The 72,089-nt window shown below is 51.2% G+C and overlaps 1 long non-coding RNA gene across 1 annotated transcript; it reads right to left on the reverse strand.

Annotated features, from left to right (window-relative positions):
- Nucleotides 1-2,036: 2,036 nt before the first annotated feature.
- LOC135042929 (uncharacterized) lies at nt 2,037-41,322 on the reverse strand. Its single transcript, XR_010235983.1, has 3 exons — nt 41,205-41,322; nt 2,903-3,094; nt 2,037-2,118 (listed from the first exon to the last, which is right to left on the reverse strand). It is a non-coding gene; the product is annotated as an uncharacterized LOC135042929 (long non-coding RNA).
- Between the last annotated feature and the right edge of the window lie 30,767 nt (nt 41,323-72,089).

Genomic DNA, 72,089 nt, shown 5'->3' on the forward strand with positions numbered 1-72,089 from the left:
TAGCCCAGGAGCTATATGTGATGCATTTCTTTAGCCATATAAGGTTTAAACAGTGTTTTATTGCGTCTCAGGGCGCTCCCCCCCAGCGCCCTGCACCCTCAGTGACCGGAGTGTGAAGTGTGCTGAGAGCAATGGCGCACAGCTGCGGTGCTGTGCGCTACCTTATTTGAAGACAGGAACGTCTTCTGCCGCCGATTTCTCCGGACCTCTTCGCTCTTCTGGCTCTGTAAGGGGGCCGGCGGCGCGGCTCCGGGACCCATCCAGGCTGAACCTGTGATCGTCCCTCTGGAGCTAATGTCCAGTAGCCAAGAAGCCCAATCCACTCTGCACGCAGGTGAGTTCGCTTCTTCTCCCCTTAGTCCCACGATGCAGTGAGCCTGTTGCCAGCAGTACTCACTGAAAATAAAAAAACCTATTTAAACTTTTACTCTAAGCAGCTCAGGAGAGCCACCTAGCATGCACCCTTCTCGTTCGGGCACAAAAATCTAACTGAGGCTTGGAGGAGGGTCATAGGGGGAGGAGCCAGTGCACACCAGCTAGTCATAAAGCTTTTACTTTTGTGCCCAGTCTCCTGCGGAGCCGCTATTCCCCATGGTCCTTACGGAGTCCCAGCATCCACTAGGATGTCAGAGAAACCACTGGTAGTTTTTTCTCCCCAAACATTATACCCTTTTTTGTGGTACCTGGGGTAACATCAGCAATGTGCAAGACATTTTTCATTGCCGCAATCATATAACGGGTGGCTCTATTGGAATGTACAGTAGTCTCCTCGTCGTCGACACTGGAGTCGGTATCCGTGTCTGCATCTGTGTCTGCCATCTGATGTAGCGGGCATTTTAGAGCCCCTGATGGCTTTTGAGACGCCTGGGCAGGCACGAGCTGAGAAGCCGGCTGTCCCACATCTGTTATGTCGTCAAACCTTTTATGTAAAGAGTCGACACTATCACGTAATTCCTTCCACATTACCATCCATTCAGGTGTCGGCCCCGCAGGGGGTGACATCACATTTATCGGCACCTGCTCCGCCTCCACATAAGCCTCCTCATCAAACATGTCGACACAGCCGTACCGACACACTGCACACACACAGGGAATGCTCTGACTGAGGACAGGACCCCACAAAAGCCCTTTGGGGAGACAGAGAGAGAGTATGCCAGCACACACCAAAAGCGCTATATAACACAGGGATTAACACTATAACTGAGTGATTTTTCCCAATAGCTGCTTATATATATATATATATAAGCTGTGAGGGAAAATGGCGCCAGTGTGCTGAGGGAGATAGCCCCGCCCCTTTTTTGGCGGACTTCTCCCGCTTTTTTATATGTATATCTGGCAGGGGTATTTTAGACATATATAGTCTCTATGACTATATTATGTGCTATTTGCCAGCAAGGCACTCTATATTGCTGCCCAGGGCGCCCCCCCCCCCCCCCCCCAGTGCCCTGCACCCATCAGTGACCGGAGTGTGAGGTGTGCATGGGGAGCAATGGTGCACAGCTGCAGTGCTGTGCGCTACCTTGATGAAGACCGAAGTCTTCTGCCGCCGATTTCCAGGAACGTCTTTTTGCTTCTGGCTCTGTAAGGGGGACGGCGGCGCGGCTCCGGAACCGGACGACCGAGGCTGGGCCTGTGTTCGATCCCTCTGGAGCTAATGGTGTCCAGTAGCCTAGAAGCCCAAGCTAGCTGCAAGCAGGTAGGTTCGCTTCTCTCCCCTTAGTCCCTCGTAGCAGTGTGTCTGTTGCCAGCAGATCTCACTGAAAATAAAAAAAACCTAAAATATACTTTCTTTTCTAGGAGCTCAGGAGAGCCCCTAGTGTGCATCCAGCTCAGCCGGGCACAAAATTCTAACTAAGGTCTGGAGGAGGGTCATAGAGGGAGGAGCCAGTGCACACCAGGTAGCCGCTATTCCCCATGGTCCTTACGGAGTCCCAGCATCCACTTAGGACGTTAGAGAAATGTGATTATCAGAGGATGTGTGTATATAGGGGCCCCCATACCTGCTCTCCCCTGTACAATACATGACAGTCTCCTCTTACCCAGTGATGTGAGGGGTCGGTGATTCTCCATCATCACGTCCTTGTACAGACCCCTGTGTTCCTCTATATACTCCCCTTCCTGCATGGAGACATAAACAGTGACTTCCTGACACCTTATAGGAACCGGACACACACAGTGATACATTCATCACCCAGACACATCCCCTGGTGTTACTGTACAATGTCCCATTTCCAGCAGCCACCTCTCCAGTCATCACCCAGACACGTCCCCTGGTGTTACTGTATAATGTTCCATTCCCAGCAGTCACCTCTCCAGTCATCACCCAGAAACGTCCCCTGGTGTTACTGTATAATGTCCCATTCCCAGCAGTCACCTCTCCAGTCATCACCCAGAAACGTCCCCTGGTGTTACTGTATAATGCCCCATTCCCGGCAGTCACAACTCCAGTCATCACCCAGACACATCCCCTGGTGTTACTGTATAATGCCCCATTCCCGGCAGTCACAACTCCAGTCATCACCCAGACACATCCCCTGGTGTTACTGTATAATGTCCCATTCCCAGCAGTCACCTCTCCAGTCATCACCCAGACACATCCCCCGGTGTTACTGTATAATGCCCCATTCCCAGCAGTCACCTTTCCAGTCATCACCCGGACACGTCCCCTCGTGTTACTATATAATGTTACATTCCCAGCAGTCACTTCCACAGTTATCACCCAGACACATCCCCTGGTGTTACTGTATAATGCACCATTCCCAGCAGTCACCTCTCCAGTCATCACCCAGACACGTCCCCTGGTGTTACTGTATAATGTTCCATTCCCAGCAGTCACCTCTCCAGTCATCACCCAGAAACGTCCCCTGGTGTTACTGTATAATGTCCCATTCCCAGCAGTCACCTCTCCAGTCAGCAGCTGAATGATCTTGTTGGTGAGTTCCAGGATCTTCTGGTCACTGTGCCTCTCATGTATCAGTGAGTGAGGTGGAGGCACCGTGATGGGGCTCTTAGTTCTGCTCAGTCCACGTATCACACGGCTATGGCTGCTGGGTGTCTCACACTCACCAGATGTCTTCTTTACTACTGTGCAACCCTGCAAAATGGGGGAGACATCAATATCACTGTAAATACTGACAGATCCCCTCACCTCCCCAGTCATGTTCCTGTATTATTACTATAGATATAAGTGACGTCACTGTGACACTCCCAGATCCCCTCACCTCCCCAGTCATGTCCCTGTATTATTACTCTAGATATAAGTGATGTCACTGTGACGCTCCCAGATCCCCTCAACTCCCCAGTCATGTCCCTGTATTATTACTGTACATAGGGCTAACAGACCAGGGTGACATAGAGCAGAAGACTGAGTGCGGATAAGAGGGTTAGGAGGACAATTGGCTGGGGTTTGTGAAGAAGTGGGCCTTGAGAGCCCATTTGAAGTTTTGTAGAGAGGTGGAGAGTGAGATGGGGAGAGCACGTGCAAAAATAGGTAGGACTGGGAGGAGGTAATCAGTTGACAGGATAAGGCCCCCAATTCTGAGACACACCTAGCAGAAGCCAGGGCCAGTAAAATCACCGTCTTCCACGTGAGGTACTTGTCTTCTACCATCACCAGAGGTTCAAACCAGGAGGACTGTAGAAAACGTAACATAACATCTAGATCCCAAGGTGCCATAGGGGGCACAAAGGGAGGTTGTATATGAAGCACCCCTTGCAAGAAGGTCTGAATTTCTGGCAAGAGAGCCAACTTCTTCTTGAAGAAGATGGAAAGAACTGAAATCTGGACCTTAATGGATCCCAGACATAAGCCCTTATCCACTCCAACCTGCAGGAAACACAGGAACCTTCCTAAGTGGAATTCCGAAGAGGGATATGTGCGTTCTTCGCACCAAGAGACATATCTCTGCAAGATATGATGATAGTGTTTTGACATCACAGGTTTACTGGCTTGTACCATAGTGGCAATTACATTTTTGGAAAGCCCTTTGTGAGCTAGGATGTTCCGCTCAACTTCCATGCCATCAAACTAAGCTGCCGTAAGTCCGGGTAGACGAACGGTCCTTGTTGAAGGAGATCCCTTCTTAGTGGTAGAGGCCAAAGGTCCTGTACAGACATGTCCAGAAGAGCCGTGTTCCATGCTCTTCAGGGCCAATCCAGGGCAATCAAGATTGCTTCCACTCTTTGATGTCTGATCCGCTTGAGGAAACAGGTAGACCAGCTGGTAAGGCCAAAGCGAAGTCAGCGCATACACTGCATTCGCCTGAGGGTCCATGGTCCGTGAGCAATAGCAGCAAAGCTTCTTGTTGAGATGAGAGGCCATCAAGTCGATCTGTGGGCAACCCCACCTGTGGATGTTCAGTTGGAACACCTGAAGGTGTAGTCCCCACTCCCTCAGGTGGAGGTCGTGGCGGCTTAGGAGGTCCGCCTCCCAGTTCTCCACTCCCGGAATGAAGATTGCGGACAGCGCTCTTGCATGTTTTTCTGCACAGAGGAGTATTCTTGACACTTCTTGCATGCAGGCCCTGCTTTTTGTCCCTCCTTGTCGATTGATGTACGCCACTGCCAAAGCGTTGTCCGGCTGCACCTGGATTGCCTGTTGCCTTAGTAGAGGAGACGCCTGAAGCAGAGACGTTCTAGATAACCCGAAGTTCCAGAATGTTGATTGGAAGCAGGGTCTCCTGGGCAGAACACCTGCCCTGGAACTGTGCCCCTTGGGTGACAGCTCCCCATCCTCATAGACTTGCATCTGTTGTGAGGAGGATCCAGTCCTGAATCCCAAAGTTCCAGCCTTCCAAGAGGTTGGAAGACTGTGTCCACCACAGGAGTGAAATCCTGGCCTGGGGTAACAGCCGAATCATCCGGTGCACCTGAAGATGGGAACCGGACCATTTATTCAGGATGTCCAATTGGAAGGGTCTTGCATGGAACCTTCCGTGCTGTATCGCCTCGTAGGAGGCCACCATCTTTCCCAACAATTTTATGCAAAGATCAACGGACACTCGAGCAGGTCTGAAGACCATGCATACCATTTCTTGGAGTGCTCTCGCCTTGTCAACTGGGAGGAATACTTTCTATGCTACAGTATCCAGTAGCATGCCCAGAAACAGGAGCCGCGGAGACGGTTCCAGGTGGGACTTCTGTAGATTAAGGATCCACCCGTGGTGAGACAGGCATTGGATAGTGCGATCTATGTGGAGTAATAGAAGCTCCCTTGATCTTGCTTTTATCAGGAGATCATCCAGGTATGGGATCACATTGACCCCCTGGACCCTGAGCTGAAACATCATTTCCACCATCACCTTCGTGAACACCCTTGGAGCTGTAGACAGGCCGAAGGGTAATGCCTGAAATTGGTAATGATCGTTCAGCAGGGCAAACCTCAGAAAGGCCTGATGAGATGGCCAAATTGGGACATGTAGATAAGCATCCTTGATATCCAGGGATACTAGGAACTCCTGTGGTTCCAGGCCTGCGATCACTGCCCTCAGAGATTCAGTCTTGAATCTGAAAACCTTCAGGTAAGGATTCAAGGACTTCAGATTCAGAATGGATCTCACAGACCCATCTGTTTTCGGTACTACAGACTGTAGTAACCCTGTACTTGTTGCAACAGTGGTACTGGGACAATGACCTGGGACTGTACCAACTTCTCTATGGCCAGTAGTAGAGTACCACGCATACTTTCCAAAACTGGTAAGCCTGATTTGAAAAATCGTTGGGGAGGAGAACCGTCGAACTCCAGCTTGTAGCCCTGAGAGATAAGGTCCCTTACCCAAGCATCTTGGCAAGAACCGTCCCAGATGTGGCTGAAGTGACGTAACCGAGCTCCCACCACGAGATCCCCCCGGGGTGGGTGTGCACCGTCATGCTGAAGTGTTTGCGGGAGCAGAACTGGTTTTCTGGTTCTGAGACCCAGCAACTGCTGGTTTTATAGGTATTGCCCTGGAGCCTCTCGCTGCATTGGAGGCTCCTCTGGTTCAGGATTGAAATCTGGAGGACCGAAAGGAGTGAGTAGATGGTCCCGTTTAGGAACGTCTAGCAGGAGGGGCAACCGAAGGGAGAAATGTGGATTTTCCGGCCGTAGCCTTCGAAATCCAGGTGTCCAGGTCACCTCCAAAGAGCCATTCACCTGTGAAGGAAAGAGATTCCACATTACGGTTTGAGTCAGCATCAGCGATCCACTAACGTAACCATATGGCTCTGCGCGCAGACACAGCCATAGCCGTGGTTCTAGCACTAACAGTGCCAATCTCTTTTAAGGAGTCACAGAGGACTCTTGCCGTCTCCTGAATGAGAGTCAGTAAGGCAACAGTGTTGACTAAGGTCATATTACCCGAGAGACCTTCCTTTATTTGACTAGCCCAGGAATGGATTGCATGTGTCATCCTGCAACCTGCAATGACCGGCCTTTGTGCTACGCCTGCAGCAACGTAAATAGGATTTTAATACCTACCGGTAAATCCTTTTCTCTTAGTCCATAGAGAATGCTGGGGATGCTTCAAGAACCATGGGGTATAGACGGGATCCGCAGGAGACATGGACACACTATAAGACTTTGAATGGGTGTGAACTACCTTCTCCCTCTATACCCCTCCTCCAGACTCCAGTTACAGGAACAGTGCCCAGGGAGACGGACATTTCGAGGAAAAGGATTTATTTAACATTTTAAACTAAGGTGAGATACATACCAGCTCACACCACCAACACGCCGTACAACATGGCATTCAACAACAACGCATGCAACGGCATGATCAACAACAGTGACAGACTGACTGCACTCAGCACAACATGTGCGTAACTACAACCAATAACTGCAGATACCCTCTGCACTGGGACGGGTGCCCAGCATCCTCTACGGACTAAGAGAAAAGGATTTACCGGTAGGTATTAAAATCCTATTTTCGCATACGTCCTAGAGGATGCTGGGGATGCTTCAAGAACCATGGGGTTTATACCAAAGCTCTAGAACGGGCGGGAGACTGCGGATGACTCTGCAGCACAGATTGACCAAACAAGAGGTCCTCCCCAGCCAGGGTATCAAACTTGTAGAACTTCGCAAAGGTGTTTGATCCTGACCAAGTAGCAGCTCAGCTGTAATGCCGAGACCCCTCTGGCAGCCGCCCAGGATGAGCCCACCTTCCTGGTAGAATGGGCCTTCACCGACTTCGGTAACGGCAATCCTGCCGTAGAATGAGACTGCTGAATCATATTACAGATCCAATGTGCAATAGTCTGCTTGGAAACAGGAGCCCCAATCTTGTTGGGAGCATACAGGACAAACAGAGCCTCTGTTTTCCTAACTTAAGCCGTTCTGGTGACATAGATTTGCAAAGCTCTGACCAAGGCATCAGTAGCCACTGGAACCACAACAGACTGGTTCACGTGAAACGAAGAAACCACCTTTGGCAAAAATTGCTGACGAGTTCTCAACTCCGCCCTATCAGCATGGAAGATTAAATAGGGACTTTTGTGCGACAAAGCAGCCAATTCAGATACCCGCCTTGCAGATGCCAAGGCCAACAGCATGGCTACTTTCCAAGTAAGGAATTTTAACTCAACCTTACGCAAAGGTTCAAACCAATGAGATTGCAGGAATTGCAACACCATGTTAAGATCCCATGGTGCCACTGGGGGCACAAAGGGAGGTTGTATGTGCAGTACGCCTTTCACAAAGGTCTGAATTTCTGGAAGGGAGGCCAACTCCTTCTGAAAGAAAATAGATAAGGCCAAAATTTGTACTTTAATGGAGCCTAGCTTTATGCCCTCATCCACACCTGCTTGCAAAAACTGGAGCAACCGCCCCAGCTGAAATTCCTCCGTAGGAGCCTTCTTGGATTCACACCAAGACACATATTTTCTTCAAATACGCTGGTAATGCCGTTACTTCTTTTCTAGCCTGAAGAAGTGTGGGAATGACTTCACTGGGAATACACTTTCAGGCTAGGATTTGGCGTTCAACCACCACGCCGTCAAACGCAGCTGTGGTAAGTCTTGATACACGCACGTCTCCTGTTGCAACAGGTCCTCACGAACAGGAAGAGGCCAGGGATCTTCTATGTGCAACTCCTGAAGCTCTGGATACCAGGCCCTTCTTGGCCAAACCGGAACAATGAGTATCGCCTGAACCCTTGTTCTTATAATCTTTATCACCTTTGGAATGAGAGGAAGTGGAGGGAACACATATACTGACGGAAACACCCACTGTGTCACTAGGGCGTCCACCGCTATAGCTTGAGGGTCCCTTGACCTGGAACAATATCTCTGAAGTTTCTTGTTGAGGCGTGACGCCATCATGTCTACTTGAGGAACTCCCCAATGACTTGTCACTTCTGCAAAGACCTTTCGATGAAGACCCCACTCTCCTGGCTGGAGATCGTGTCTGCTGAGGAAGTCTGCTTCCCAGTTGTGCACACCCAGAATGAAGACTGCTGACAGAGCGCTGGCATGTCTTTCCGCCCAGCGAAGAATCTTCGTGGCCTCGGCCATCGCTGCTCCTTGTACCGCCTTGGCAGTTTATGTACGCTACTGCTGTCATGTTGTCTGACTGAATCAAGACAGGCAGACCCCCGAAGGAGATGTTCTGCTTGCAGTATGCCGTTGTAAATGGCTCTTAATTCCAGAATGTTTATGTGTAGACAAAACTTCTTGGCTCGACCACTTTCCCTGAAAGTTTCTTCCCTGTGTGACTGCTCCCCAGCCTCGGAGGCTTGCATCTGTGGTCACTAGGATCCAATCCTGAATCCTGAACCTGCGCCCCTCCAGGAGGTGAGAACTGTGCAGCCACCACAGAAGGGAGATTCTGGTCCTGGGAGATAGAATTATCTTCATATGCATGTCCAGGTGAGACCCGGACCATTGGTCCAACAGGGTTCAGTATGGTATGCCGGCAACCAGCATACCGGCGCCGGGAGCCCGACTGCTGGCTTACCGACAGTGTGGCGAGCGCAAATGAGCGCCACGCTTTTTTATTCTCCGTCCAGGGGGGTCGTGGACCCCACGAGGGAGAATAAGTGTCGGTATACAGGCTGTCGGGATTCCGGCGTCGGTATACTGTGCGCCGGGATCCCGTCAGTCGGCATACTGAAGACCACCCGGTCAAACAGGTTCCACTGAAACACCCTTGCATGGAACCTGCCATATATGGAATGGCCTCGTAGGCCGCCACCATCTTCCCCAGCAACCGAGTGCATTGAAGAACTGACACTTTTGTTAGTTTCAGAAATTGTTTTACCATGTTCTGTAATTCAAGAGCTTTTTACATTGGAAGAAAAACTCTCTGCAATTCTGTGTCCAGAATCATACCCAGAAACGAAAGCAGTGTCGTTGGATCCAACTGTTATTTTGGCAAATTTAGGAGCCACCCGTGTTGTTGCAGAATCGTCAGTGAAAGAGCCACATTCTTCAACAATTGCTCCTTGGACCTCGCCTTTATGAGGAGATCGTCCAAGTACAGGATAATTGTGATTCCCTGCTTGCGCAGGAGAACCATCATTTCCGCCATTACTTTGGTGAAAATCCTTGGAGCCGTGGACAGACCAAACGGCAACGTCAGAAATTGGTAATGACAATCCTGTACTGCAAACCTCAGATAAGCCTGATGCGGAGAATATGTGGGAATGTGTAAGTAGGCATCCTTTAAGTCGACCGATACCATAAAATCCCCCTCTTCCAGTGTGGAGACCACTGCACGTAGAGATTCCATCTTGAATTTGAATTTCTTTAGAAAGAAATTGAGGGATTTTAGGTTCAGAATCGGTCTGACTGAACCATCCGGCTTCGGGACCACGAACAGGCTCGAATAAAAACCTTCCCCCCGCTGTGACGGGGGCACCGTGACAATCAGTTGACTGTGACACTTTAGTATTGCAGCGCTTACTATTTCCCTTTCTAGAAGAGATGCTGGCAAGGCCGACTTGAAAAATGGGTGAGGGGGCACGTCTTGAAACTCCAATTTGTACCCTTGGGTTACTATTTTGACTATACAAGGGTCCAGGGCCGAGTGCACCCAGACCTGACTGAAAAGTTTGAGACGTGCCCCCACCAGTGCGGACTCCCTCAGAGGAGCCCCAGCGTCATGCAGTGGATTTGGCAGAAGCCGGGGAGGACTTCTGCTCTTGGGAACTTGCCACAGCTTGTGACCTTTTTCCCCTTCTCTCGTAGCAAGGAAAGAAGATCCTTGTCCTTTTTTGTATTTATTGGGCCGAAAGGACTGCATTTGATAGTGGGGGGTTCACTACGATATGCCGGCGGTCGGGCTCCCGGCGACCAGCATACCGGCGCCGGGAGCATGACCGCCGGCTTACCGACAGTGTGGCGAGCGCAAATGAGCCCCTTGCGGGCTCCCTGCTCTCGCCATGCTACGGGCACGGTGGTGCGCTACGCGCGCCACGCTATTTTATTCTACCTCCAGGGGGTCGTGGACCCCCAAGAGGGAGAATAAGTGTCAGTATGCCGGCTGTCGGGCTAACGGCGCCGGTATGCTGGTCGCCGGGAGCCCGACCGCCGGCATACTGAAGACCACTCGATAGTGGGGCGTTTTCTTTTGCTGTGCAGGAACATAAGGCAGGAACGATGACTTACCCGCGGTAGCCGTAGATACCAGGTCAGTGAGGCCGTCGCCAAACAAGACCCTACCGTTAAATGGTAGAGACTCTATCGCCTTCTTAGAGTCAGCATCAGCATTCTATAGATGAATCCACAACGCTCTCCTGGCTGAGACTGCCATGGCATTGGCCCTTGATCCCAAAAGGCCAATATCCCTCACAGCTTCCTTTAAATACGCTGCAGCATCCCTGATGTGACCCAAAGTCAAAAGCACGCTATCCCTGTCTAGGGAATCTACCTCAGATGACAAGTTATCTGCCCACCTTTCAATAGCGCTACTCACCCATGCCACAGCAACGGCAGGCCTGAGCAGTGACCCTGTAGTGACATAAATGGATTTCAGGGTATTTTCCTGCTTACGATCCGCAGGATCCTTTAGGGCTGCCATGTCAGGGGACGGAAGCGCCACCTTTTTGGATACACGTGATAAAGCTTTGTCTACCGTGGGCATTGACTCCCACCTTTCCCTGTCCCCAGAGGGGAACGGATATGTCACTGGAATTCTTTTGGGAACCTGAATCTTTTTGTCAGGATTTTCCCAAGCCTTTTCAAAAAGTGCGTTCAGTTCATGAGAGGGAGGAAACGTTACCTCAGGCTTCTTTCCTTTAAACATACAGACCCTAGTATCAGGAACAGCAGGGTCCTCAGTGATATGTAACACGTCTTTTATCACCACGATCATGTACTGAATACTTTTAGCCAGCTTTGGATGTAATCTGGCATCACTATAGTCGACACTGGAATCAGAGTCTGTGTCGGTATCTGTCTCTGCTATCTGGGTAACTGCACGTTTCTGTGACCCCGTAGGGGTCTGGGCCTGTGACAAAGCATCTTCCATGGATTTCCTCCATGTCTGCTTCTTAGACTCAGATTTATCAAATCTCTTAGTCAACTTAGTCACGTTTGCGTTTAAAACACTCTCCATATATTCATCCAATCATCCGTCGGCGGTACAGACACGGTCACTCTCACAGTATTTTCTGTCCCCACTCCAGCCTCCTCCTGGGAAAAGCATTCAGCCTCAGACATGTCGACACACACGTACCGACACCCACAACTACACTGGGGCTAGACCCACAATAAAGCCTGTAAGAGAGACACAGAGAGCGTTCTGCCAGCTCACACCCAGCGCCTATCCCGGTACTGAGGCCAGTGAAATGACTGCCCAGACCTGTTAGCGCTTTATATATATACAAATCAGCACCAACTTATTTGTGCCCCCCCCCAACCCCCCCATTTTGCACCCTGTTACTTGTACAGCAGTGTGGAGGACAGGGCCAGCGTCTCTGCAGCTTCTGAGGAGAGAAAATGGCGCTGGTCAGAGCTGTGTGGGCTAAGCCCCGCCCACTACATGGCACGCTTCAGTCCCGCTTAAAATTAAGAATTTACTCACCGGTAATTCTATTTCTCGTAGTCCGTAGTGGATGATGGGGACTCCGTAAGGACCATGGGGAATAGACGGCTCCGCAGGAGACTGGGCACATCTAAAGAAAGATTTAGGACTACCTGGTGTGCTCTGGCTCCTCCCCCTATGACCCTCCTCCAAGCCTCAGTTAGGAACTGTGCCTGGAAGAGCTGACACAATAAGGAAGGATTTTGAATCCCGGGTAAGATTCATACCAGCCACACCAATCACACCATATAACTCGTGATAGGAACCCCGGTTAACAGTATGATAACAACGGAGCCTCTGAACAGATGGCTCGCAATAACAAATTTGTGTAACAATAACTATTTACAAGTATTGTAGACAATCCGCACTTGGGATGGGCGCCCAGCATCCACTACGGACTACGAGAAATAGAATTACCGGTGAGTAAATTCTTATTTTCTCTGACGTCCTAGTGGATGCTGGGGACTCCGTAAGGACCATGGGGATTATACCAAAGCTCCCAAACGGGCGGGAGAGTGCGGATGACTCTGCAGCACCGAATGAGAGAACTCCAGGTCCTCCTCAGCCAGGGTATCAAATTTATAAAATTTTGCAAACGTGTTTGCCCCTGACCAAGTAGCAGCTTGGCAAAGTTGTAAAGCCGAGACCCCTCGGGCAGCCGCCCAAGATGAGCCCACCTTCCTTGTGGAATGGGCTTTTACAGATTTAGGCTGCGGTAGTCCCACCGCAGAATGCGCCAGCTGAATAGTGCTACAAATCCAGCGCGCAATAGTTTGCTTAGAAGCAGGTGCACCCAGTTTGTTGGGTGCATATAGAATAAACAGCGAGTCAGTTTTCCTGACTCCAGCCGTCCTGGAAACATTAATTTTCAGGGCCCTGACTACGTCCAGAAACTTGGAATCCTCCAAGTCCCTAGTAGCCGCAGGCACCACAATAGGTTGGTTCAAGTGAAAAGCTGATACCACCTTCGGGAGAAACTGAGGACGAGTCCTCAACTCTGCCCTATCCATATGAAAAATCAGATAAGGGCTTTTACAGGACAAAGCCGCCAATTCTGACACCCGCCTGGCCGAAGCCAGAGCCAATAACATAACCACTTTCCACGTGAGATATTTCAATTCCACAGTCTTAAGTGGCTCAAATCAATGTGATTTCAGGAACTCCAAAACCACATTGAGATCCCAAGGTGCCACTGGGGGCACAAAAGAAGGCTGGATATGCAGAACTGCTTTGACAAATGTCTGAACTTCAGGCAGTGAAGCCAGTTCTTTCTGGAAGAAAATCGACAGGGCCGAAATCTGGACCTTAATGGACCCTAATTTGAGGGCCAACGTCACTCCTGCTTGCAAGAAATGTAGGAATCGACCCAGTTGAAATTCCTCCACTGGGGCCTTCTTGGCCTCACACCACGCAGCATATTTTCGCCAAATGCGGTGATAATGTTTTGCGGTGACATCCTTCCTGGCTTTGATCAGGGTAGGGATGACTTCCTCCGGAATGCCCTTTTCCTTTAGGATCCGGCGTTCAACCGCCATGCCGTCAAACGCAGCTTGGGATGGGCGCCCAGCATCCACTACGGACTACGAGAAATAGAATTATCGGTAAGTAAATTCTTATTTTCTCTGACGTCCTAAGTGGATGCTGGGGACTCCGTAAGGACCATGGGGATTATACCAATTATACGGGAGAGTGCGGATGACTCTGCAGCACCAAATGAGAGAACTCCAGGTCCTCCTCAGCCAGGGTATCAAATTTGTAGAATTTTGCAAACGTGTTTGCCCCTGACCAAGTAGCAGCTCGGCAAGGTTGTAAAGCCGAGACCCCTCGGGCAGCCGCCCAAGATGAGCCCACCTTCCTTGTGGAATGGGCATTTACAGATTTTTGGCTGTGGCAGGCCTGCCACAGAATGTGCAAGCTGAACTGTACTACAAATCCAACGAGCAATAGTCTGCTTAGAAGCAGGAGCACCCAGCTTGTTCGGTGCATACAGGATAAACAGCGAGTCAGTTTTCCTGACTCCAGCCGTCCTGGAAACATATATTTTCAGGGCCCTGACAACGTCTAGCAACTTGGAGTCCTCCAAGTCCCTAGTAGCCGCAGGCACCACAATAGGTTGGTTCAGGTGAAACGCTGACACCACCTTAGGGAGAAACTGGGGACGAGTCCGCAGTTCTGCCCTTTCCGAATGGAAAATCAGATATGGGCTTTTGCGAGACAAAGCCGCCAATTCTGACACTCGCCTGGCCGAGGCCAGGGCCAACAGCATGGTCACTTTCCATGTGAGATATTTTAAATCCACAGATTTGAGCGGTTCAAACCAATGTGATTTGAGGAATCCCAGAACTATTTTGAGATCCCACGGTGCCACTGGAGGCACAAAAGGGGGTTGTATATGCAGTACTCCCTTGACGAATGTCTGGACTTCAGGAACTGAAGCCAATTCTTTCTGGAAGAAAATCGACAGGGCCGAAATTTGAACCTTAATGGACCCCAATTTGAGGCCCATAGACACTCCTGTTTGCAGGAAATGCAGGAATCGACAGAGTTGAAATTCCTCCGTGGGGGCCTTCCTGGCCTCACACCACGCAACATATTTGTGCGGTCACCTCCTTCCTGGCTTTGACCAGGGTAGGTATGACCTCTTCCGGAATGCCTTTTTCCCTTAGGATCCGGCGTTCAACCGCCATGCCGTCAAACGCAGCCGCGGTAAGTCTCGGAACAGACAGGGTCCTTGCTGAAGCAAGTCCCTTCTTAGCGGCAGAGGCCATGGGTCCTCTGTGAGCATCTCCTGAAGTTCCGGGTACCAAGTCCTCCTTGGCCAATCCGGAGCCACGAGTATAGTTCTTACTCCTCACAGTCTTATAATTCTCAGTACCTTGGGTATGAGAGGAAGAGGAGGGAACACATACACTGACTGGTACACCCACGGTGTTACCAGAGCGTCCACAGCTATTGCCTGAGGGTCCCTTGACCTGGCGCAATACCTGTCCAGTTTTTTGTTGAGGCGGGACGCCATCATGTCCACCCTTGGTTTTTCCCAATGGTTCACAATCATGTGGAAGACTTCCGTGTGAAGTCCCCACTCTCCCGGGTGGAGGTCGTGCTGAGGAAATCTGCTTCCCAGTTGTCCACTCCCGGAATGAATACTGCTGACAGTGCTATCACATGATTTTCCGCCCAGCGAAGAATCCTTGCAGCTTCTGCCATTGCCCTCCTGCTTCTTGTGCCACCCTGTCTGTTTACGTGGGTGACTGCCGTGATGTTGTCTGACTGGATCAACACCGGCTGACCTTGAAGCAGAGGTCTTGCTAAGCTTAGAGCATTGTAAATGACCCTTAGCTTCAGGATATTTATGTGAAGTGATGTCTCCAGGCTTGACCATAAGCCCTGGATATTCCTTCCCTGTGTGACTGCTTCCCAGCCTCGCAGGCTGGCATCCGTGGTCACCAGGACCCAGTCCTGAATGCCGAATCTGCGGCCCTCTAGAAGATGAGCACTCTGCAACCACCACAGGATGGATACCCTTGTCCTTGGTGACAGGGTTATCCGCTGATGCATCCGAAGATGCGACCCGGACCATTTGTCCAGTAGGTCCCACTGGAAAGTTCTTGCGTGGAATCTACCGAATGGGACTGCTTCGTAGGAAGCCACCATTTTTACCCAGAACCCTTGTGCATTGATGCACTGAGACTTGGCTCGGTTTCAGGAGGTTCCTGACTAGCTCGGATAACTCCCTGGCTTTCTCTTCCGGGAGAAACACCTTTTTTCTGGACTGTGTCCAGGATCATCCCTAGGAACAGAAGACAAGTCGTCGGAACCAGCTGCGATTTTGGAATATTGAGAATCCAATCGTGCTGCCGCAACACTACCTGAGATAGTGCTACACCGACCTCCAACTGTTCCCTAGATCTTACCCTTATCAGGGAATCGTCCAAGTAAGGGATAACTAAAATTCCCTTCCTTCGAAAGAATATCATTATTTCGGCCATTACCTTGGTAAAGACCCGGGGTGCCGTGGACCATCCCTACGGCAGCGTCTGAACTGATAGTGACAGTTCTGTACTATAACCTGAGGTACCCTTGGTGAGAAGGGTAAATTTTGACATGAAGGTAAGCATCCTTGATGTCCCGAGACATCATGTAGTCCCCTTCTTCCAGGTTCGCAATCACTGCTCTGAGTGACTCAATCTTGAATTTGAACCTCTGTATGTAAGTGTTCAAAGATTTTAGATTTTAGAATCGGTCTCACCGAGCTGTCTGGCTTCGGTACCACAATAGTGTGGAATAATACCCCGTTCCCTATTGCAGGAGGGGTACCTTGATTATCACCTGCTGGGAATACAGCTTGTGAATGGCTTCCAAAACTGCCTCCCTGTCAGAGGGAGACGTCGGTAAAGCCGACTTTTGGAAACGGCGAGGGGGAGACGTCTCAAATTCCAATTTGTACCCCTGAGATATTACCTGAAGGATCCAGGGGTCTACTTGCGAGTGAGCCCACTGAAATTCATTGAGAACGGGCCCCCACCGTGCCTGAGCTTGTAAAGCCCTAGCGTCCTACTGAGGGCTTGGCAGAGGCGGGAAAGGGTTTCTGTTCCTGGGAACTGGCTGATCTCTGCAGCCTTTTTCCTCTCCCTCTGTCACGAGCAGAAAAGAGGAACCTTTTGTCCGCTTGCCAACAAAGGACTGCGCCTGATAATCCGGCGTCTTATTTTGAGAGGCGACCTGGGGTACAAACGTGGATTTCCCAGCTGTTACCGTGGCCACCAGGTCTGAAAGACCGACCCCAAAAGTCCCCTTTCAAAGGCAATACTTCCAAATGCCGTTTGGAATCCGCATCACCTGACCACTTTATTGGTAGAATTGGACAACGCACTTATACTTGATGCCAGTCGGCAAATATTCCGCTGTGCATCATGCATATATAGAAAAGCATCTTTTAAATGCTCTATAGGCAATAATATACTGTCCTTATCTAGGATATCAATATTTCCAGTCAGGGAATCCGACCACGCCAACCCAGCACTGCACATCCAGGCTGAGGCGATTGCTGGTCGCAGTATAACACCAGTATGTGTGTAAATACATTTTAGGATACCCTCCTGCTTTCTATCAGCAGGATCCTTAAGGGCGTCCATCTCAGGAGAGGCCTTGTTCTTACAAGCGTGTGAGCGCCTTATCCCCCCTAGGGGGTGTTTCCCAACGCATCCTAACCTCTGGCGGGAAAGGGTATACTGCCAATAACTTTTTAGAAATTATCAATTGTTATCGGGGGGAAACCCACGCATCATCACACACCTCATTTTATTTCTCAGATTCAGGAAAACTACAGGTAGTTTTTCCCTCACCGAACATAATATTCCTTTTTGGTGGTACTCGTATTATCAGAAATGTGTAAAACATTTTCCATTGCCTCAATCATGTAACGTGTGGCCCTACTGGAAATCACGGTTGTCTCTTCACCGTCGACACAGGAGTCAGTATCCGTGTCGGCGTCTGTATCTGCCATCTGAGGTAACGGGCGCTTTAGAGTCCATGACGGCCTATGAGACGTCTGGACAGGCACAAGCTGAGTAGCCGGCTGTCTCATGTCAACCACTGTTTTTTTTATACAGAGCTGACACTGTCACGTAATTTTCAACAGTACATCCACTCAGGTGTCGACCCCCTAGGGGGTGACATCACCGTTACAGACACTCTGCTCCGTCTCCACATCATTTTTCTCCTCATACATGTCGACACAAACGTACCGACACACAGCACACACACAGGGAATGCTCTGATAGAGGACAGGACCCCACTAGCCCTTTGGGGAGACAGAGGGAGAGTTTGCCAGCACACACCAGAGCGCTATATATATATATACAGGGATAACCTTATATAAGTGTTTTTCCCCCTTATAGCTGCTGTATGTTTTAATACGGCGCCTAATTAGTGCCCCCCTCTCTTTTTTTAACCCTTTCTGTAGTGTAGTGACTGCAGGGAAGAGCCAGGGAGCTTCCCTCCAACTGAGCTGTGAGGGAAAATGGCGCCAGTGTGCTGAGGAGATAGGCTCCGCCCCCTTTTCGGCTGCCTTATCTCCCGTTTTTCTGTATATTATGGCAGGGGTTAAATGCATCCATATAGCCCAGGAGCTATATGTGATGTATTTTTTTGCCATGTAAGGTATTTTTATCATGTTTTTATTGCGTCTCAGGGCACCCCCCCCCAGCGCCCTGCACCTTCAGTGACCGGAGTGTGAAGTGTGCTGAGAGCAATGGCGCACAGCTGCGGTGCTGTGCGCTACCTTATTGAAGACAGGAACGTCTTCTGCCGCCGATTTTTCCGGACCTCTTCGCTCTTCTGGCTCTGTAAGGGGGCCGGCGGCGCGGCTCCGGGACCCATCCAGGCTGGGCCTGTGATCGTCCCTCTGGAGCTAATGTCCAGTAGCCAAGAAGCCCAATCCACTCTGCACGCAGGTGAGTTCGCTTCTTCTCCCCTCAGTCCCTCGATGCAGTGAGCCTGTTGCCAGCAGGTCTCACTGAAAATAATAAACCTAAACTAAAACTTTCACTAAGAAGCTCAGGAGAGCCCCTAGTGTGCACCCTTCTCGTTCGGGCACAGAGATCTAACTGAGGCTTGGAGGAGGGTCATAGGGGGAGGAGCCAGTGCACACCAGATAGTCCTAAAGCTTTCTTTTAGATGTGCCCAGACTCCTGCGGAGCCGCTATTCCCCCATGGTCCTTACGGAGTCCCCAGCATCCACTTAGGACGTCAGAGAAAATAGATTTTAGAGTGGTCTCTATTTTCCTATCCGCCGGGTCCTTCACCGTAAGGGAGCCCGGAGCAGGGAGCACTGCCTTTTTAGAAAGGCGAGAGACTGAGACATCTACGGCTGGGGATTCTTCCCAGAATTTTCTGCCTTCAGGGGCAAAGGGGAAGGTATTCAGAAACCTTTTCGTCACCTGATATTTTTTATCTGGATTCTTCCAGGCTAGTTTAAATAAATCATCCAATTCCGTGGAATCAGGGAATGTGACTTTTGGTTCCTTTTGAGGGAGGAAAAAAATAAGAATTTACTTACCGATAATTCTATTTCTCGGAGTCCGTAGTGGATGCTGGGGTTCCTGAAAGGACCATGGGGGATAGCGGCTCCGCAGGAGACAGGGCACAAAAAGTAAAGCTTTACGATCAGGTGGTGTGTACTGGCTCCTCCCCCTATGACCCTCCTCCAAGCCTCAGTTAGGTACTGTGCCCGGACGAGCGTACACAATAAGGAAGGATTTTGAATCCCGGGTAAGACTCATACCAGCCACACCAATCACACTGTACAACCTGTGATCTGAACCCAGTTAACAGTATGATAACAGCGGAGCCTCTAAAAAGATGGCTCACAACAATAATAACCCGATTTTTGTAACTATGTACAAGTATTGCAGACAATCCGCACTTGGGATGGGCGCCCAGCATCCACTACGGACTCCGAGAAATAGAATTATCGGTAAGTAAATTCTTATTTTCTCTATCGTCCTAGTGGATGCTGGGGTTCCTGAAAGGACCATGGGGATAATACCAAAGCTCCCAAACGGGCGGGAGAGTGCGGATGACTCTGCAGCACCGAATGAGAGAACTCCAGGTCCTCCTTAGCCAGGGTATCAAATTTGTAGGATTTTACAAACGTGTTTGCCCCTGACTAAATAGCCGCTCGGCAAAGTTGTAAAGCCGAGACCCCTCGGGCAGCCGCCCAAGATGAGCCCACCTTCCTTGTGGAATGGGCATTTACATATTTTGGCTGTGGCAGGCCTGCCACAGAATGTGCAAGCTGAATTGTATTACACATCCAACTAGCAATAGTCTGCTTAGAAGCAAGAGCACCCAGTTTGTTGGGTGCATACAGGATAACAGCAAGTCAGTTTTCCTGACTCCAGCCGTCCTGGAAAATATTTTCAGGGCCCTGACAACATCTAGCAACTTGGAGTCCTCCAAGTCCCTAGTAGGTGCAAGGCACCACAATAAGCTGGTTCAGGTGAAACACTGACACCACCTTAGGGAGAGAACTGGAAACGAGTCCGCAGCTCTGCCCTGTCCGAATGGACAAACAGATATGGGCTTTTTTGAGAAAAAAAACCCACCAATTTGACACTCGCCTGGTCCAGGCCAGGGCCAAGAGCATGGTCACTTTTCATGTGAGATGCTTCAAATCCACAGATTTGACTGGTTTTAAACCAATGTGATTTGAGGAATCCCAGAACTACGTTGAGATCCCACAGTGCCACTGGAGGCACAAAAAGGGGTTGTATATGCAATACTCCCTTGACAAACTTCTGGACTTCAGGAACTGAAGCCAATTCTTTCTGGAAGAAAATCGACAGGGCCGAAATTTGAACCTTAATGGACCCCAATTTGAGGCCCATAGACACTCCTGTTTGCAGGAAATGCAGGAATCGACCGAGTTGAAATTTCTTCGTGGGGCCTTTCTGGCCTCACACCACGCAACATATTTTTTGCCACATGTGGTGATAATGTTTTGCGGTCACCTCCTTTCTGGCTTTGACCAGGGTAGGAATGACCTCTTCCGGAATGCCTTTTTCCCTTAGGATCCGGCGTTCCACCGCCATGCCGTCAAACGCAGCTGCGGTAAGTCTTGGAACAGACATGGTACTTGCTGAAACAAGTCCCTTCTTAGCGGCAGAGGCCATAAGTCCTCTGTGAGCATCTCTTGAAGTTCCGGGTACCAAGTCCTTCTTGGCTAATCCGGAGCCATGAGTATAGTTCTTACTCCTCTACGTCTTATAATTCTCAGTACCTTAGGTATGAGAAGCAGAGGATGGAACACATACACCGACTGGTACATTTTTTGTTCAGACGGGACGCCATCATGTCCACCTTTGGTATTTCCCAACGGTTTACAATCATGTGGAAAACTTCCCGATGAAGTTTCCACTCTGTCGGGTGGAGGTCGTGCCTGCTGAGGAAGTCTGCTTCCCAGTTTCCATTCCCGGAATGAAACACTGCTGACAGTGCTATCACATGATTTTCCGCCCAGCGAAAAGTCCTTGCAGTTTTTTCCATTGCCCTCCTGCTTCTTGTGCCGCCCTGTCTATTTACGTGGGCGACTGCCGTGATGTTTTTCCCACTGGATCAATACCGGCTGACCTTGAAGCAGAGGTCTTGCTAAGCTTAGAGTATTATAAATTTACCCTTAGCTCCAGTATATTTATGTGGAGAAAAGTCTCCAGACTTGATCACACTCCCTGGAAATTTTTTCCTTGTGTGACTGCTCCCCAGCCTCTCGGGCTGGCCTCCGTGGTCACCAGCATCCAATCCTGAATGCCGAATCTGCGGCCCTCTAGAAGATGAGCACTCTGTAACCACCACAGGGGAGACACCCTTGTCCTTGGATATAGGGTTATCCGCTGATGCATCTGAAGATGCGATCCGGACCATTTTTCCAGCAGATCCCACTGAAAAATTCTTACGTGAAATCTGCCGAATGGAATTGCTTCGTAGGAAGTCACCATTTTTACCAGGACCCTTGTGCAATGATGCACTGATTTTAGGAGGTTCCTGACTAGCTCGGATAACTCCCTGGCTTTCTCTTCCGGGAGAAACACCTTTTTCTGGACTGTGTCCAGAATCATCCCTAGGCACAGCAGACTTGTCGTCGGGATCAGCTGCGATTTTGGAATATTTAGAATCCACCCGTGCTGTTGTAGCAGTATCCGAGATAATGCTACTCCGACCTCCAACTGTTCCTTGGACTTTGCCCTTATCAGGAGATCGTCCAAGTAAGGGATAATTTAGACGCCTTTTCTTCGAAGAAGAATCATCATTTCGGCCATTACCTTGGTAAAGACCCGGGGTGCCGTGGACAATCCAAACGGCAGCGTCTGAAACTGATAGTGACAGTTCTGTACCACGAACCTGAGGTACCCTTAGTGAGAAGGGCAAATTTGGGACATGGAGGTAAGCATCCCTCATGTCTCGGGACACTATATAGTCCTCTTCTTCCTGGTTCGTTATCACTGCTCTGAGTGACTCCATCATGATTTGAACCTTTGTAAGTGTTCAAATTTTTTTAGATTTAGAATAGGTCTCACCTAGCCTTCTGGCTTCAGTACCACAATATAGTGTGGAATAATACCCCTTTTCTTGTTGTAGGAGGGGTAATTTGATTATCACCTGCTGGGAATACAGCTTGTGAATTGTTTCCCATACTGCCTCCTTGTCGGAGGGAGACCTTGGTAAACCAGACTTCAGGAGCCTGCGAAGGGGAACCGTCTCGACATTCCAACCTGTACCCCTGGGATACTACTTGTAGGATCCAGGGGTCCTGTACGGTCCCAGCGTCATGCTGAGAGCTTGGCAGAAGCGGTAGAACGCTTCTTTTCCTGGGAAAAGGCTGCCTGCTGCAGTCTTCTTCCCTTTCCTCTATCCCTGGACAGATATGACTCTTATAGGGACGAAAGGACTGAGGCTGAAAAGACGGTGTCTTTTTCTGCAGAGATGTGACTTAGGGTAAAAACGGTGGATTTTCCAGCAGTTGCCGTGGCCACCAGGTCCCATGGACCGACCCCAAATAACTCCTCTTCCTTTATACGGCAATACACCTTTGTGCCGTTTGGAATCTGCATCACCTGACCACTGTCGTGTCCATAACCATCTTCTGGCAGATATGGACATCGCACTTACTCTTGATGCCAGAGTGCAAATATCCCTCTGTGCATCTCGCATATATAGAAAATGCATCCTTTAAATGCTCTATAGTCAATAAAATACTGTCCCTGTCAAGGGTATCAATATTTTAAGTCAGGGAATCCGACCAAGCCACCCCAGCTCTGCACATCCAGGCTGAGGCGATCGCTGGTCGCAGTATAACACCAGTATGTGTGTATATACTTTTTATGATATTTTCCAGCCTCCTGTCAGCTGGCTCCTTGAGGACGGCCCTATCTATAGACGGTACCGCCACTTGTTTTGATAAGCGTGTGAGCGCCTTATTCACCCTAAGGGGTGTTTCCCAACGCGCCCTAACTTCTGGCGGGAAAAGGTATACCGCCCATAATTTTCTATCGGGGGGAACCCACGCATCATCACACACTTCATTTAATTTATCTGATTCAGGAAAAACTACGGTAGTTTTTTCACATCCCACATAATACCCTCTTTTGTGGTACTTGTAGTATCAGAAATATGTAACATCTCCTTCATTGCCCTTAACGTGTGGCCCTAATAAGGAATACGTTTGTTTATTCACCGTCGACACTGGATTCAGTGTCCGTGTCTGTGTCTGTGTCGACCGACTAAAGTAAACGGGTGTTTTAAAAACCCCTGACGGTGTTTTTGAGACGTCTGGACCGGTACTAATTGTTTGTCGGCCGTCTCATGTCGTCAACCGACCTTGGAGCGTGTTGACATTATCACGTAATTCCCTAAATAAGCCATCCATTCCGGTGTCGACTCCCTAGAGAGTGACATCACCATTACAGGCAATTGCTCCGCCTCCTCACCAACATCGTCCTCATACATGTCGACACACACGTACCGACACACAGCACACACACAGGGAATGCTCTGATAGAGGACAGGACCCACTAGCCCTTTGGAGAGACAGAGGGAGAGTTTGCCAGCACACACCAAAAACGCTATAATTATATAGGGACAACCTTATATAAGTGTTTTCCCTTATAGCATCTTTTTATATATTTCTAACGCCAAATTAGTGCCCCCCCTCTCTGTTTTAACCCTGTTTCTGTAGTGCAGTGCAGGGGAGAGCCTGGGAGCCTTCCCTCCAGCCTTTCTGTGAGGGAAAATGGCGCTGTGTGCTGAGGAGATAGGCCCCGCCCCTTTTTCGGCGGGCTCGTCTCCCGCTCTTTAGTGGATTCTGGCAGGGGTTAAATATCTCCATATAGCCCCCGGAGGCTATATGTGAGGTATTTTTAGCCAAAAAAGGTTTTCATTTGCCTCCCAGGGCGCCCCCCTCCCAGCGCCCTGCACCCTCAGTGACTGCCGTGTGAAGTGTGCTGAGAGGAAAATGGCGCACAGCTGCAGTGCTGTGCGCTACCTTTAGAAGACTGAGGACCTCTTCTTGTTTCAGCATCTGCAAGGGGGCCGGCGGCGAGGCTCCGGTGACCATCCAGGCTGTACCTGTGATCGTCCCTCTGGAGCTAATGTCCAGTAGCCAAGAAGCCAATCCATCCTGCACGCAGGTGAGTTCACTTCTTCTCCCCTAAGTCCCTCGTTGCAGTGATCCTGTTGCCAGCAGGACTCACTGTAAAATAAAAAACCTAAGCTAAACTTTTCTAAGCAGCTCTTTAGGAGAGCCACCTAGATTGCACCCTTCTCGGCCGGGCACAAAAATCTAACTGAGGCTTGGAGGAGGGTCATAGGGGGAGGAGCCAGTACACACCACCTGATCGTAAAGCTTTACTTTTTGTGCCCTGTCTCCTGCGGAGCCGCTATCCCCCATGGTCCTTTCAGGAACCCCAGCATCCACTAGGACGATAGAGAAATGACTCCTGAGTACTTGCATCCCCCAGGGGGAGCTTTAACACCTCCCTAATTGTCAATATGAGGGGTTCAATACCCTGGATTGGGGTGGGATCCCCATCATCCTGTACATCATCATCACCAGTATCTGATAGGAGTGCAGGTAGAGCAGGTTTCTGTGAAGCAGGCAGGGAGGGACGCTTAGCAGTAAGGCTAGCCACTGCTTGTTACAGTTCTTGTGTCGTGTTTGCAGTTGCAGTGAGCTGAGATGACATATCAGACATCATAGTTTTTATAGCCCCCAACCAGGGGGGCTCTGTATTCTCCCCCACATTAGTATCAGCATGAGATGACTGACTACACTGCTCACATGATACTGAGCTGGATGTACTAGGAGAGAACCTGGCATTACACACACTGCAAGACTTCTGTTTTACCATAGTGTAGTAGAAAACAGTACAATATACACACACAGGACAGCCTGATATTATATATGACAAGCCTGACCTATTGCATGTGAGAGGAGACAGAGAAGAGAGGACTCCAGCGCACACAATGGTGACCGGCCCCAGTGAGGCTGTCAGCGGTTGTTACATCTGTGTAACCACAGTGAGATTCTTTATAAAACCCCACAGGGGATTATTGTGCACAATGATAGCGGCTCCCCCCACCCCTATACCCGGTACCAGTGTATACAGGGGCAGTTCTGGAGGAGCTGTGGAGGCTGCTGCAGCTCATGCAGAGGAAGACGCCAATATGCCGCTGAGCCCGCTCTAATGTAGCTCCGCCCCCCGCCATGGTGCCGTAGCTACTGCTGTATATTTATACTGGCCATGTCTCCTTATGTATGTACAGCCTCACATAAATGCTTGGTTCACCTGTGTTTAGCCAGTCTCACGCAGGGGCTATAGCGGGTCCCCCCCAGGAGGTTCAGCCGCACATTTGTCCGGGGGACCCCGCCTAGCAGGTCCCCCCGGTTGGTACTCACCACTGAAGATCACCTTCAGGCAGTGTCAGGGGTGTGCGCAATGCTGCGGCTGCGACAGACAAGGCGCCATGCCCCGCTGAACAAACAGCCCCTCAGGACGGTGGTCATGCAACGGGAAGCGGCTCTCACCTCAGGAGGCCGGTGACCTTCCCCCCAAAAAAAAAAAAATCTCCCATAGTGCAGGTATACTGTTGCCCAAACAGCATACCGAAATCATTAAAAGTTAGAAATAAAAATGAAGGAAAACTCTGGAGATGCAGAGTGAGCATCCTCTCCCGAGGGCTCTTTATCTAAACTGAGCTGTAGGAGGGGCATAGAGGGGGAGGAGCCAGCACACCCAGTGGTAGAATGTTTAAAGTGCATGTGCTCCTTTGGTACTAATTTTGTCCCCAATATCCCTTATGGATGCTAGAGAAAAGTAGTTAAAGAAGAGGGTGGTCCACAGTGTCCAATGCAGCAGAGAGGTGAAGGAGAATAAGCAGAGAGTAGTGACCATTGGATCTGGCAGCATGGAGGTCTTTGTAGACTTCAGCGAGGGCAGTATCAGTGGAGTGGAGAGGACGGAAGCCAGGCTGGAATGGGTCAAGCAGTGAGTGTGAGGAAAGACAGGAGTTAGGAGGAGAGAGATGGTCGGTAGTTGGAGAGAGTGGTTGGTTGGATGAAGGGAGGGGTTTATAAGAATAGGGGAGACAAGAGCATGATGGAAGGCCGAGGGGACAGTGTCTGATGAGAGGGAGAGAATGAGATGGGCATGATGGGAACAGGCAGAAGAAGAGAGGTAGCGGAGGAGGTGATAGGGTCAAATGGGGAGGTGGAAAGGGTGAGGAATGGCTGAGCGCCATGACTTCCACACTAGATACAAAGAAGAGAGATGTCAGAGTTGGTAGGAGGTAAGGGGAGGAGATGAGGTTCTTGACGGAAAGTGGACAGTAGGAATGCATGTGGAGTGCCAGGGTTGCGGTGTCGTCACATCAGGTGAGGGGGATAGAAGGGGACAGGCAGGGGAGGGGGATATGGGAGGCAGGTAGGGGGCAACTGGGAAGGCACAGGAGACACGAAGGGGCAACCCTATTCACCCCCTATGTGTGTATACCGCCCCCCTGTATGTATAGCACCCCCTATGTGTGTATACGGGTTCACTACGGCTGGCCGGCGGTCGGGCTCCCGGCGCCCAGCATACCGGCGCCGGGAGCCCGACCGCCGGCTGACCGACAGTGTGGCGAGCGCAAATGAGCCCCTTGCGGGCTCGCTGCGCTCGCCACGCTACGGGCACGGTGGCGCGCTACGCGCGCCACACTATTTTATTCTCCCTCTATGGGGGTCGTGGACCCCCACGAGGGAAAATAAGTGTCGGTATGCCGGCGGTCGGGCTCCCGGCGCCGGTATACTGAGCGTCGGGAGCCCGGCCGCCGGCATACAGAATGCCACCCGTGTATACCGCCCCCCCATGTGTGTATACCACCCCCTATGTGTGTATAGCGCCCCCTATGTGTGTATACCGCCCACTATGTGTGTATAGCGCCCCCCCGTATGTATAGCACCCCCTATGTGTGTATACCGCCCCCCCATGTGTGTATACCGCCCCCCCATGTGTGTATACCACCCCCTATGTGTGTATAGCGCCCCCTATGTGTGTATGGTGCCCCTATGTGTGTATAGCGCCCCCTATGTGTGTATACCGCCCCCCATGTGTGTACAGCACCCCCCATGTGTGTATAGCGCCCCCTATGTGTGTATACCGCCCCCCATGTGTGTACAGCACCCCCCATGTGTGTACAGCACCCCCCATGTGTGTACAGCACCCCCCATGTGTGTATACCGCCCTTGTGTGAACAGCACCCCCTATGTGTGTATAGTGCCCCTATGTGTGTATAGCGCCCCCTATGTGTGTATACCGCCACCCATGTGTGTATACCGCCCCCCATGTGTGTATACCGCCCCCCATGTGTGTATACCGCCCCCCATGTGTGTATACCGCCCCCCATGTGTGTATAGCGCACCCCATGTGTGTATAGTGCCCCCATGTGTGTATAGCGCCCCCCATGTGTGTATAGCGCCCCCCATGTGTGTATAGCGCCCCCCATGTGTGTATAGCGCCCCCCATGTGCATATAGTGCCCCCCTATGTGTATATAGCGCCCCCCTATGTGTGTATAGTGCCCCTATGTGTGTATAGCGCCCCCTATGTGTGTATAGCGCCCCCTATGTGTGTATAGCGCCCCCTATGTGTGTATACCGCCCCCCTGTGTGTATAGCACCCCCTATGTGTGTATACCGCCCCCCCATGTGTGTATAGCACCCCCTATGTGTGTATAGCGCCGCCCATGTGTGTACAGCACCCCCTATGTGTGTATAGCGCCCCCTATGTGTGTATAGCGCTCCCTATGTGTGTATAGCGCCCCCCTATGTGTGTATACCGCCCCCCCATGTGTGTATAGCGCTCCCTATGTGTGTATACCGTCCCCTATGTGTGTATAGCACCCCCTATGTGTATATAGCGCCCCCTATGTGTGTATAGCGCCCCCCTATGTGTATAGTGCCCCTATGTGTGTATACCGCCCCCCATGTGTGTATACCGCCCCCCATGTGTATATAGCGCCCCCTATGTGTGTATACCGTCCCCTATGTGTGTATACCGTCCCCTATGTGTGTATACCGCCCCCCCATGTGTGTATACCGCCCATGTGTGTACAGCACCCCCTATGTGTGTATAGTGCCCCTATGTGTGTATAGCGCCCCCCATGTGTGTATAGCGCCCCCCATGTGTGTATAGCGCCCCCCATGTGTGTATAGCGCCCCCCATGTGTGTATAGCGCCCCCATGTGTGTATAGCGCCCCCCATGTGTGTATAGCGCCCCCCATGTGTGTATAGCGCCCCCCATGTGTGTATAGCGCTCCCTATGTGTGTATACCGCCCCCCATGTGTGTATAGCACCCCGCATGTGTGTATAGTGCCCCTATGTGTGTATACCGCCCCCCATGTGTGTATAGCGCTCCCTATGTGTGTATAGCACCCCCTATGTGTATATAGCGCCCCCCCTATGTGTATATAGCGCCCCCCTATGTGTGTATAGCGCCCCCTATGTGTGTATAGCGCCCCCTATGTGTATATACTGCCCCCTATGTGTGTATACCGTCCCCTATGTGTGTATAGCGCCCCACTATGTGTATAGTGCCCCTATGTGTGTATACCGCCCCCCATGTGTGTATACCGCACCCCTATGTGTGTATAGCGCCCCCCTATGTGTGTATAGCGCCCCCCTATGTGTGTATACCGTCCCCTATGTGTGTATAGCGCACCCTATGTGTGTATACCTGAAAGGATTTGACCTTATTTTCTTTAACCCTCGATGTGATGGCCTTACAGACGTCTGGAGTGTAAACTTTTAACCACAAGGTACATGCACAGACAAGCAGTTAAAATTCACACTGTTTATTATAAAGTTAACAAGAGTATATAAGACAATGCATATGGGTGGAACTGACAAGTGTAAAAGGGCTCATTGGCTTAGGGGTAGGTTCCTGGGTGGGGTACGTAGGGGTGGTTAATACTTGACATAACATAATTGGATATAGCAGTTGCCAGGCAGATGTTATATATGTTGCATCAGGCGAAACTTAACAAAGGATATTTTAGTAACACACAGAAGTAGAAAAAGCAGGTTTCATCTAGTAGAGAGCTGACCTTGGATGCCAGACCCACACAAGCCTGGTATCTGTATGAGAGACAAAGGCATCTAACACAGGGCAGCAGCATCCATTGCAAACACATAAGAGTTCATAAAGCATGTTTTAACCCTTCACTAGGGAAATAGAAATATTCACTTTTACACTGTAATTATTATAAGGAAACTGATCATATAAAAAGTAATATGTACAAAGACAGAAGAGGTAACCCTTCAATCCCCTCTTAGAATCATGATTATTATATGACATGATTCTTGAGTGAGGCTCCTTTCTTGTTCCTCCAGTTCTTGAGATATTGGACATAATCGTCGGGTCCCTTACTATCAGAGGAGGTGACAGGACTGGTGGTTATGTCATAATACATCAGGGCCTTATCAATGCCTTTGGAGGTAAGTTTCTTTCCACAGGGAATTACACAATAAACTATAATGCCTAAAAGAATTAAAGTTATGAGTTTAAATATGCTTATTTGCACAAGAGCCTGTTTCCAATTTTCAAACCACCCAAAATATTGGCTCCATGGGTTATCAATACCTGAATTTTTCTTAAGTTCTATGGATAAGGTTTCTAACTTGTTTATGGCTAAAGTAACCTTACCATTGGGACCAGTGTTGTCAGGAATATATGTACAACAGCCTTCCACCTTACTAATGTAAACACATGTACCGCCTTTTTCTGCTAGGATCATGTCAAGGGCCATTCTATTTTGGAATGTCATTTGGGAAGTGGCTTCTAGCTGTTCAGCTATACCTTTAAGAGCATCTTTGGTATCATTAACAAATCTTTGTTGATTATAATATATATAATTAATCCAGGCTACGTTTTTATTTACAGTTTCCCACATATGTAATAAATGTCGCCTAATGATCTAGTTTGGTTGACTAAAACAGTTGTTCTTTTATTTGCACAATACCCTGGTGGGAAGGTTTTTAAATTTCTCCCTGGGGTGATGTTAGATGTATAACAGGTATAGTTTCCAGGATATATGGTTATGGTGCTTCCTGGGTTGGGATTTTTTGACAATATGGGATATTCCCTTTTCCACATTTCGCACTGACTGTCATTTGTTTTGGTGTCATTAAAAAGGCTGAAAAAAAACAATTTTCTTGTTCTAGGGGTATATTAAGGGGCACTGTACCTAGGTGGGGCCTAGATTTGCCACAGACATAACAGTTGCTTTTATTGTGTTTGTTAGCACTATACTTCATCCATTCCAACCAAAAATTAATGTCAGAGAAACCAGTTTCAATAGCTAGGGTGTCTTCAAAGGTAGGGTTAGTAATAGCCACCATATCTTTAAAAGTGGCAATATGGGGCTTTAAAGGTTTGTTTTGGGGAGCAATTTTAGGCTGGTATTTTGGGTTTTTATACATATCCCATAAATAAAACATTTGCCTTGCACTATAATACCCTGCTTGCCACCATATACCAAGTACATAAGTCTCATTGTCGCTTCTGCTAGGGTTCATTATGTTTAGTCTAAACCTGTATGAATTTGGGCCTTCATCCATCTTATGAATGGATAGTCTAGAAAGTAGGGGTACTCCATATTTGCTCCATCTATTCTTTGCAAACGATGGGCCATATTTCCAATCTACTCCTGTATTCCACCCCACAGCTTCCCAGGAATTACAATTAGATCCATAATATCTATTGTCATAGTACCATTCGTCAGTAACACAAATATATACTGTCTCAGACATTCCTGATTTCCTCCTTTGTTGTATATAATATTTGTCATCAGCAATTTTGGGGAACATAAAATAGTCAAGGATATATGTGGCTACGTGTGTATTGGAGGAATTGTACCACAAGGTGGGGATCCCATTAGTCTGTGTAATATCAACCTCACATATTGTGTGGTGAGTGAGGGCCAGTAGGGCTATCAAGGTAGTCCCCAGGATAAAGATAGGGGACAGGTTCCTCATCTTCTTCTGTTCTTCTTTCTTCGCTAGGTGGGAGGTCAGGGCTGTCTGCCCCGGTTCGTACCTCACTGGAATCACTTGCTTCCCTCTCTAGGTCTGGTCTAGGAACCTTTTTTACTCGGGATGCATGGATCCAGGTAGGACTTTCCTCTGTCAGGACTGCTGTTCGGGTAACTGCTACGACCTCTGTCTCTGGACCATAGGTGAAGTCTCCTGGGCTCTTGTTCCTGGGGAGCACCTTCACCACGACTCTGTCTCCGACTTTAAAGGGGTGTGTAGGTTCCTGTGGATTCAAAAGGGTTTTTACAAACAACCTCATGTTCAATTTCATTCAGTTTTGTTATCAGGGACCTGACATACTCTTCTCTGATAAGTTCTAGATCTCCCTCCTGTATTACTAATGGTTTCTTAGCCCAAGGTGTGGGAAAAGGCCTGCCCATTAGTATTTTAAATGGGGAGTAACCTAGAGTTTTCTGTGGGGTATTCAAGATGCTGGTGTTTAGCTTTATTAGGGTTGTTCCTGAGGCAAGTGATGCATCTGCTAACATACTGGTCCACAAGTGATTTGGCATTAGTAACATAAAAATCACTGGTTAGTAGGAGGAGTGTTGTGGCTTCACCACGGTGACCAACACCACGGCACTGGGCAACGAGCAAAGGGGCACTGGACTGGGGTATACAGGGTTTCCCCTCTTTGCAGATTAATCCTGATTTAGGATTTTTTCTGCAGAATTGGGTAAGTCCAGTCGGAGAGATCAGTATTAGTCGCAGCAGCTTGAAGTTGAGTGAGCAGATGGACGTTGTCAAGGGAGGGACATGCTCTAGTGAGTGCAATGAGTTCTGCAGCTTGCGCGGACTGATAAGGTATTGGTAGGGTTTCCAACACAGTATCAGGGAGGGTGACAATGGCATAGCCAGCCTGGTATGTATTGTCATTGGGCCTACTACAGGAGCCGTCAACAAAAACAATGTCTGCGCCTGGTATGGGAACGGGAGACATGTCAAGTCTGGGAGAAGTTTCAGCTTCAATGGAAGCAGCACAGTCATGTAGGTCGGGTGGTTCATCCTCGGGACCTTTCAAGCCTAAAAGGGCATTGAGAATGGGTGCAGGGCCAGAAGAACCAGCAGTGCACTTGATGGTAAGGGTAGGGTTACTCAAAAGGAGTACTTCATATCCACTAAGGCGTTGTGCTGACATGTGCTGTGTGTAAGCCTTTAAGTATTGCCAGGACATCATGTGTGGTGTGGAGTACTGTGATGTGGCCTAAAGTGAGGGTAGTGGCCATTTCTGCAACCATTGCACAGGCTGCCAAAGCCCTGAGGCAGGCAGGCATACCTTGCACAGACACTGGCATGACTTTGGAAAAAAAATGCCACGGGGCGCAACTTCCCTCCATGAAACTGTGTGAGCACCCCCGCCATGGTTTTACAATTGTCCCTTGCATATAGATGGAAAGGTAGTACATAACTGGGGAGGCCAAGTGCCGGACTTTTCATCAACATACATTTTAAACTTTCATATGCAGTTAACATTTCTTGTGACCATTGTACAGTTTTAGGTTTGTCCTTCAGTGTGGCTTGTCTCAAAATGTTATCACAATAAGAGCAATCAGATATCCACTGTCTGCAGTAATTTACCATACCCAGGAAGGACAGTAGTTCCTTCTGGGTAGTTGGGGTGACCAGGCCCAATACAGACTGTATGCATTGTGGACTGACTTTTCTCTCTCCCTGAGTGAGCACAAAACCTAAGTAATCAACATGCTTTTTACACCATTGCATTTTTATTTTGGACACCTTGTGTCCACATTCACAAAGCCAGTTTAGTAATGAAACACCATCCTCTCGGCAGGCCTCCTCAGTTTTACTACAGAGCAGCAGATCATCTGCATACTGTAGCAGGACTGAACCATGGTGAGGTTGCCAGGGCCTCAATGTGGCCTGGAGACAACAGGTGCGTCAATAATCTGCACCAGGTAAGTTGTTTACCCTCAAAAGAAAAGGCAAAAGTAATTGTGTCTGTGAATCTACAGGTATGCTGAAAAAAAAGGCATTCTTCAAATCAATTTCAGAGAAGAACACAGCATCTGCAGGGATTGCAGAAATGAGTGAGTTTACATCTGGAACAATTGGTGCAATTGGGACAATTAACTGATTGATCGCTCTGAGATCCTGTACAAATCCCAAACTACCATCAGCTTTGGCAACAGGGTTCACAGGAGTACAGTATGGTGATACACCATGTCTGAGAATACCCTGTTGTAAGAATTGCTGTATCATGGGGCGGAGACCTTCTATCTTTTCTGGTGAGAGGGGGTATTGCATAAGTCAGAACACAAAACACTGGCTGCTGCACCGCTGTCCACTAAAAAGGAAATTTTACTTCCATTTATAATAAGTGGCAGCAGAGGTGAATCTCACTATGACGGGAGAGTTGAATAAAGGCTGGGATACCCTCCTCCGGGCCCCGTCAGTGCGCGGGGTCTTTGGAATGTTCCCTGACTGCGGGGTTGGTTCTGTCTGTCAAAGCGTCTGGAGCTCTGATAGTTATGAGTGGGCGCAGGTTTCTTTTTACAAGCTACAGCGACAGGCAAAAAAAACACAGGCAAAAAAAACTTCCTTCATATGTGTATAGCTGCGTCCTTTGCAAGTTTTGCGTAAATAAGATATACAGCCATCGAGGGTAATGGTGGGCTTGGGACAGTGTTTTACTATTATCTAAACTCTGGGTTATTGGTGCGTTAGGGATAGAGCTAGTGGACGCACCCTCCAGCAGTGAAGTTGGAAGCGATCCCATTTAGTGTGAAAGGGTTACTGCTGCCAAGAGATTTGTGTCTCTGAGCGCAGGATACATTGGAATGCAAAAGGGGGGGGGGGGGGCGAGAGGGATTTCAAAGACTTACAATTCCTCTGCAGCTTCGCTTCTGTGCTATTGGAAACTGACATTTTTTCTTAAATCTCCATATAGAAAAGGTAATTACTGCCTTCCCGTAGGAATGGGTCCCGTCCTGCTTTCTCTGTCCATCCCGCTAAATTATCCACCCATGGGTTAACTAAATAATACTCTGAGGTAGAGTTACGGGCAACATACATCCTGCATGTCTCACCAGGGAGGGGCGGGGGATATGCAGTTTTTTTACTCTGACTAGAGCCCATTGTCAGACAGTAATATAAATCAACAGTACAACTTTTAAAAGAAAATTATCTAAAATATACGACACTCTACTTATACATAGGTCCCTCCCATAGTAAAAATGCAATCTACACCAGCTTTCTACGCAATTTCCACAACAACCCACAACAACTGTCTATGCAATATCACAACAAAAATGCAGTTTACAAAAAAAACCTTCTATGCAATTTCACAACAAAAAGACTTTCTATGAAATTTCACAACAAAAAAAATGCAATTTACAAAAACTTTCTATGCATGCATTAGCTAACACCAGTTAATTAGTCATTGACAATATCACAATATTATCTGTATAATGAGAACATGAAATCTTTTGACGGGTACGCTTACCTTCGTACAAGATGTCAGAAAAAATACAGCGTTTTAGACAGGAAGCAAGAAAAGTGTTTGAGTAAAGATATCTGGCAGACGAAAACTTACCAGCCGTCTGGACCAAATATAAGAACTTATCTCACTACAAACATACAAAAATATATAGGCGATCAAATCGGGGTATTCTCTACGTTACGTATAGACTCCCAGGTCTATTTTTAAGTATCCCAGATACTAACGTCTTTGGAGAAGTGCGCTCGGACCCCTGGTCCCTTCTCAGACGTATCTTTAAGTCCCAGACATTAAAGATTCTATGGTATCCCTGATACCTGTTTTATGTTTTACATAAAACTTCGTAATATTAAGTCCCGGACTTAAATATTACCTTGTCACGTGTTCCCGGAACACTGACACGGATTCAGCTTCAGTGTATGACCGCAATCCTGTATGGCAAAGACAGACAATAAATCCTCTATCTTTATCATTCAGGGACGATCACTGAATCCCGGACATAACCCCCAGCTGAAAGGATTTGACCTTATTTTCTTTAACCCTCGATGTGATGGCCTTACAGACGTCTGGAGTGTAAACTTTTAACCACAAGGTACATGCACAGACAAGCAGTTAAAATTCACACTGTTTATTATAAAGTTAACAAGAGTATATAAGACAATGCATATGGGTGGAACTGACAAGTGTAAAAGGGCTCATTGGCTTAGGGGTAGGTTCCTGGGTGGGGTACGTAGGGGTGGTTAATACTTGACATAACATAATTGGATATAGCAGTTGCCAGGCAGATGTTATATATGTTGCATCAGGCGAAACTTAACAAAGGATCTTTTAGTAACACACAGAAGTAGAAAAAGCAGGTTTCATCTAGTAGAGAGCTGACCTTGGATGCCAGACCCACACAAGCCTGGTATCTGTATGAGAGACAAAGGCATCTAACACAGGGCAGCAGCATCCATTGCAAACACATAAGAGTTCATAAAGCATGTTTTAACCCTTCACTAGGGAAATAGAAATATTCACTTTTACACTGTAATTATTATAAGGAAACTGATCATATAAAAAGTAATATGTACAAAGACAGAAGAGGTAACCCTTCAATACCGCCCATGTGTGTACAGCACCCCCTGTGTGTATAGTGCCCCTATGTGTGTATAGCGCCCCCCCATGTGTGTATAGCGCCCCCCATGTGTGTATAGCGCCCCCCATGTGTGTATAGCGCCCCCCATGTGTGTATAGCGCCCCCCATGTGTGTATAGCGCCCCCCATGTGTGTATACTGCCCCCCATGTGTTTATAGCGCTCCCTATGAGTGTATAGCACCCCCCATGTGTATATAGCGCCCCCTATGTGTATATAGCGCCCCCCTATGTGTGTATAGCGCCCCCCTATGTGTGCATACCGCCCCTATGTGTGTACAGCACCCCCTATGTGTGTATAGCGCCCCCTATGTGTATATAGCGACCCCCTATGTGTGTATACCGCCCCCCTATGTGTGTATACCGCCCCCCCATGTGTGTATAGCGCACCCTATGTGTGTATACCGCCCATGTGTGTACAGCACCCCCTATGTGTGTATAGTGCCCCTATGTGTGTATAGCGCCCCCCATGTGTGTATAGCGCCCCCCATGTGTGTATAGCGCCCCCCATGTGTATAGCGCCCCCTATGTGTATATAGCGCCCCCCTATGTGTGTATAGCACCCCCTATGTGTGTATAGCGCCCCCCATGTGTGTATAGCGCCCCCTATGTGTATATAGCGCCCCCCTATGTGTGTATAGCGCCCCCTATGTGTGTATACCGCCCCTATGTGTATATAGCGCCCCCTATGTGTATATAGCGCCCCCTATGTGTATATAGCGCCCCCTATGTGTGTATAGTGCCCCTATGTGTGTATAGCGCCCCCCAAGTGTGTATACCGCCCCCCATGTGTGTATAGCACCCCCTATGTGTGTATACCATCCCCTATGTGTGTATAGCACCCCCTATGTATATATAGCGCCCTCTATGTGTGTATACCGCCCCTATGTGTGTACAGCACCCCCTATGTGTGTATAGTGCCCCTATGTGTGTATACCGCCCCCTATGTGTATATAGCGACCCCTTATGTGTGTATACCGTCCCCTATGTGTGTATAGTGCCCCCTATGTGTATATGGCGCCCCCTATGTGTATATAGCGCCCCCCTATGTGTATATAGCGCCCCCTATGTGTGTATAGCGCCCCCCATGTGTGTATAGCGCCCCCCATGTGTGTATAGCGCCCCCCATGTGTGTATAGCGCCCCCTATGTGTGTATAGCGCCCCCTATGTGTGTATACCGTCCCCTATGTGTGTATAGCGCCCCCTATGTGCATATAGCGCCCCCCTATGTGTATATAGCGCCCCCCTATGTGTGTATAGTGCCCCTATGTGTGTATAGCGCCCCCTATGTGTGTATACCGCCCCCCTGTGTGTATAGCACCCCCTATGTGTGTATACCGCCCCCCCATGTGTGTATACCGCCCCCTATGTGTGTATAGCGCCGCCTATGTGTGTACAGCACCCCCTGTGTGTGTATAGCGCCCCCTATGTGTGTATAGCGCTCCCTATGTGTGTATAGTGCCCCCTATGTGTATATACCGCCCCCTATGTGTGTATAGCGCCCCCTATGTGTGTATAGCGCCCCCCATGTGTGTATAGCGCTCCCTATGTGTGTATACCGTCCCCTATGTGTGTATAGCACCCCCTATGTGTATAGCGCCCCTATGTGTGTATAGCACCCCCTATGTGTATAGCGCCCCTATGTGTGTATACCGCCCCCCATGTGTGTATACCGCCCCCATGTGTGTATACCGCCCCCCATGTGTATATAGCGCCCCCTATGTGTGTATACCGTCCCCTATGTGTGTATACCGTCCCCTATGTGTGTATACCGCCCCCCCATGTGTGTATAGCGCACCCTATGTGTGTATACCGCCCATGTGTGTACAGCACCCCCTATGTGTGTATAGTGCCCCTATGTGTGTATAGCGCCCCCTATGTGTATAGCGCCCCCCATGTGTGTATAGCACCCCCCATGTGTGTATAGTGCCCCTATGTGTGTATAGCGCTCCCTATGTGTGTATAGCGCCCCCTATGTGTGTATAGTGCCCCTATGTGTGTATAGCGCTCCCTATGTGTGTATAGCACCCCTATGTGTGTATAGCGCCCCCTATGTGTGTATAGCGCCCCCTATGTGTATATACTGCCCCCTATGTGTGTATAGCACCCCCTATGTGTGTATACCGTCCCCTATGTGTGTATACCGTCCCCTATGTGTGTATACCGCCCCCCCATGTGTGTATAGCGCACCCTATGTGTGTATACCGCCCATGTGTGTACAGCACCCCCTATGTGTGTATAGTGCCCCTATGTGTGTATAGCGCCCCCTATGTGTATAGCGCCCCCCATGTGTGTATAGCGCCCCCCATGTGTGTATAGCACCCCCCATGTGTGTATAGTGCCCCTATGTGTGTATAGCGCTCCCTATGTGTGTATAGCGCCCCCTATGTGTGTATAGTGCCCCTATGTGTGTATAGCGCTCCCTATGTGTGTATAGCACCCCTATGTGTGTATAGCGCCCCCTATGTGTGTATAGCGCCCCCTATGTGTATATACTGCCCCCTATGTGTGTATAGCACCCCCTATGTGTGTATACCGTCCCCTATATGTGTATACCGTCCCCTATGTGTGTATACCGCCCCCCCATGTGTGTATAGCGCACCCTATGTGTGTATACCGCCCATGTGTGTACAGCACCCCCTATGTGTGTATAGTGCCCCTATGTGTGTATAGCGCCCCCTATGTGTATAGCGCCCCCCATGTGTGTATAGCGCCCCCCATGTGTGTATAGCGCCCCCCATGTGTGTATAGCACCCCCCATGTGTGTATAGTGCCCCTATGTGTGTATAGCGCTCCCTATGTGTGTATAGCGCCCCCTATGTGTGTATAGTGCCCCTATGTGTGTATAGCGCTCCCTATGTGTGTATCAAATAAGATCTCTGCCCGTGGAGTTGACCAGGTATCGTCCAAGGAGGGGTATGACTCCCCAGGCTCTTGCAGCAAATCTGGATCTCTCTGCTATACTGGGTGCCTGTGAAGATCCCTGTTCCCTAGTCCGTTATTATAATAGGGATGTTATGGCTGCAATTGATATTATCGCCCCTGTGCGTATAAGACCTCGCAAACCACAACGTCAAGCTCCATGGTTCGACAACAGTGTTAGTGAGCTCAAGAAAAGGGGGCGTAGACTGGAAAGACGATGGAGGAAGACTAACCTAGTGGATGACAAAATAAAACTAATAAAGCATAACGAAGAATATCAATCGACAATCACTCGTAAGAAATCACAGTTCCTGTCAAATGAGATCACAGCAGCAAACAATAGGCCAGCTCAACTTTTCCGCACAGTGGAGATGCTTTGCAAGCCAGCATGCCTGCAGACTGATGAGACCCTTTCCCAGGCAAGATGCAACGAGTTTGCAAACTTCTTTGCAGATAAAATATCCACCATCCGGGCTGGAATCTCCACAGTGCCATCAAAGGAGTGCCAAACTACAAAGCCTGCCAATATAAGCTACCTGCCTTCATGGACCAGCTTTGACCCAGTGGATGTAAAGGACACTGCTGAAATTGCTCGGATTTTGCGTCCCACCACCTGTGGTCTGGACCCAGCCTCAACAAAGCTTCTAATAGGTTGTATGGATATAATTGGTCCTGTCTTTGCAAAAATTGTTCAATGCTCTTTGCAGACAGGCATTTTTCCTGGACCCCTAAAGGAAGCAATTGTTAGACCGCTTCTTAAAAAACCTAATTTAGATCCCGACTGCATGACCAACTACAGACCGGTATCAAACCTTCCTTTCCTAGGAAAGGTTATTGAGAAAGTGGTGGCAAATCAACTGGAAACCCGCCTGACAACCCATGATATTTATGATCCATTTCAATCAGGATTCAGGAGAAGACATAGCACTGAAACAGCCCTGGTGTGTGTGTTAAATGATCTTCTGATGGCAAAAGACAGAGGTGACTGTTCAATATTAATCCTTCTGGATCTCTCGGCAGCATTTGATACCGTGGACCATGGGCTTCTGATTGAGCGACTGATACATTTCTGTGGTTTGGATGGCACAGTCCTAAGCTGGTTCAAATCATTTCTCACAGGCAGGTCACAGAGAGTATCATCTGGATTATACTCATCACCACCAGTGCCATTGCCATGTGGTGTCCCACAAGGTTCTGTACTATCCCCCATGCTTTTTGCAGTATACATGCTCCCACTGGGCGAAATAATCAGGCGCCATGGCCTGGTCTACCACTGCTATGCAGATGATACACAATTGTACTTGTCCTTTGCTCCGGGCACTGATAACCCAATAGCAACCCTAAATGGCTGTCTAGCTGAACTACAGGAGTGGATGAGCGCCAGCTGGCTACGACTGAACCCGGATAAAACAGAGGTCCTTATAATACGACCGCAACATCAAAGGACAGGACTGCAGCATAGCCAACCAACTGGACTTACACTCGGGGATTCAGAATTACAGACCAGTGATCGTGTGCGGAATCTTGGCGTTGTCCTGGATGGTGGCTTGACACTTAAACATCAGATATCAGCCACAATCAAATCCTCATTCTTTCACCTGAGGAACATAGCCAGAATCAAGCACTTAATTCCCTCAGATGATCTGCCAAAAGTCATTCATGCATTTGTATCATCTCGATTAGACTACTGTAATGCCCTCTACCTTGGTCTACCAGCAAAAGAATTGCAACGCTTACAGCTGGTGCAAAACACAGCTGCCAGGCTGTTAACCAACCAGCCCCGTTCTAGCCACATAACACCCATCCTCTACTCCCTTCACTGGCTGCCTGTAAGATGGCGAATCATCTTCAAGATTGGCTTACTGAGTTTCAAAGCATTACATGACCAAGGCCCAAGGTACCTGAAACAGCTTCTGACCCCATACTGCCCCACTCGATTACTGCGATCTGTAGATGAAGGACTTTTAGCTGTACCTAGAATCTACCGTAATTCATCTGGGGGTCGAGCTTTTAGTCATGCGGCTCCGACTCTATGGAACTCACTTCCCCGCACAGTGCGAGAGGCCCCAACTATAGAATCCTTCAAAAGTAGACTCAAGACTTTCCTGTTTACTCAAGCATTTCCATAATATCCCTTTTAGTATCTTCATGCTTCTGTATTTTATGAAAATGTACTTCATTATTTTCTGTATTATATTATGCTATATATCTGTTAAGCGCCTTGAGTCCTATTGGAGAAAGAGCGCTATATAAATAAAATTATTATTATTATTATTATAGCACCCCTATGTGTGTATAGCGCCCCCTATGTGTGTATAGCGCCCCCTATGTGTGTATAGCGCTCCCTATGTGTGTATAGCACCCCTATGTGTATATAGCGCCCCCTATGTGTGTATAGCGCCCCCTATGTGTGTATAGCACCCCCCTATGTGTAACACCCTGTATGAGCAGTGAGATGAGTGTGAGCAGCGCTGTGTGTGTGTATGACACGGGTAATATACTCTCCATGCACCACACACTGCAGCACATACACCCTGCCCGGCAGGAGAGGGGGCGGCGGCCATTACCTGGAGGAGACCGGGGGCGGAGCTCTGTGTACAGGAAGGGAAGGGGCACTGTTTCCGGGTCACCGTATAGAGCATGGGATCAGCCACCAGCCCCGCCTACTCTCTCATAGGCTGTAGCGACCCGTCACTCAGCCAGCCCCGCCTCTGTCTCTAGCTATTGGTCGCAGGGTCCAGTCACTCAGTAACCTTTCTCCCGCCCATTGCTCGCAGCCCCGCCCCCTCTCCCTCCTACACATGTCACGATGAGTGACGGGACAGTCCGACCAATGGCGAGTAGAGTGGGCGGGGCTGTATGATGGACTCCTTGGTGTATGAAATAAGGAGTGGGCGGGGCTAGAAGATGAGTGACGGGATACTACAGCCTATGAGCGGGAGAGCTACTGGTTGCTTAGTGACTGCGGCTGTGCCTACCCATAATCCCATGCGCTCCCCTCCAGTATATACAGGTCAGTAGCATAGTTTTTCCCCCAAGTTGCTTTATTTATATTTATCTATATATCTATCTATATCTATATATATACATTATATTATATTTGCTTGTTTTTGGGCTTTTTTTTAATATTTTTAATTTTTTTAATGTTATTACTGGCACCGCCCATCAGACACGGGTGAGAAGCTGCGGATGAATAGAATAATTGGGGTGTTACATTGTGTCGCTGTGACGTGACAGTGAGATGATGATAGTGATGGAGCGCTGTTCTGCAGGGTGAGGAGATTATTCAGAGTTTGTCGCAGATTTTACTATTTTACCAAAATCTGCGAGCACCAGAATGGCACGCAGGGGGCCACCCAGAACAGGGCGAGACCGCCCGGCATGTGTGGTGCTGCCCCGCCATGCCATCGCAATTCACATAGTGACTGACCCCGGCCTATACATAAGCTTTGTCCTGCCCCCGCGTGTATATATAACTGTGTCCTGCCCCCGCGTGTGTATATATAACTGTGTCCTGCCCCCGCGTGTGTATATATAACTGTGTCCTGCCCCCGCGTGTGTATATAACTGTGTCCTGCCCCCGCGTGTGTATATAACTGTGTCCTGCCCCCGCGTGTGTATATAACTGTGTCCTGCCCCCGCGTGTGTATATAACTGTGTCCTGCCCCCGCGTGTGTATATAACAGTGTCCTGCCCCCGCGTGTGTATATAACTGTGTCCTGCCCCCGCGTGTGTATATAACTGTGTCCTGCCCCGCGTGTATATATAACTGTGTCCTGCCCCCGCGTGTGTATATAACTGTGTCCTGCCCCCGCGTGTGTATATAACTGTGTCCTGCCCCCGCGTGTGTATATAACTGTGTCCTGCCCCGCGTGTGTATATAACTGTGTCCTGCCCCTGCGTGTGTATATAACTGTGTCCTGCCCCGCGTGTATATATAACTGTGTCCTGCCCCGCGTGTGTATATAACTGTGTCCTGCCCCGCGTGTATATATAACTGTGTCCTGCCCCCGCGTGTATATATAACTGTGTCCTGCCCCCGCGTGTGTATATAACTGTGTCCTGCCCCCGCGTGTGTATATAACTGTGTCCTGCCCCCGCGTGTGTATATAACTGTGTCCTGCCCCCGCGTGTGTATATAACTGTGTCCTGCCCCCGCGTGTGTATATAACTGTGTCCTGCCCCCGCGTGTGTATATAACTGTGTCCTGCCCCGCGTGTATATATAACTGTGTCCTGCCCCGCGTGTATATATAACTGTGTCCTGCCCCGCGTGTGTATATAACTGTGTCCTGCCCCCGCGTGTGTATATAACTGTGTCCTGCCCCGCGTGTATATATAACTGTGTCCTGCCCCCGCGTGTGTATATAACTGTGTCCTGCCCCCGCGTGTGTATATAACTGTGTCCTGCCCCCGCGTGTGTATATAACTGTGTCCTGCCCCGCGTGTGTATATAACTGTGTCCTGCCCCTGCGTGTGTATATAACTGTGTCCTGCCCCGCGTGTATATATAACTGTGTCCTGCCCCGCGTGTATATATAACTGTGTCCTGCCCCGCGTGTATATATAACTGTGTCCTGCCCCGCGTGTATATATAACTGTATCCTGCCCCGCGTGTATATATAACTGTGTCCTGCCCCGCGTGTATATATAACTGTGTCCTGCCCCCGCGTGTATATATAACTGTGTCCTGCCCCCGCGTGTATATATAACTGTGTCCTGCCCCGCGTGTATATATAACTGTGTCCTGACCCGCGTGTATATATAACTGTGTCCTGCCCCGCGTGTATATATAACTGTGTCCTGCCCCGCGTGTGTATAACTGTGTCCTGCCCCGCGTGTGTATATAACAGTGTCCTGCCCCCGCGTGTGTATATAACAGTGTCCTGCCCCGCGTGTATATATAACTGTGTCCTGCCCCCGCGTGTGTATATAACTGTGTCCTGCCCCCGCGTGTGTATATAACAGTGTCCTGCCCCCGCGTGTGTATATAACTGTGTCCTGCCCCCGCGTGTGTATATAACAGTGTCCTGCCCCCGCGTGTATATATAACTGTGTCCTGCCCCCGCGTGCGTGTGTATATAACTGTGTCCTGCCCCCGCGTGCGTGTGTATATAACAGTGTCCTGCCCCCGCGTGTGTATATAACTGTGTCCTGCCCCGCGTGTGTATATAACTGTGTCCTGCCCCCGCGTGTGTATATAACAGTGTACTGCCCCCGCGTGTGTATATAACAGTGTCCTGCCCCCGCGTGTGTATATAACTGTGTCCTGCCCCCGCGTGTGTATATAACAGTGTCCTGCCCCCGCGTGTATATATAACTGTGTCCTGCCCCCGCATGCATGTGTATATAACTGTGTCCTGCCCCCGCGTGCGTGTGTATATAACAGTGTCCTGCCCCCGCGTGTGTATATAACTGTGTCCTGCCCCGCGTGTGTATATAACTGTGTCCTGCCCCACGTGTGTATATAACAGTGTCCTGCCCCCGCGTGTGTATATAACAGTGTCCTGCCCCCGCGTGTATATATAACTGTGTCCTGCCCCCGCGTGTGTATATAACTGTGTCCTGCCCCCGCGTGTGTATATAACTGTGTCCTGCCCCCGCGTGTGTATATAACAGTGTCCTGCCCCCGCGTGTGTATATAACAGTGTCCTGCCCCCGCGTGTATATATAACTGTGTCCTGCCCCTGCGTGTGTATATAACTGTGTCCTGCCCCCGCGTGTGTATATAACTGTGTCCTGCCCCCGCGTGTGTATATAACAGTGTCCTGCCCGCGTGTGTATATAACAGTGTCCTGCCCCGCGTGTGTATATAACTGTGTCCTGCCCCCGCGTGTATATATAACTGTGTCCTGCCCCCGCGTGTGTATATAACAGTGTCCTGCCCCCGCGTGTGTATATAACAGTGTCCTGCCCGCGTGTGTATATAACTGTGTCCTGCCCCCACGTGTGTATATAACTGTGTCCTGCCCCGCGTGTGTATATAACTGTGTCCTGCCCCCGCGTGCGTGTGTATATAACAGTGTCCAGCCCCCGCGTGTGTATATAACTGTGTCCTGCCCCGCGTGTGTATATAACTGTGTCCTGCCCCCGCGTGTGTATATAACTGTGTCCTGCCCCCGCGTGTGTATATAACAGTGTCCTGCCCCCGCGTGTGTATATAACTGTGTCCTGCCCCGCTTGTATATATAACTGTGTCCTGCCCCGCGTGTGTATATAACTGTGTCCTGCCCCGCGTGTATATATAACTGTGTCCTGCCCCCGCGTGTGTATATAACTGTGTCCTGCCCCCGCGTGTGTATATAACTGTGTCCTGCCCCGCGTGTGTATATAACTGTGTCCTGCCCCCGCGTGTGTATATAACAGTGTCCTGCCCGCGTGTGTATATAACAGTGTCCTGCCCCGCGTGTGTATATAACTGTGTCCTGCCCCCGCGTGTATATATAACTGTGTCCTGCCCCCGCGTGTGTATATAACAGTGTCCTGCCCCCGCGTGTGTATATAACAGTGTCCTGCCCGCGTGTGTATATAACTGTGTCCTGCCCCCACGTGTGTATATAACTGTGTCCTGCCCCGCGTGTGTATATAACTGTGTCCTGCCCCCGCGTGTGTATATAACAGTGTCCTGCCCCCGCGTGTGTATATAACAGTGTTCTGCCCGCGTGTGTATATAACTGTGTCCTGCCCCCACGTGTATATAACTGTGTCCTGCCCCGCGTGTGTATATAACTGTGTCCTGCCCCCGCGTGTGTATATAACAGTGTCCTGCCCCGTGTGTGTATATAACTGTGTCCTGCCCCCGCGTGTGTATATAACAGTGTCCTGCCCCGCGTGTGTATATAACTGTGTCCTGCCCCCGCGTGTATATATAACTCTGTCCTGCCCCGCGTGTGTATATAACTGTGTCCTGCCCCCGCGTGTGTATATAACTGTGTCCTGCCCCCGCGTGTGTATATAACTGTGTCCTGCCCCGCGTGTGTGTATAACTGTGTCCTGCCCCGCGTGTGTGTATAACTGTGTCCTGCCCCGCGTGTGTGTATAACTGTGTCCTGCCCCGCGTGTATATATAACTGTGTCCTGCCCCCGCGTGTGTATATAACTGTGTCCTGCCCCCGCGTGTGTGTATAACTGTGTCCTGCCCCGCATGTGTATATAACAGTGTCCTGCCCCCGCGTGTGTATATAACAGTGTCCTGCCCCGCGTGTGTATATAACTGTGTCCTGCCCCGCGTGTGTATATAACTGTGTCCTGCCCCCGCGTGTGTGTATAACTGTGTCCTGCCCCGCGTGTGTGTATAACTGTGTCCTGCCCCGCATGTGTATATAACAGTGTCCTGCCCCCGCGTGTGTATATAACAGTGTCCTGCCCCCGCGTGTGTATATAACAGTGTCCTGCCCCCGCGTGTGTATATAACAGTGTCCTGCCCCCGCGTGTGTATATAACAGTGTCCTGCCCCCGCGTGTGTATATAACAGTGTCCTGCCCCCGCGTGTGTATATAACAGTGTCCTGCCCCCGCGTGTGTATATAACAGTGTCCTGCCCCCGCGTGTGTATATAACAGTGTCCTGCCCCCGCGTGTGTATATAACAGTGTCCTGCCCCCGCGTGTGTATATAACAGTGTCCTGCCCCCGCGTGTGTATATAACAGTGTCCTGCCCCCGCGTGTGTATATAACAGTGTCCTGCCCCCGCGTGTGTATATAACAGTGTCCTGCCCCCGCGTGTGTATATAACAGTGTCCTGCCCCCGCGTGTGTATATAACAGTGGCCTGCCCCCGCGTGTGTATATAACAGTGGCCTGCCCCCGCGTGTGTATATAACAGTGGCCTGCCCCCTCGTGTGTATATAACAGTGGCCTGCCCCCGCGTGTGTATATAACAGTGGCCTGCCCCCGCGTGTGTATATAACAGTGTCCTGCCCCGCGTGTGTATATAACAGTGTCCTGCCCCTGCGTGTGTATAACTGTGTCCTGCCCCTGCGTGTGTATAACTGTGTCCTGCCCCTGCGTGTGTATATAACAGTGTCCTGCCCCCGCGTGTGTATATAACAGTGTCCTGCCCGCGTGTGTATATAACTGTGTCCTGCCCCCACGTGTGTATATAACTGTGTCCTGCCCCGCGTGTGTATATAACTGTGTCCTGCCCCCGCGTGCGTGTGTATATAACAGTGTCCTGCCCCCGCGTGTGTATATAACTGTGTCCTGCCCCGCGTGTGTATATAACTGTGTCCTGCCCCCGCGTGTGTATATAACTGTGTCCTGCCCCCGCGTGTGTATATAACAGTGTCCTGCCCCCGCGTGTGTATATAACTGTGTCCTGCCCCGCTTGTATATATAACTGTGTCCTGCCCCGCGTGTGTATATAACTGTGTCCTGCCCCGCGTGTATATATAACTGTGTCCTGCCCCCGCGTGTGTATATAACTGTGTCCTGCCCCTGCGTGTGTATATAACTGTGTCCTGCCCCCGCGTGTGTATATAACTGTGTCCTGCCCCCGCGTGTGTATATAACAGTGTCCTGCCCGCGTGTGTATATAACAGTGTCCTGCCCCGCGTGTGTATATAACTGTGTCCTGCCCCCGCGTGTATATATAACTGTGTCCTGCCCCCGCGTGTGTATATAACAGTGTCCTGCCCCCGCGTGTGTATATAACAGTGTCCTGCCCGCGTGTGTATATAACTGTGTCCTGCCCCCACGTGTGTATATAACTGTGTCCTGCCCCGCGTGTGTATATAACTGTGTCCTGCCCCCGCGTGTGTATATAACAGTGTCCTGCCCCCGCGTGTGTATATAACAGTGTCCTGCCCGCGTGTGTATATAACTGTGTCCTGCCCCCACGTGTGTATATAACTGTGTCCTGCCCCGCGTGTGTATATAACTGTGCCCTGCCCCCGCGTGTGTATATAACAGTGTCCTGCCCCGTGTGTGTATATAACTGTGTCCTGCCCCCGCGTGTGTATATAACAGTGTCCTGCCCCGCGTGTGTATATAACTGTGTCCTGCCCCCGCATGTATATATAACTCTGTCCTGCCCCGCGTGTGTATATAACTGTGTCCTGCCCCCGCGTGTGTATATAACTGTGTCCTGCCCCCGCGTGTGTATATAACTGTGTCCTGCCCCGCGTGTGTGTATAACTGTGTCCTGCCCCGCGTGTGTGTATAACTGTGTCCTGCCCCGCGTGTGTGTATAACTGTGTCCTGCCCCGCGTGTATATATAACTGTGTCCTGCCCCCGCGTGTGTATATAACTGTGTCCTGCCCCCGCGTGTGTGTATAACTGTGTCCTGCCCCGCATGTGTATATAACAGTGTCCTGCCCCCGCGTGTGTATATAACAGTGTCCTGCCCCGCGTGTGTATATAACTGTGTCCTGCCCCGCGTGTGTATATAACTGTGTCCTGCCCCCGCGTGTGTGTATAACTGTGTCCTGCCCCGCGTGTGTGTATAACTGTGTCCTGCCCCGCATGTGTATATAACAGTGTCCTGCCCCCGCGTGTGTATATAACAGTGTCCTGCCCCCGCGTGTGTATATAACAGTGTCCTGCCCCCGCGTGTGTATATAACAGTGTCCTGCCCCCGCGTGTGTATATAACAGTGTCCTGCCCCCGCGTGTGTATATAACAGTGTCCTGCCCCCGCGTGTGTATATAACAGTGTCCTGCCCCCGCGTGTGTATATAACAGTGTCCTGCCCCCGCGTGTGTATATAACAGTGTCCTGCCCCCGCGTGTGTATATAACAGTGTCCTGCCCCCGCGTGTGTATATAACAGTGTCCTGCCCCCGCGTGTGTATATAACAGTGTCCTGCCCCCGCGTGTGTATATAACAGTGTCCTGCCCCCGCGTGTGTATATAACAGTGTCCTGCCCCCGCGTGTGTATATAACAGTGGCCTGCCCCCGCGTGTGTATATAACAGTGGCCTGCCCCCGCGTGTGTATATAACAGTGGCCTGCCCCCGCGTGTGTATATATCAGTGGCCTGCCCCCTCGTGTGTATATAACAGTGGCCTGCCCCCGCGTGTGTATATAACAGTGGCCTGCCCCCGCGTGTGTATATAACAGTGTCCTGCCCCGCGTGTGTATATAACAGTGTCCTGCCCCTGCGTGTGTATAACTGTGTCCTGCCCCTGCGTGTGTATAACTGTGTCCTGCCCCTGCGTGTGTATAACTGTGTCCTGCCCCGCGTGTGTATAACTGTGTCCTGCCCCCGCGTGTGTATATAACAGTGTCCTGCCCCCGCGTGTGTATATAACAGTGTCCTGCCCCCGCGTGTGTATATAAGTGTCCTGCCCCCGCGTGTGTATATAACAGTGTCCTGCCCCCGCGTGTGTATATAACAGTGTCCTGCCCCCGCGTGTGTATATAACAGTGTCCTGCCCCCGCGTGTGTATATAACAGTGTCCTGCCCCCGCGTGTGTATATAACAGTGTCCTGCCCCCGCGTGTGTATATAACAGTGTCCTGCCCCCGCGTGTGTATATAACAGTGTCCTGCCCCCGCGTGTGTATATAACAGTGTCCTGCCCCCGCGTGTGTATAACTGTGTCCTGCCCCTACGTGTGTATAACTGTGTCCTGCCCCTACGTGTGTATAACTGTGTCCTGCCCCTGCGTGTGTATAACTGTGTCCTGCCCCGCGTGTGTATAACTGTGTCCTGCCCCGCGTGTATATATAACAGTGTCCTGCCCCGCGTGTGTATATAACAGTGCCCTGCCCCCGCGTGTGTATGTAACAGTGTCCTGCCCCCGCGTGTGTATGTAACTGTGTCCTGCCCCGCGTGTATATATAACTGTCCTGCCCCGAGTGTATATATAACTGTGTCCTGCCCCAGCGTGTATATATAACTGTGTCCTGCCCCGCGTGTGTATATAACTGTGTCCTGCCCCCGCGTGTGTATATAACAGTGTCCTGCCCCCGCGTGTGTATATAACTGTGTCCTGCCCCCGCGTGTGTATATAACTGTGTCCTGCCCCCGCGTGTGTATATAACAGTGTCCTGCCCCCGCGTGTGTATATAACTGTGTCCTGCCCCCGCGTGTGTATATAACAGTGTCCTGCCCCCGCGTGTATATATAACTGTGTCCTGCCCCCGCGTGCGTGTGTATATAACTGTGTCCTGCCCCCGCGTGCGTGTGTATATAACAGTGTCCTGCCCCCGCGTGTGTATATAACTGTGTCCTGCCCCGCGTGTGTATATAACTGTGTCCTGCCCCCGCGTGTGTATATAACAGTGTCCTGCCCCCGCGTGTGTATATAACAGTGTCCTGCCCCCGCGTGTGTATATAACTGTGTCCTGCCCCCGCGTGTGTATATAACAGTGTCCTGCCCCCGCGTGTATATATAACTGTGTCCTGCCCCCGCATGCGTGTGTATATAACTGTGTCCTGCCCCCGCGTGCGTGTGTATATAACAGTGTCCTGCCCCCGCGTGTGTATATAACTGTGTCCTGCCCCGCGTGTGTATATAACTGTGTCCTGCCCCGCGTGTGTATATAACAGTGTCCTGCCCCCGCGTGTGTATATAACAGTGTCCTGCCCCCGCGTGTATATATAACTGTGTCCTGCCCCCGCATGTGTATATAACTGTGTCCTGCCCCCGCGTGTGTATATAACTGTGTCCTGCCCCCGCGTGTGTATATAACAGTGTCCTGCCCCCGCGTGTGTATATAACAGTGTCCTGCCCCCGCGTGTATATATAACTGTGTCCTGCCCCCGCGTGTGTATATAACTGTGTCCTGCCCCCGCGTGTGTATATAACTGTGTCCTGCCCCCGCGTGTGTATATAACAGTGTCCTGCCCGCGTGTGTATATAACAGTGTCCTGCCCCGCGTGTGTATATAACTGTGTCCTGCCCCCGCGTGTATATATAACTGTGTCCTGCCCCCGCGTGTGTATATAACAGTGTCCTGCCCCCGCGTGTGTATATAACAGTGTCCTGCCCGCGTGTGTATATAACTGTGTCCTGCCCCCACGTGTGTATATAACTGTGTCCTGCCCCGCGTGTGTATATAACTGTGTCCTGCCCCCGCGTGCGTGTGTATATAACAGTGTCCTGCCCCCGCGTGTGTATATAACTGTGTCCTGCCCCGCGTGTGTATATAACTGTGTCCTGCCCCCGCGTGTGTATATAACTGTGTCGTGCCCCCGCGTGTGTATATAACTGTGTCCTGCCCCAGCGTGTATATATAACTGTGTCCTGCCCCGCGTGTGTATAACGGTGTCCTGCCCCGCGTGTGTATAACTGTGTCCTGCCCCCGCGTGTGTATGTAACTGTGTCCTGCCCCGCGTGTATATATAACTGTCCTGCCCCGAGTGTATATATAACTGTGTCCTGCCCCAGCGTGTATATATAACGGTGTCCTGCCCCGCGTGTGTATAACGGTGTCCTGCCCCGCGTGTGTATAACGGTGTCCAGCCCCGCGTGTGTATAACTGTGTCCTGCCCCCGCGTGTGTATGTAACTGTGTCCTGCCCCGCGTGTATATATAACTGTCCTGCCCCGAATGTATATATAACTGTGTCCTGCCCCAGCGTGTATATATAACTGTGTCCTGCCCCGCGTGTGTATAACGGTGTCCTGCCCCCACGTGTGTATATAACTGTGTCCTGCCCCTGCGGTGTATAACTGTGTCCTGCCCCGCGTGTGTATAACTGTGTCCTGCCCCGAGTGTATATATAACTGTCCTGCTCCAGCGTGTGTATATAACTGTGTCCTGCCCCCGCGTGTGTATATAACTGTGTCCTTCCCGTGTGTATATAACTGTCCTTCCCGCGTGTGTATGTAACTGTGTCCTTCCCGCGTGTATATAACTGTGTCCTGCCCGTGTGTATATAACTGTGTCCTGCCCCGCGTGTATATATAACTGTGTCCTGCCCCGCGTGTATATATAACTGTGTCCTGCCCCGCGTGTATATATAACTGTGTCCTGCCCCGCGTGTATATATAACTGTGTCCTGCCCCGCGAGTATATATAACTGTGTCCTGCCCCCGCGTGTATATATAACAGTGTCCTGCCCCGCGTGTGTATATAACAGTGCCCTGCCCCCGCGTGTGTATGTAACAGTGTCCTGCCCCCGCGTGTGTATGTAACTGTGTCCTGCCCCGCGTGTATATATAACTGTCCTGCCCCGAGTGTATATATAACTGTGTCCTGCCCCAGCGTGTATATATAACTGTGTCCTGCCCCGCGTGTGTATAACTGTGTCCTGCCCCGCGTGTGTATAACTGTGTCCTGCCTCGCGTGTGTATAACTGTGTCCTGCCCCGCGTGTGTATATAACTGTGTCCTGCCCTGCGTGTATATATAACTGTGTCCTGCCCCCGCGTGTATATATAACTGTGTCCTGCCCCCGCGTGTATATATAACTGTGTCCTGCCCCGCCTGTGTATAACTGTGTCCTGCCCCGCCTGTGTATAACTGTGTCCTGCCCCCCCCCCCTGTTTATAACTGTTTCCTGCCCCACTTGTATATATAACTGTGTCCTGCCCCCCGTGTGTATAACTGTGTCCTGCCCCGCGTGTGTATAACTGTGTCCTGCCCCGCGTGTGTATAACTGTGTCCTGCCCCGCGTGTGTATAACTGTGTCCTGCCCCGCGTGTGTATAACTGTGTCCTGCCCCGCGTGTGTATATAACTGTGTCCTGCCCCGCGTGTGTATATAACTGTGTCCTGCCCCCGCGTGTGTATGTAACTGTGTCCTGCCCCGTGTGTATATATAACAGTGTCCTGCCCCGCGTGTGTATAACTGTGTCCTGCCCCCGCGTGTGTATATAACAGTGTCCTGCCCCCGCGTGTGTATATAAGTGTCCTGCCCCCGCGTGTGTATATAAGTGTCCTGCCCCCGCGTGTGTATATAAGTGTCCTGCCCCCGCGTGTGTATATAACAGTGTCCTGCCCCCGCGTGTGTATATAACAGTGTCCTGCCCCCGCGTGTGTATATAACAGTGTCCTGCCCCCGCGTGTGTATATAACAGTGTCCTGCCCCCGCGTGTGTATATAACAGTGTCCTGCCCCCGCGTGTGTATATAACAGTGTCCTGCCCCCGCGTGTGTATATAACAGTGTCCTGCCCCCGCGTGTGTATATAACAGTGTCCTGCCCCCGCGTGTGTATATAACAGTGTCCTGCCCCCGCGTGTGTATAACTGTGTCCTGCCCCTACGTGTGTATAACTGTGTCCTGCCCCTACGTGTGTATAACTGTGTCCTGCCCCTGCGTGTGTATAACTGTGTCCTGCCCCGCGTGTGTATAACTGTGTCCTGCCCCGCGTGTATATATAACAGTGTCCTGCCCCGCGTGTGTATATAACAGTGCCCTGCCCCCGCGTGTGTATGTAACAGTGTCCTGCCCCCGCGTGTGTATGTAACTGTGTCCTGCCCCGCGTGTATATATAACTGTCCTGCCCCGAGTGTATATATAACTGTGTCCTGCCCCAGCGTGTATATATAACTGTGTCCTGCCCCGCGTGTGTATAACGGTGTCCTGCCCCGCGTGTGTATAACTGTGTCCTGCCCCCGCGTGTGTATGTAACTGTGTCCTGCCCCGCGTGTATATATAACTGTCCTGCTCCGAGTGTATATATAACTGTGTCCTGCCCCAGCGTGTATATATAACTGTGTCCTGCCCCGCGTGTGTATAACGGTGTCCTGCCCCGCGTGTGTATAACTGTGTCCTGCCCCCGCGTGTGTATGTAACTGTGTCCTGCCCCGCGTGTATATATAACTGTCCTGCCCCGAGTGTATATATAACTGTGTCCTGCCCCAGCGTGTATATATAACTGTGTCCTGCCCCGCGTGTGTATAACGGTGTCCTGCCCCCATGTGTGTATATAACTGTGTCCTGCCCCTGCGGTGTATAACTGTGTCCTGCCCCGCGTGTGTATAACTGTGTCCTGCCCCGAGTGTATATATAACTGTCCTGCTCCAGCGTGTGTATATAACTGTGTCCTGCCCCCGCGTGTGTATATAACTGTGTCCTTCCCGTGTGTATATAACTGTCCTTCCCGCGTGTGTATATAACTGTGTCCTTCCCGCGTGTATATAACTGTGTCCTGCCCGTGTGTATATAACTGTGTCCTGCCCCGCGTGTATATATAACTGTGTCCTGCCCCGCGTGTATATATAACTGTGTCCTGCCCCGCGTGTATATATAACTGTGTCCTGCCCCGCGTGTATATATAACTGTGTCCTGCCCCCGCCTGTATATATAACAGTGTCCTGCCCCGCGTGTGTATATAACAGTGCCCTGCCCCCGCGTGTGTATGTAACAGTGTCCTGCCCCCGCGTGTGTATGTAACTGTGTCCTGCCCCGCGTGTATATATAACTGTCCTGCCCCGAGTGTATATATAACTGTGTCCTGCCCCAGCGTGTATATATAACTGTGTCCTGCCCCGCGTGTGTATAACTGTGTCCTGCCCCGCGTGTGTATAACTGTGTCCTGCCTCGCGTGTGTATAACTGTGTCCTGCCCCGCGTGTGTATATAACTGTGTACTGCCCTGCGTGTATATATAACTGTGTCCTGCCCTGCGTGTATATATAACTGTGTCCTGCCCCCGCGTGTATATATAACTGTGTCCTGCCCCCGCGTGTATATATAACTGTGTCCTGCCCCGCCTGTGTATAACTGTGTCCTGCCCCGCCTGTGTATAACTGTGTCCTGCCCCCCCCCCTGTTTATAACTGTTTCCTGCCCCACTTGTATATATAACTGTGTCCTGCCCCCCGTGTGTATAACTGTGTCCTGCCCCGCGTGTGTATAACTGTGTCCTGCCCCGCGTGTGTATAACTGTGTCCTGCCCCGCGTGTGTATAACTGTGTCCTGCCCCGCGTGTGTATATAACTGTGTCCTGCCCCGCGTGTGTATATAACTGTGTCCTGCCCCCGCGTGTGTATGTAACTGTGTCCTGCCCCGTGTGTATATATAACAGTGTCCTGCCCCCGCGTGTGTATATAACAGTGTCCTGCCCCCGCGTGTGTATATAACAGTGTCCTGCCCCCGCGTGTGTATATAACAGTGTCCTGCCCCCGCGTGTGTATATAACAGTGTCCTGCCCCGCGTGTGTATATAACTGTGTCCTGCCCCGCGTGTGTATATAACTGTGTCCTGCCCCGCGTGTATATATAACTGTGTCCTGTGTATATATAACTGTGTCCTGCCCCGCGTGTATATATAACTGTGTCCTGCCCCGCGTGTATATATAACTGTGTCCTGCCCTGCGTGTATATATAACTGTGTCCTGCCCCCGCGTGTATATATAACTGTGTCCTGCCCCCGCGTGTATATATAACTGTGTCCTGCCCCGCGTGTATATATAACTGTGTCCTGCCCCGCGTGTGTATATAACTGTGTCCTGCCCCGCGTGTATATATAACTGTGTCCTGCCCCGCGTGTATATATAACTGTGTCCTGCCCCGCGTGTATATATAACTGTGTCCTGCCCCGCGTGTATATATAACTGTGTCCTGCCCCCGCGTGTATATATAACTGTGTCCTGCCCCCGCGTGTATATATAACTGTGTCCTGCCCCCGCGTGTATATATAACTGTGTCCTGCCCCGCGTGTATATATAACTGTGTCCTGCCCCGCGTGTGTATAACTGTGTCCTGCCCCGCGTGTGTATAACTGTGTCCTGCCCCGCGTGTGTATAACTGTGTCCTGCCCCGCGTGTGTATAACTGTGTCCTGCCCCGCGTGTATATATAACAGTGTCCTGCCCCGCGTGTGTATATAACAGTGTCCTGTCCTGCCCCGCGTGTATATATAACTGTGTCCTGCCCCCGCGTGTATATATAACTGTGTCCTGCCCCCGCGTGTATATATAACTGTGTCCTGCCCCGCGTGTATATATAACTGTGTCCTGCCCCGCGTGTATATATAACTGTGTCCTGCCCCGCGTGTGTATAACTGTGTCCTGCCCCGCGTGTGTATAACTGTGTCCTGCCCCGCGTGTGTATAACTGTGTCCTGCCCCGCGTGTGTATAACTGTGTCCTGCCCCGCGTGTGTATAACTGTGTCCTGCCCCGCGTGTGTATAACTGTGTCCTGCCCCGCGTGTGTATATAACAGTGTCCTGCCCCCGCGTGTGTATATAACAGTGTCCTGCCCCGCGTGTATATATAACTGTGTCCTGCCCCGCGTGTATGTATAACTGTGTCCTGCCCCGCGTGTGTGTATAACTGTGTCCTGCCCCGCGTGTGTGTATAACTGTGTCCTGCCCCGCGTGTGTGTATAACTGTGTCCTGCCCCGCGTGTGTGTATAACTGTGTCCTGCCCCGCGTTTGTGTATAACTGTGTCCTGCCCCGCGTGTGTATATAACAGTGTCCTGCCCCCGCGTGTGTATATAACAGTGTCCTGCCCCCGCGTGTGTATATAACAGTGTCCTGCCCCCGCGTGTGTATATAACAGTGTCCTGCCCCCGCGTGTGTATATAACAGTGTCCTGCCCCCGCGTGTGTATATAACAGTGTCCTGCCCCCGCGTGTGTATATAACAGTGTCCTGCCCCCGCGTGTGTATATAACAGTGTCCTGCCCCCGCGTGTGTATATAACAGTGGCCTGCCCTCGCGTGTGTATATAACAGTGGCCTGCCCCCGCGTGTGTATATAACAGTGGCCTGCCCTCGCGTGTGTATATAAAAGTGGCCTGCCCCCGCGTGTGTATATAACAGTGGCCTGCCCCCGCGTGTGTATATAACAGTGGCCTGCCCCCGCGTGTGTATATAACAGTGGCCTGCCCCCGCGTGTGTATATAACAGTGGCCTGCCCCCTCGTGTGTATATAACAGTGGCCTGCCCCCGCGTGTGTATATAACAGTGTCCTGCCCCGCGTGTGTATATAACAGTGTCCTGCCCCTGCGTGTGTATAACTGTGTCCTGCCCCGCGTGTGTATAACTGTGTCCTGCCCCTGCGTGTGTATAACTGTGTCCTGCCCCGCGGGTGTATAACTGTGTCCTGCCCCCGCGTGTGTATATAACAGTGTCCTGCCCCCGCGTGTGTATATAAGTGTCCTGCCCCCGCGTGTGTATATAAGTGTCCTGCCCCCGCGTGTGTATATAAGTGTCCTGCCCCCGCGTGTGTATATAAGTGTCCTGCCCCCGCGGGTGTATATAACAGTGTCCTGCCCCCGCGTGTGTATATAACAGTGTCCTGCCCCCGCGTGTGTATATAACAGTGCCCTGCCCCCGCGTGTGTATATAACAGTGTCCTGCCCCCGCGTGTGTATATAACAGTGTCCTGCCCCCGCGTGTGTATATAACAGTGTCCTGCCCCCGCGTGTGTATATAACAGTGTCCTGCCCCCGCGTGTGTATATAACAGTGTCCTGCCCCCGCGTGTGTATAACTGTGTCCTGCCCCTACGTGTGTATAACTGTGTCCTGCCCCTACGTGTGTATAACTGTGTCCTGCCCCTGCGTGTGTATAACTGTGTCCTGCCCCGCGTGTGTATAACTGTGTCCTGCCCCGCGTGTATATATAACAGTGTCCTGCCCCGCGTGTGTATATAACAGTGTCCTGCCCCCGCGTGTGTATGTAACAGTGTCCTGCCCCCGCGTGTGTATGTAACTGTGTCCTGCCCCGCGTGTATATATAACTGTCCTGCCCCAGCGTGTATATATAACTGTGTCCTGCCCCGCGTGTGTATAACTGTGTCCTGCCCCGCGTGTGTATAACTGTGTCCTGCCCCGCGTGTGTATATAACTGTGTCCTGCCCCCACGTGTGTATATAACTGTTTCCTGCCCCTGCGGTGTATAACTGTGTCCTGCCCCGCGTGTATATATAACTGTCCTGCCCCAGCGTGTGTATATAACTGTGTCCTGCCCCCGCGTGTGTATATAACTGTGTCCTTCCCGCGTGTATATAACTGTGTCCTGCCCGTGTGTATATAACTGTGTCCTGCCCCGCGTGTATATATAACTGTGTCCTGCCCCGCGTGTATATATAACTGTGTCCTGCCCCGCGTGTATATATAACTGTCCTGCCCCGAGTGTATATATAACTGTGTCCTGCCCCAGCGTGTATATATAACTGTGTCCTGCCCCGCGTGTGTATAACTGTGTCCTGCCCCGCGTGTGTATAACTGTGTCCTGCCCCGCGTGTGTATAACTGTGTCCTGCCCCGCGTGTGTATGTAACTGTGTCCTGCCCCCGCGTGTGTATGTAACTGTGTCCTGCCCCGTGTGTATATATAACTGTGTCCTGCCCCGCGTGTATATATAACTGTGTCCTGCCCCGCGTGTATATATAACTGTGTCCTGCCCCGCGTGTATATATAACTGTGTCCTGCCCCGCGTGTATATATAACAGTGTCCTGCCCCGCGTGTATATATAACAGTGTCCTGCCCCGCGTGTGTATGTAACAGTGTCCTGCCCCGCGTGTGTATGTAACAGTGTCCTGCCCCGCGTGTGTATGTAACAGTGTCCTGCCCCCGCGTGTATATGTAACAGTGTCCTGCCCCTGCGTGTGGATATAACAGTGTCCTGCCCCTGCGTGTGTATGTAACAGTGTCCTGCCCCCGCGTGTGTTGCCCCCGCGTGTGTATGTAACAGTGTCCTGCCCCCGCGTGTGTATGTAACAGTGTCCTTTCCCCGCGTGTGTATGTAACAGTGTCCTGCCCCCGCGTGTGTATGTAACAGTGTCCTGCCCCCGCGTGTGTATGTAACAGTGTCCTGCCCCGCGTGTGTATGTAACAGTGTCCTTCCCCCGCGTGTGTATGTAACATTGTCCTTCCCCCGCGTGTGTATGTAACAGTGTCCTTCCCCCGCGTGTGTATGTAACAGTGTCCTTCCCCCGCGTGTGTATGTAACAGTGTCCTTCCCCCGCGTGTGTATGTAACTGTCCTTCCCCCGCGTGTGTATGTAACAGTGTCCTGCCCCCGCGTGTGTATGTAACAGTGTCCTGCCCCCGCGTGTGTATGTAACAGTGTCCTGCCCCCGCGTGTGTATGTAACAGTGTCCTGCCCCCGCGTGTGTATGTAACAGTGTCCTGCCCCCGCGTGTGTATGTAACAGTGTCCTGCCCCCGCGTGTGTATGTAACAGTGTCCTGCCCCCGCGTGTGTATGTAACAGTGTCCTGCCCCCGCGTGTGTATGTAACAGTGTCCTGCCCCCGCGTGTGTATGTAACAGTGTCCTGCCACCGCGTGTGTATGTAACAGTGTCCTGCCCCCGCGTGTGTATGTAACAGTGTCCTGCCCTCGCGTGTGTATGTAACAGTGTCCTGCCCTCGCGTGTGTATGTAACAGTGTCCTGCCCTCGCGTGTGTATATAAGTGTCCTGCCCTCGCGTGTGTATATAAGTGTCCTGCCCCCGCGTGTGTATATAACAGTGTCCTGCCCCCGCGTGTTTATATATCCGTGTCCTGCCCCCGTGTGTGTATATAACTGTTTCCTGCCACCGTGTATATGACTGTGTCCTGCCCCCGCGTGTGTATATGACTGTGTCCTGCCCCGCGTGTGTATATAACTGTGTCCTGCCCGCGTGTGTATATGACTGTGTCCTGCCCCCGCGTGTATATATAACTGTGTCCTGCCCCCGCGTGTGTATATAACAGTGTCCTGCCCCCGCGTGTGTATATAACAGTGTCCTGCCCGCGTGTGTATATAACTGTGTCCTGCCCCCACGTGTGTATATAACTGTGTCCTGCCCCGCGTGTGTATATAACTGTGTCCTGCCCCCGCGTGTGTATATAACAGTGTCCTGCCCCGTGTGTGTATATAACTGTGTCCTGCCCCCGCGTGTGTATATAACAGTGTCCTGCCCCGCGTGTGTATATAACTGTGTCCTGCCCCCGCGTGTGTATATAACTGTGTCCTGCCCCGCGTGTGTGTATAACTGTGTCCTGCCCCGCGTGTGTGTATAACTGTGTCCTGCCCCGCGTGTGTGTATAACTGTGTCCTGCCCCGCGTGTATATATAACTGTGTCCTGCCCCCGCGTGTGTATATAACAGTGTCCTGCCCCCGCGTGTGTATATAACAGTGTCCTGCCCCGCGTGTGTATATAACTGTGTCCTGCCCCGCGTGTGTATATAACTGTGTCCTGCCCCCGCGTGTGTGTATAACTGTGTCCTGCCCCGCGTGTGTGTATAACTGTGTCCTGCCCCGCGTGTGTATATAACAGTGTCCTGCCCCCGCGTGTGTATATAACAGTGTCCTGCCCCCGCGTGTGTATATAACAGTGTCCTGCCCCCGCGTGTGTATATAACAGTGTCCTGCCCCCGCGTGTGTATATAACAGTGTCCTGCCCCCGCGTGTGTATATAACAGTGTCCTGCCCCTGCGTGTGTATATAACAGTGTCCTGCCCCCGCGTGTGTATATAACAGTGTCCTGCCCCCGCGTGTGTATATAACAGTGTCCTGCCCCCGCGTGTGTATATAACAGTGTCCTGCCCCCGCGTGTGTATATAACAGTGTCCTGCCCCCGCGTGTGTATATAACAGTGTCCTGCCCCCGCGTGTGTATATAACAATGTCCTGCCCCCGCGTGTGTATATAACAGTGGCCTGCCCCCGCGTGTGTATATAACAGTGGCCTGCCCCCGCGTGTGTATATAACAGTGGCCTGCCCCCGCGTGTGTATATAACAGTGGCCTGCCCCCGCGTGTGTATATAACAGTGGCCTGCCCCCTCGTGTGTATATAACAGTGGCCTGCCCCCGCGTGTGTATATAACAGTGTCCTGCCCCGCGTGTGTATATAACAGTGTCCTGCCCCTGCGTGTGTATAACTGTGTCCTGCCCCTGCGTGTGTATAACTGTGTCCTGCCCCTGCGTGTGTATAACTGTGTCCTGCCCCGCGTGTGTATAACTGTGTCCTGCCCCCGCGTGTGTATATAACAGTGTCCTGCCCCCGCGTGTGTATATAAGTGTCCTGCCCCCGCGTGTGTATATAAGTGTCCTGCCCCCGCGTGTGTATATAACAGTGTCCTGCTCCAGCGTGTGTATATAACTGTGTCCTGCCCCCGCGTGTGTATATAACAGTGTCCTGCCCCCGCGTGTGTATATAACAGTGTCCTGCCCCCGCGTGTGTATATAACAGTGTCCTGCCCCCGCGTGTGTATATAACAGTGTCCTGCCCCCGCGTGTGTATATAACAGTGTCCTGCCCCGCGTGTATATATAACTGTGTCCTGCCCCGCGTGTATGTATAACTGTGTCCTGCCCCGCGTGTGTGTATAACTGTGTCCTGCCCCGCGTGTGTGTATAACTGTGTCCTGCCCCGCGTGTGTGTATAACTGTGTCCTGCCCCGCGTGTGTGTATAACTGTGTCCTGCCCCGCGTTTGTGTATAACTGTGTCCTGCCCCGCGTGTGTATATAACAGTGTCCTGCCCCCGCGTGTGTATATAACAGTGTCCTGCCCCCGCGTGTGTATATAACAGTGTCCTGCCCCCGCGTGTGTATATAACAGTGTCCTGCCCCCGCGTGTGTATATAACAGTGTCCTGCCCCCGCGTGTGTATATAACAGTGTCCTGCCCCCGCGTGTGTATATAACAGTGTCCTGCCCCCGCGTGTGTATATAACAGTGTCCTGCCCCCGCGTGTGTATATAACAGTGTCCTGCCCCCGCGTGTGTATATAACAGTGTCCTGCCCCCGCGTGTGTATATAACAGTGGCCTGCCCTCGCGTGTGTATATAACAGTGGCCTGCCCCCGCGTGTGTATATAACAGTGGCCTGCCCTCGCGTGTGTATATAAAAGTGGCCTGCCCCCGCGTGTGTATATAACAGTGGCCTGCCCCCGCGTGTGTATATAACAGTGGCCTGCCCCCGCGTGTGTATATAACAGTGGCCTGCCCCCGCGTGTGTATATAACAGTGGCCTGCCCCCTCGTGTGTATATAACAGTGGCCTGCCCCCGCGTGTGTATATAACAGTGTCCTGCCCCGCGTGTGTATATAACAGTGTCCTGCCCCTGCGTGTGTATAACTGTGTCCTGCCCCGCGTGTGTATAACTGTGTCCTGCCCCTGCGTGTGTATAACTGTGTCCTGCCCCGCGGGTGTATAACTGTGTCCTGCCCCCGCGTGTGTATATAACAGTGTCCTGCCCCCGCGTGTGTATATAAGTGTCCTGCCCCCGCGTGTGTATATAAGTGTCCTGCCCCCGCGTGTGTATATAAGTGTCCTGCCCCCGCGTGTGTATATAAGTGTCCTGCCCCCGCGGGTGTATATAACAGTGTCCTGCCCCCGCGTGTGTATATAACAGTGTCCTGCCCCCGCGTGTGTATATAACAGTGCCCTGCCCCCGCGTGTGTATATAACAGTGTCCTGCCCCCGCGTGTGTATATAACAGTGTCCTGCCCCCGCGTGTGTATATAACAGTGTCCTGCCCCCGCGTGTGTATATAACAGTGTCCTGCCCCCGCGTGTGTATATAACAGTGTCCTGCCCCCGCGTGTGTATAACTGTGTCCTGCCCCTACGTGTGTATAACTGTGTCCTGCCCCTACGTGTGTATAACTGTGTCCTGCCCCTGCGTGTGTATAACTGTGTCCTGCCCCGCGTGTGTATAACTGTGTCCTGCCCCGCGTGTATATATAACAGTGTCCTGCCCCGCGTGTGTATATAACAGTGTCCTGCCCCCGCGTGTGTATGTAACAGTGTCCTGCCCCCGCGTGTGTATGTAACTGTGTCCTGCCCCGCGTGTATATATAACTGTCCTGCCCCAGCGTGTATATATAACTGTGTCCTGCCCCGCGTGTGTATAACTGTGTCCTGCCCCGCGTGTGTATAACTGTGTCCTGCCCCGCGTGTGTATATAACTGTGTCCTGCCCCCACGTGTGTATATAACTGTTTCCTGCCCCTGCGGTGTATAACTGTGTCCTGCCCCGCGTGTATATATAACTGTCCTGCCCCAGCGTGTGTATATAACTGTGTCCTGCCCCCGCGTGTGTATATAACTGTGTCCTTCCCGCGTGTATATAACTGTGTCCTGCCCGTGTGTATATAACTGTGTCCTGCCCCGCGTGTATATATAACTGTGTCCTGCCCCGCGTGTATATATAACTGTGTCCTGCCCCGCGTGTATATATAACTGTCCTGCCCCGAGTGTATATATAACTGTGTCCTGCCCCAGCGTGTATATATAACTGTGTCCTGCCCCGCGTGTGTATAACTGTGTCCTGCCCCGCGTGTGTATAACTGTGTCCTGCCCCGCGTGTGTATAACTGTGTCCTGCCCCGCGTGTGTATGTAACTGTGTCCTGCCCCCGCGTGTGTATGTAACTGTGTCCTGCCCCGTGTGTATATATAACTGTGTCCTGCCCCGCGTGTATATATAACTGTGTCCTGCCCCGCGTGTATATATAACTGTGTCCTGCCCCGCGTGTATATATAACTGTGTCCTGCCCCGCGTGTATATATAACAGTGTCCTGCCCCGCGTGTATATATAACAGTGTCCTGCCCCGCGTGTGTATGTAACAGTGTCCTGCCCCGCGTGTGTATGTAACAGTGTCCTGCCCCGCGTGTGTATGTAACAGTGTCCTGCCCCCGCGTGTATATGTAACAGTGTCCTGCCCCTGCGTGTGGATATAACAGTGTCCTGCCCCTGCGTGTGTATGTAACAGTGTCCTGCCCCCGCGTGTGTTGCCCCCGCGTGTGTATGTAACAGTGTCCTGCCCCCGCGTGTGTATGTAACAGTGTCCTTTCCCCGCGTGTGTATGTAACAGTGTCCTGCCCCCGCGTGTGTATGTAACAGTGTCCTGCCCCCGCGTGTGTATGTAACAGTGTCCTGCCCCGCGTGTGTATGTAACAGTGTCCTTCCCCCGCGTGTGTATGTAACATTGTCCTTCCCCCGCGTGTGTATGTAACAGTGTCCTTCCCCCGCGTGTGTATGTAACAGTGTCCTTCCCCCGCGTGTGTATGTAACAGTGTCCTTCCCCCGCGTGTGTATGTAACTGTCCTGCCCCCGCGTGTGTATGTAACAGTGTCCTGCCCCCGCGTGTGTATGTAACAGTGTCCTGCCCCCGCGTGTGTATGTAACAGTGTCCTGCCCCCGCGTGTGTATGTAACAGTGTCCTGCCCCCGCGTGTGTATGTAACAGTGTCCTGCCACCGCGTGTGTATGTAACAGTGTCCTGCCCCCGCGTGTGTATGTAACAGTGTCCTGCCCCCGCGTGTGTATGTAACAGTGTCCTGCCCTCGCGTGTGTATGTAACAGTGTCCTGCCCTCGCGTGTGTATGTAACAGTGTCCTGCCCTCGCGTGTGTATATAACTGTCCTGCCCTCGCGTGTGTATATAAGTGTCCTGCCCCCGCGTGTGTATATAACAGTGTCCTGCCCCCGCGTGTTTATATATCCGTGTCCTGCCCCCGTGTGTGTATATAACTGTTTCCTGCCACCGTGTATATGACTGTGTCCTGCCCCCGCGTGTGTATATGACTGTGTCCTGCCCCGCGTGTGTATATAACTGTGTCCTGCCCGCGTGTGTATATGACTGTGTCCTGCCCCCGCGTGTATATATAACTGTGTCCTGCCCCCGCGTGTGTATATAACAGTGTCCTGCCCCCGCGTGTGTATATAACAGTGTCCTGCCCGCGTGTGTATATAACTGTGTCCTGCCCCCACGTGTGTATATAACTGTGTCCTGCCCCGCGTGTGTATATAACTGTGTCCTGCCCCCGCGTGTGTATATAACAGTGTCCTGCCCCGTGTGTGTATATAACTGTGTCCTGCCCCCGCGTGTGTATATAACAGTGTCCTGCCCCGCGTGTGTATATAACTGTGTCCTGCCCCCGCGTGTGTATATAACTGTGTCCTGCCCCGCGTGTGTGTATAACTGTGTCCTGCCCCGCGTGTGTGTATAACTGTGTCCTGCCCCGCGTGTGTGTATAACTGTGTCCTGCCCCGCGTGTATATATAACTGTGTCCTGCCCCCGCGTGTGTATATAACAGTGTCCTGCCCCCGCGTGTGTATATAACAGTGTCCTGCCCCGCGTGTGTATATAACTGTGTCCTGCCCCGCGTGTGTATATAACTGTGTCCTGCCCCCGCGTGTGTGTATAACTGTGTCCTGCCCCGCGTGTGTGTATAACTGTGTCCTGCCCCGCGTGTGTATATAACAGTGTCCTGCCCCCGCGTGTGTATATAACAGTGTCCTGCCCCCGCGTGTGTATATAACAGTGTCCTGCCCCCGCGTGTGTATATAACAGTGTCCTGCCCCCGCGTGTGTATATAACAGTGTCCTGCCCCCGCGTGTGTATATAACAGTGTCCTGCCCCCGCGTGTGTATATAACAGTGTCCTGCCCCCGCGTGTGTATATAACAGTGTCCTGCCCCCGCGTGTGTATATAACAGTGTCCTGCCCCCGCGTGTGTATATAACAGTGTCCTGCCCCCGCGTGTGTATATAACAGTGTCCTGCCCCCGCGTGTGTATATAACAGTGTCCTGCCCCCGCGTGTGTATATAACAATGTCCTGCCCCCGCGTGTGTATATAACAGTGGCCTGCCCCCGCGTGTGTATATAACAGTGGCCTGCCCCCGCGTGTGTATATAACAGTGGCCTGCCCCCGCGTGTGTATATAACAGTGGCCTGCCCCCGCGTGTGTATATAACAGTGGCCTGCCCCCTCGTGTGTATATAACAGTGGCCTGCCCCCGCGTGTGTATATAACAGTGTCCTGCCCCGCGTGTGTATATAACAGTGTCCTGCCCCTGCGTGTGTATAACTGTGTCCTGCCCCTGCGTGTGTATAACTGTGTCCTGCCCCTGCGTGTGTATAACTGTGTCCTGCCCCGCGTGTGTATAACTGTGTCCTGCCCCCGCGTGTGTATATAACAGTGTCCTGCCCCCGCGTGTGTATATAAGTGTCCTGCCCCCGCGTGTGTATATAAGTGTCCTGCCCCCGCGTGTGTATATAACAGTGTCCTGCTCCAGCGTGTGTATATAACTGTGTCCTGCCCCCGCGTGTGTATATAACAGTGTCCTGCCCCCGCGTGTGTATATAACAGTGTCCTGCCCCCGCGTGTGTATATAACAGTGTCCTGCCCCCGCGTGTGTATATAACAGTGTCCTGCCCCCGCGTGTGTATATAACAGTGTCCTGCCCCCGCGTGTGTATATAACAGTGTCCTGCCCCCGCGTGTGTATATAACAGTGTCCTGCCCCCGCGTGTGTATATAACAGTGTCCTGCCCCCGCGTGTGTATATAACAGTGTCCTGCCCCCGCGTGTGTATAACTGTGTCCTGCCCCTACGTGTGTATAACTGTGTCCTGCCCCTACGTGTGTATAACTGTGTCCTGCCCCTGCGTGTGTATAACTGTGTCCTGCCCCGCGTGTGTATAACTGTGTCCTGCCCCGCGTGTATATATAACAGTGTCCTGCCCCGCGTGTGTATATAACAGTGCCCTGCCCCCGCGTGTGTATGTAACAGTGTCCTGCCCCCGCGTGTGTATGTAACTGTGTCCTGCCCCGCGTGTGTATATAACTGTGTCCTGCCCCCGCGTGTGTGTATAACTGTGTCCTGCCCCGCGTGTGTGTATAACTGTGTCCTGCCCCGCATGTGTATATAACAGTGTCCTGCCCCCGCGTGTGTATATAACAGTGTCCTGCCCCCGCGTGTGTGTATATAACAGTGTCCTGCCCCCGCGTGTGTATATAACAGTGTCCTGCCCCCGCGTGTGTATATAACAGTGTCCTGCCCCCGCGTGTGCATATAACAGTGTCCTGCCCCCGCGTGTGTATATAACAGTGTCCTGCCCCCGCGTGTGTATATAACAGTGTCCTGCCCCCGCGTGTGTATATAACAGTGTCCTGCCCCCGCGTGTGTATATAACAGTGTCCTGCCCCCGCGTGTGTATATAACAGTGTCCTGCCCCCGCGTGTGTATATAACAATGTCCTGCCCCCGCGTGTGTATATAACAGTGGCCTGCCCCCGCGTGTGTATATAACAGTGGCCTGCCCCCGCGTGTGTATATAACAGTGGCCTGCCCCCGCGTGTGTATATAACAGTGGCCTGCCCCCGCGTGTGTATATAACAGTGGCCTGCCCCCTCGTGTGTATATAACAGTGGCCTGCCCCCGCGTGTGTATATAACAGTGTCCTGCCCCGCGTGTGTATATAACAGTGTCCTGCCCCTGCGTGTGTATAACTGTGTCCTGCCCCTGCGTGTGTATAACTGTGTCCTGCCCCTGCGTGTGTATAACTGTGTCCTGCCCCGCGTGTGTATAACTGTGTCCTGCCCCCGCGTGTGTATATAACAGTGTCCTGCCCCCGCGTGTGTATATAAGTGTCCTGCCCCCGCGTGTGTATATAAGTGTCCTGCCCCCGCGTGTGTATATAACAGTGTCCTGCTCCAGCGTGTGTATATAACTGTGTCCTGCCCCCGCGTGTGTATATAACAGTGTCCTGCCCCCGCGTGTGTATATAACAGTGTCCTGCCCCCGCGTGTGTATATAACAGTGTCCTGCCCCCGCGTGTGTATATAACAGTGTCCTGCCCCCGCGTGTGTATATAACAGTGTCCTGCCCCCGCGTGTGTATATAACAGTGTCCTGCCCCCGCGTGTGTATATAACAGTGTCCTGCCCCCGCGTGTGTATATAACAGTGTCCTGCCCCCGCGTGTGTATATAACAGTGTCCTGCCCCCGCGTGTGTATAACTGTGTCCTGCCCCCACGTGTGTATAACTGTGTCCTGCCCCTACGTGTGTATAACTGTGTCCTGCCCCTGCGTGTGTATAACTGTGTCCTGCCCCGCGTGTGTATAACTGTGTCCTGCCCCGCGTGTATATATAACAGTGTCCTGCCCCGCGTGTGTATATAACAGTGCCCTGCCCCCGCGTGTGTATGTAACAGTGTCCTGCCCCCGCGTGTGTATGTAACTGTGTCCTGCCCCGCGTGTATATATAACTGTCCTGCCCCGAGTGTATATATAACTGTGTCCTGCCCCAGCGTGTATATATAACTGTGTCCTGCCCCGCGTGTGTATAACGGTGTCCTGCCCCGCGTGTGTATAACTGTGTCCTGCCCCCGCGTGTGTATGTAACTGTGTCCTGCCCCGCGTGTATATATAACTGTCCTGCCCCGAGTGTATATATAACTGTGTCCTGCCCCAGCGTGTATATATAACTGTGTCCTGCCCCGCGTGTGTATAACGGTGTCCTGCCCCCACGTGTGTATATAACTGTGTCCTGCCCCTGCGGTGTATAACTGTGTCCTGCCCCGCGTGTGTATAACTGTGTCCTGCCCCGAGTGTATATATAACTGTCCTGCTCCAGCGTGTGTATATAACTGTGTCCTGCCCCCGCGTGTGTATATAACTGTGTCCTTCCCGTGTGTATATAACTGTCCTTCCCGCGTGTGTATATAACTGTGTCCTGCCCGTGTGTATATAACTGTGTCCTGCCCCGCGTGTATATATAACTGTGTCCTGCCCCGCGTGTATATATAACTGTGTCCTGCCCCGCGTGTATATATAACTGTGTCCTGCCCCCGCGTGTATATATAACAGTGTCCTGCCCCGCGTGTGTATATAACAGTGCCCTGCCCCCGCGTGTGTATGTAACAGTGTCCTGCCCCCACGTGTGTATGTAACTGTGTCCTGCCCCGCGTGTATATATAACTGTCCTGCCCCGAGTGTATATATAACTGTGTCCTGCCCCAGCGTGTATATATAACTGTGTCCTGCCCCGCGTGTGTATAACTGTGTCCTGCCCCGCGTGTGTATAACTGTGTCCTGCCTCGCGTGTGTATAACTGTGTCCTGCCCCGCGTGTGTATATAACTGTGTCCTGCCCTGCGTGTATATATAACTGTGTCCTGCCCCCGCGTGTATATATAACTGTGTCCTGCCCCCGCGTGTATATATAACTGTGTCCTGCCCCGCCTGTGTATAACTGTGTCCTGCCCCGCCTGTGTATAACTGTGTCCTGCCCCCCCCCTGTTTATAACTGTTTCCTGCCCCACTTGTATATATAACTGTTTCCTGCCCCACTTGTATATATAACTGTGTCCTGCCCCGCGTGTGTATAACTGTGTCCTGCCCCGCGTGTGTATAACTGTGTCCTGCCCCGCGTGTGTATAACTGTGTCCTGCCCCGCGTGTGTATATAACTGTGTCCTGCCCCGCGTGTGTATATAACTGTGTCCTGCCCCCGCGTGTGTATGTAACTGTGTCCTGCCCCGTGTGTATATATAACAGTGTCCTGCCCCGCGTGTGTATAACTGTGTCCTGCCCCCGCGTGTGTATATAACAGTGTCCTGCCCCCGCGTGTGTATATAAGTGTCCTGCCCCCGCGTGTGTATATAAGTGTCCTGCCCCCGCGTGTGTATATAAGTGTCCTGCCCCCGCGTGTGTATATAACAGTGTCCTGCCCCCGCGTGTGTATATAACAGTGTCCTGCCCCCGCGTGTGTATATAACAGTGTCCTGCCCCCGCGTGTGTATATAACAGTGTCCTGCCCCCGCGTGTGTATATAACAGTGTCCTGCCCCCGCGTGTGTATATAACAGTGTCCTGCCCCCGCGTGTGTATATAAGTGTCCTGCCCCCGCGTGTGTATATAACAGTGTCCTGCCCCCGCGTGTGTATATAACAGTGTCCTGCCCCCGCGTGTGTATATAACAGTGTCCTGCCCCCGCGTGTGTATATAACAGTGTCCTGCCCCCGCGTGTGTATAACTGTGTCCTGCCCCTACGTGTGTATAACTGTGTCCTGCCCCTGCGTGTGTATAACTGTGTCCTGCCCCGCGTGTGTATAACTGTGTCCTGCCCCGCGTGTATATATAACAGTGTCCTGCCCCGCGTGTGTATATAACAGTGCCCTGCCCCGCGTGTGTATGTAACAGTGTCCTGCCCCCGCGTGTGTATGTAACTGTGTCCTGCCCCGCGTGTATATATAACTGTCCTGCCCCGAGTGTATATATAACTGTGTCCTGCCCCAGCGTGTATATATAACTGTGTCCTGCCCCGCGTGTGTATAACGGTGTCCTGCCCCGCGTGTGTATAACTGTGTCCTGCCCCCGCGTGTGTATGTAACTGTGTCCTGCCCCGCGTGTATATATAACTGTCCTGCCCCGAGTGTATATATAACTGTGTCCTGCCCCGCGTGTGTATAACGGTGTCCTGCCCCGCGTGTGTATAACTGTGTCCTGCCCCCGCGTGTGTATGTAACTGTGTCCTGCCCCGCGTGTATATATAACTGTCCTGCCCCGAGTGTATATATAACTGTGTCCTGCCCCAGCGTGTATATATAACTGTGTCCTGCCCCGCGTGTGTATAACGGTGTCCTGCCCCCACGTGTGTATATAACTGTGTCCTGCCCCTGCGGTGTATAACTGTGTCCTGCCCCGCGTGTGTATAACTGTGTCCTGCCCCGAGTGTATATATAACTGTCCTGCTCCAGCGTGTGTATATAACTGTGTCCTGCCCCCGCGTGTGTATATAACTGTGTCCTTCCCGTGTGTATATAACTGTCCTTCCCGCGTGTGTATATAACTGTGTCCTTCCCGCGTGTATATAACTGTGTCCTGCCCGTGTGTATATAACTGTGTCCTGCCCCGCGTGTATATATAACTGTGTCCTGCCCCGCGTGTATATATAACTGTGTCCTGCCCCGCGTGTATATATAACTGTCCTGCCCCGCGTGTATATATAACTGTGTCCTGCCCCCGCGTGTATATATAACAGTGTCCTGCCCCGCGTGTGTATATAACAGTGCCCTGCCCCCGCGTGTGTATGTAACAGTGTCCTGCCCCCGCGTGTGTATGTAACTGTGTCCTGCCCCGCGTGTATATATAACTGTCCTGCCCCGAGTGTATATATAACTGTGTCCTGCCCCAGCGTGTATATATAACTGTGTCCTGCCCCGCGTGTGTATAACTGTGTCCTGCCCCGCGTGTGTATAACTGTGTCCTGCCTCGCGTGTGTATAACTGTGTCCTGCCCCGCGTGTGTATATAACTGTGTCCTGCCCTGCGTGTATATATAACTGTGTCCTGCCCCCGCGTGTATATATAACTGTGTCCTGCCCCCGCGTGTATATATAACTGTGTCCTGCCCCGCCTGTGTATAACTGTGTCCTGCCCCGCCTGTGTATAACTGTGTCCTGCCCCCCCCTGTTTATAACTGTTTCCTGCCCCACTTGTATATATAACTGTGTCCTGCCCCCCGTGTGTATAACTGTGTCCTGCCCCCCGTGTGTATAACTGTGTCCTGCCCCGCGTGTGTATAACTGTGTCCTGCCCCGCGTGTGTATAACTGTGTCCTGCCCCGCGTGTGTATATAACTGTGTCCTGCCCCGCGTGTGTATATAACTGTGTCCTGCCCCCGCGTGTGTATGTAACTGTGTCCTGCCCCGTGTGTATATATAACAGTGTCCTGCCCCCGCGTGTGTATATAACAGTGTCCTGCCCCCGCGTGTGTATATAACAGTGTCCTGCCCCCGCGTGTGTATATAACAGTGTCCTGCCCCCGCGTGTGTATATAACAGTGTCCTGCCCCGCGTGTGTATATAACTGTGTCCTGCCCCGCGTGTGTATATAACTGTGTCCTGCCCCGCGTGTATATATAACTGTGTCCTGTGTATATATAACTGTGTCCTGCCCCGCGTGTATATATAACTGTGTCCTGCCCCGCGTGTATATATAACTGTGTCCTGCCCCGCGTGTATATATAACTGTGTCCTGCCCCGCGTGTATATATAACTGTGTCCTGCCCCGCGTGTATATATAACTGTGTCCTGCCCCGCGTGTATATATAACTGTGTCCTGCCCCCGCGTGTATATATAACTGTGTCCTGCCCCCGCGTGTATATATAACTGTGTCCTGCTCCGCGTGTGTATATAACTGTGTCCTGCCCCGCGTGTGTATATAACTGTGTCCTGCCCCGCGTGTATATATAACTGTGTCCTGCCCCGCGTGTATATATAACTGTGTCCTGCCCCGTGTGTATATATAACTGTGTCCTGCCCCGCGTGTATATATAACTGTGTCCTGCCCCCGCGTGTATATATAACTGTGTCCTGCCCCCGCGTGTATATATAACTGTGTCCTGCCCCCGCGTGTATATATAACTGTGTCCTGCCCCGCGTGTATATATAACTGTGTCCTGCCCCGCGTGAGTATAACTGTGTCCTGCCCCGCGTGTGTATAACTGTGTCCTGCCCCGCGTGTGTATAACTGTGTCCTGCCCCGCGTGTGTATAACTGTGTCCTGCCCCGCGTGTGTATAACTGTGTCCTGCCCCGCGTGTATATATAACAGTGTCCTGCCCCGCGTGTGTATATAACAGTGTCCTGTCCTGCCCCGCGTGTATATATAACTGTGTCCTGCCCCCGCGTGTATATATAACTGTGTCCTGCCCCCGCGTGTATATATAACTGTGTCCTGCCCCGCGTGTATATATAACTGTGTCCTGCCCCGCGTGTATATATAACTGTGTCCTGCCCCGCGTGTGTATAACTGTGTCCTGCCCCGCGTGTCTATAACTGTGTCCTGCCCCGCGTGTGTATAACTGTGTCCTGCCCCGCGTGTGTATAACTGTGTCCTGCCCCGCGTGTG

This window comes from Pseudophryne corroboree, unplaced genomic scaffold, assembly GCF_028390025.1.
Source record: "Pseudophryne corroboree isolate aPseCor3 unplaced genomic scaffold, aPseCor3.hap2 scaffold_842, whole genome shotgun sequence".
Taxonomy (NCBI): Eukaryota; Metazoa; Chordata; class Amphibia; order Anura; family Myobatrachidae; genus Pseudophryne; species Pseudophryne corroboree.